This window comes from Glycine soja, chromosome 13, assembly GCF_004193775.1.
Source record: "Glycine soja cultivar W05 chromosome 13, ASM419377v2, whole genome shotgun sequence".
Taxonomy (NCBI): domain Eukaryota; kingdom Viridiplantae; phylum Streptophyta; class Magnoliopsida; order Fabales; family Fabaceae; genus Glycine; species Glycine soja.
This window is the reverse complement of record NC_041014.1, coordinates 14,134,985-14,207,073: the sequence shown is the minus strand read 5'-3', so window position 1 is coordinate 14,207,073 and position 72,089 is coordinate 14,134,985. Positions and strand designations below refer to the sequence as shown.

The window sequence follows — 72,089 nt, the reverse complement described above, 5'->3', positions numbered from 1 at the left end:
AATGGATAAAGTTTCAAGGAAAATTTGTAGAAGAAAATAAAATAAAATGGATTGAGACAAGAAATGAAAACAACATCACAATCCTTAAGAATTGATAAGTTGATGAAAATTTATTACAAATTATAGGAATTCTTTTATAAGAATTTAAGGTTCTACACAAGAACCAAAAAAGAATACTAAGTTCATAAATGGTAAGAATCTTATGTATTCTATGAATCTAGAAGGCTTCCAAGACTCATTGCTAAAGGCTTAAATGCAAGCTAAAAAAATCACTAAAAACATAAAAGGCCCAACAAAGATCCACAATAGGTCCAAATTACAGAAACTCATTCTAAGAATGGATTCCAATTTAAGCTCCTCTTGTAGCTTTCTAATCCTCTATCAAGTCTTATTGTACCAAGCTTGGGACCTTAAGACCATATAATGCCTTCTTAAGCTCATAGACTTTGTGCTCCCTCTTTTTTCATGACTTTAAGGCACTCAACAAACACTTCGTTTCTATTCACCATGCAAGGAATCTTCACATCCAACTAAAAAAGGCTTCATCCATTTTGAGTTGGGGAGTTGCTAGGTGCACCCAGCAATATTGCTGGTGCACCCATCAATTTTAGTGAATGGCCATTTTGCCCTTTAAGTTAAAAATTTAAAAACGCGCTCCTCTTCTCGGAAGACCACTGCTACTTCTTTTCTTCTTCCATTCCTGTTGATCCTCCGTGACACCGCGAGCCAAGCTTTCGTCTTCTTCCGGACACCACGAGCCAAGCTTCTTCTTCTTCTCCGTCTTCTCCGCGAACAGCCTTCGAGGTTAGTCTCCCTAACTCTCCATTGCTTTTACTATCCAGTATTGATTCAGCAGTGGAACCTTAGGATAGTAACCTTAGGGTAGTAACCTTAGGGTAGAAGACGAGCGGGGAGAAGACGAGAGTACGCCGGAAAAAATGGCGAAAAAGCTGACGGAGAAGTCTTCCGGAAGACCCGTTAGGGGTTCTTCCGGAAGTTCCGGAAGAACCTTTTCCGGAAAGTTTCCGGAAGAAGTGTTCTTCCGGAAGTAACCAAACGTCTTCCGGAAGAACACTTCTTCCGGAAGACTTCCGGAAAACGTCTTCCGGGAACTTTCCGGAAGAAGTGGTTCATCCGGAAGAATTCCGGAAGACGCGCACTTCCGGAAGAACTTCCAAAGTTCCGGAAGACCTTTCCGGAAGAACCCTTCTTCCGGAATGTTTCCGGAAGAACCACTTCTTCCGGAAGTGGTTTTTTTGTTTTTTTTTTTGTGTTTTTTTTTTTAAATTTTTTTTAAACAGAAATTGTTTTTTTTTAAATGAATTATTTTATTTATTTTGGTTATTTTGTTTTTTAGATTTTATGAAAAATGAAGTTTGGGTTTTTGATGTCATATTTTTTTTATAATTTAAATTGTGTATTTTTACTAAATATTAATTTGTAAATTAATTTTTTTTTATAAAAGTAGTTGTGTTTGTTTTTGTTTATTGTTTTTTTTTTAAATTAGTGTTTTTTCTTTAAAAATGAAGTTGTCTATTTTTATAATTAAAGTTGTGTGTTTTGGAAGTTTTATAAAAATACTAATTTTTTATAATTAATTAGTTTATTTTATTATAAATGAAGTATTTTATTTACTAAAAAAATTGTGGATGTTTACTAAATAATTTTTTTTTTACATTAGTTGTTTAATTTTTTTTAAAAATTAAGTTGTGGATGTTTAGTAATGAATTATTTTATATTAGTTGTGTTTTGTTTTTATAAATGAAGTTGTTTATTTTTTTTTAAAAAAAATTAACTTGTTGATGTTTACTAAGTAATTTAGTTGTGTTTTTTTTTAGAAATGAAGTTTCTTATTTTTTTTTTAAATTAAGAGTTGGATGTTTACTAATTAATTTTTTTTACATTAGTTGTGTTTTTTTTATAAATGAAGTTGTTTATTTTTTTTAAAAAATTAAGTTGTGGATGTTTAGTAATGAATTATTTTTATATTAGTTGTGTTTTTTTTTTATAAATGAAGTTGTTTAATTTTTTTTTAAAAAAATTAAGTTGTGCATGTTTATTAATAATTTTATTTTACATTAGTTGTTTTTTTTTATATAAATGAAGTTGTTTAATTTTTTTTTTTAAATTAGGTCGTGTATGTGTGAAAATAATTTGATTTAAGTTAGTCTTATTTGTTTATAAATAAAGTTGATTTTTTATAAAGAAAATTGTGTATATTTTGACCGAAAAAAATACGTGTTCGACATGATTTACAGATCATGGCCAGAACACGAGGTTTAGGTCGTGCCATAGGTAGAGTTGTAGGCAGAGATAGAGCTGCTGACGAGGATGCTGGCGATGTTCCCGAGAGGCGTAGGCCTACTGCCTCAGCCCGTAGGCTACGCGTTCATCAGATGACTACGGAGGGACGTGATATGGCTGAGGACGTCGCTGACATGACTGATGATGTCCTTGAGCAGCCTACGGAGGCACCTGAGATGCGTGCGGATGCACAGGGTGCTGATAGTGGTGAGGGGTCAGATGGTGATGATGCTGTAGAGGGATTCCCTGGTGGTCCACGTGACCCGTCAGTGCTCACATCATTTGCCGAGCATGTTGCACATGCCGTGTGGAGTGGACAGGTATTTTAATTTGTTAATTATTTGTCATTGTTTATGATTAATTTTTTTTTAATAATTGTATAATTTGTACTTCAAATCAGGAACGTCCTGATTTGAAGTTAGTGTCACATGGGAGGAAGCTGACACTGATTGGGAGGCCAGTGCCTGAGATTGAAGGCCTGGTGGCTGCCACAGGATTAAGTCCACTGATAGATTGTTCAGTTATTACTGGCGATCCTGGACTTATATCCGCATTTGTGGAGAGGTGGCACAGTGAGACTAGCACCTTCCACCTTCCAGTAGGAGAGCTGACGATCACATTGGATGATGTGTCGTCCATTCTACATTTGCCCATCACTGGCGCCTTGCACAGTTTCCACGCTCTTTCTACGGAGGAGGCCAGATTCTTGCTCACGGAGTTGCTGGAAGTGTCTGCGGAGGAGGCCAGAGCCGAGACAGCACTCACACGTGGAGCATATGTACGATTAGGATGGGTTCGTGACATTTATGAGACCAGATGTCAGGCCCGGCGGTGGATTGTCGCAGCTCGCGCTTATTTGCTGCACCTTGTCGGTTGCACTCTTTTTGCTAATAAGAGTGCAACATACGTGCATGTGGTCCACCTTGACGCTTTCCGGGACCTCGCTCATAGTGGTGGTTACGCTTGGGGGGTTGCCGCGCTGGTTCATATGTACGACCAGTTAGATGAGGCTTGTAGGACCACCACCCGACAGCTTGCGGGGTACTTGACGCTATTTCAGGTAAATTTTGTGTTTATTAATATGTTAGGTTCGATTATGATTTAAACATGTTTTTATGTTATGTTAACCTCAATTATTGTGTAGTGCTGGATCTATGAGCACTTCCCTAGTGTGCATCAGTGCGTGACTGACGACACATACCAGGAGACGTCCCCACGTGCTTCCCGGTGGTTGACGTCGAAGGCGCACATGAAGGGCATCACAGGAGCACCCTACAGGGCACGTTGTGATGGTTTGACCGTCACAGATGTGTCCTGGTTGCCGTACACGGAGCATCGGGGTGTTAGGGCGTTTCAGGAGATTTCATCGTTCCAGGGTCAGCTCAGATGGGGTCCTATGATCGTCGCAGTTCGACCGGAGAGGGTGGTACGCCAGTTCGGTTACATCCAGAGCATCCCTCCGCCGCCTGTTAGTGCACGATTGTCACAGGATCAGATAGATGACAGGTGGATGGAGTTTGCGGATCACTTACTACCTACGGGTCAGCCTTGTTTAGTGCCTGGGCAGGTATCTGCGGATTACATTGAGTGGTTTTTCCGCATATCTCACCCTTTCATGACACCGACCCAGGCAGCTGACCAGCAGAGGGATGCACCAGCTGCAGACCCTGAGGACTACATACAGCCGCCCAGCCCCCAGGTTCCAGTGGCATTTGACCCCCCTCCATATGTGGTAAGATTATTTGCGCGTTTAATGTTTTATGAGTTGTTGTTTATTTTGAATTTCATAATAAATGTTTTTACTGACTTTGACAGGATGATTACGAGGGATATGAGGCGATTGCACAGAGGTTGGAGCGTGTGCTCAACCTTAGGATAGTCACTGCAGGCACAGAGTTATATGACATTATGCAGGACTGCCTGACGATCGCGAGAGGGGGACCCAGTGCTGATGGGACGGTCAGGGCTCGTCAGAGACGCCGCACGGACCATTGATCATTGTATTTATTTTGTTGTGTTGTAGTTGACATGAATATTTGTAATTATTACAGTTTTTGTTTAATATAGTTGACGTGTTTTGCACAGTTTATTATTTTATAATATAGTTTGTTATTCCGATTGTTTGTGGTCCTTAAGCGAAGTTTACGGTTGTTTTAAATTTATTTTTTAAAAAAAGGAACCTAGAATCATGAGTTTTGTTTGTCAGAATTATATAAAAAATAAAAGTTTTTAAAATGATTAATAATTCATAAGTGAACCTTTTTTTCATGTTCAAGTACCCATGTTTGTAAGAATTACATAAATGAACCCTTTTTCCATGTTTGTAAGAATTACATAAAAAACATAGTTTTTAGAATCATGAGTTTTGTTTGTAAGAATTACATAAATGAATATTTTTTCCATGTTCAAGTACCCATGTTTGGGATTTTTTTGCGTGGGTGTGGCAGTGCCCTGAGACAACGGAGGACGGCCATTTCTCATGTTTGGACGTCAAAGAATCCAAAAAAAATAGTCCCGTTCCATGGTTCCGTCAACTAACACGTCAAAACAAAGCCTCAAAATCCAAAAAAATAGGAAATGAACCCTTTTTCCATGTTCAAGTACCCATGTTTGGGATTTTTTTGCGTGGGTGTGGCAGTGCCCTGAGACAACGGAGGACGGCCATTTCTCATGTTTGGACGTCAAAGAATCCAAAAACAATAGTCCCGTTCCATGGTTCCGTCAACTAACACGTCAAAACAAAGCCTCAAAATCCAAAAAAATAGGAAATGAACCCTTTTTCCATGTTCAAGTACCCATGTTTGGGATTTTTTTGCGTGGGTGTGGCAGTGCCCTGAGACAACGGAGGACGGCCATTTCTCATGTTTGGACGTCAAAGAATCCAAAAAAAATAGTCCCGTTCCATGGTTCCGTCAACTAACACGTCAAAACAAAGCCTCAAAATCCAAAAAAATAGGAAATGAACCCTTTTTCCATGTTCAAATACCCATGTTTGGGATTTTTTTGCGTGGGTGTGCCTGTGCCCTGAGACAATGGAGGGCGGCCATTTCTCATGTTTGGACGTCAAAGAATCCAAAAAAAATAGTCCCGTTCCCCAGTCCCGTCAACTAACACGTCAAAACAAAGTCTCAAAATCCAAAAAACTACGAAATGAACCCTTTTAACAATTAAATTTTTGGACCACTGAAACAACGCATTCAACTTTATTATGGGAATTAAACACGCCGTAAACATATAAAGGTTACATCAACAAAAAAACAAAAAAATTAAACATGACATTCAGTTGTTTAGCGACGTCCCACTGACCTCGTCTTCAACATATTTAGTAAAGACAGCTAAAATTTCTATTGGTCCATATTTTTTCCAGTAGTTAGATTGTACTAACACCTTCAGCAGTTCTTCGTTGGTGATCAGCTCATTTATTTCATATTTTATAACCGTATCTGAATACTCAAACCGAGCTGGTTGGCGGAAAAACAATCGTCTTACCGTTTGTGATTCGTGAATTCCAAGAGGGGGGATCCCTTTAGGTGCAACTTGCTTGATTAAATTCTTCAGTTCATCGATGGTACATGTTGAAGGAATTTGAAATTTCTTAGGATTTTTTCCTGTGAACGCGCAACCAACAAATTTGTTCTGCGGTGGCATGTTCCATTTGCCGTTGTAATACAGGATCGCGTCATGAATACGAGGCATAGTGCGTTCAAGTAAGTTTATTATTCCATCTGGTGTTCTTCCAACGGTGCATAATAACTCAATCGGACCAACACAAGAAAATTGATCATTACACATTAACATTGTGTTGACATCGTCATCATTTATCAATTTGATACACTCAAAGCGAATTTGGTTACCTGTATCGGTGAATGGCTTCCGGTAGTGAATTTCATCCAAAAATTGTTTGTCGGATAGTTGAAGGGTATTGTGTATTCTGGTTTTTAGGCTTGCAAAATCACACCTATTTGGTACTCGAATGGGCACCGGAGTTGAAGTTTGGAAGTAAACCCCAGTATCATTGTGAATAATCGATCCATTTGGATAAATGAAAGCCAACCTTGAGTTGACAATCGTCTGACTGCTAGTTTCTCCTAGAAATGCCATAGTTTGTGTATCAGTTGGGAGATTATTTGAAAGCAAGATAATGTGTGATTTAGTAGCCTAGTCTGCCATATATATAGATGGTTGTGACCGAGCCTTTGTTTAACTTTGTTTACAAAAAAATAGACACGCGTAAATGTGTAGTCAAGTCAGCCAATGTGTTGTCGCTAATGTGTAGTCAAGTCAACCAATGTGTTGTTGAGCGACTGCTAGTTTCAAAATGTGTACTGAAGTCAACCAATGTGTTGTCACGCTCAAACTGTAACACGCATGCATGTCATTATGTGTTGTCAATTATGACAATGATGTATGTTGTACGCGTAAATGATTTTTGTTGGACCAACAATTTCCTTGCTTAACCAAACGAGTAGTTGATAATATTAATTGGTTAGTGACGGGTTACAACGAATTATATCGCATAATGAATACAAATAAATAAACAATGAATGTTTAGTCTTCATTTAGGTCTACATAGTGTGTTTTGAATGACATCAAGCTTGTGTATTCCTGCATTCTACTAATATATGGAATTGCCCATTGCTTTGCCTGAGAATAACAATTGGTTGACCACAACAGCGCTGGGGGCGGCAACGGACAATGGTCTTTCAAATAAACCTGTTGTACATGAACAAACATTATATCATGCGCTGACCGTGCCAAACGAACAAGCGAAGTCATTGCATAATTGTTACACTAACTATATTCAATGTACCTGAACAAAATGATTTCCAAACACGTGACCGACACATATGATGCGGTGGCCAGAAGAGTCAGGTGGTGGTTGACTTCTAAGAGGGAAAAATGTCATGCTTTGTTGTTGGGACAACGATACAAGGATTACGTTATACCGTGAAGCAATCACATATCCCATGTCTGTTATATCCATCCACTTGTCCACACTAACCTGAATGAACCAAACATACACATGTAAGTAATTTAAACATTGTTATTAAAAAAAATTAACCTAAAAACATACCTTTGAAAATCCATCAACAAGTAGGGACAACTTTAATTGTTCAAATCTCTCTGTGCCACCGAAGAGGTTCATGTACTCATGCGACCACCTGCCAAGTTCTTTAAGCAATTCATTACGCACTAACGGCCACGAATCTTCCCCCATACCTAATAAAGCGCCAATGGACCGATATCCACAGTTACCGTCCGCTTTCACATCCACAACGTCACGAATGAAACCTTGAAAAAATGACGCAAATTGATCCAACATCGGGATGATCCTTGTTGGCTGACGCGGTTGAGAACATGATGCACTTCGTTTCACTGGAGAGTTGCTGCTTTGAACAGAATGAAAAGCATCAACATACTCCCAGTAAGACGGATCACGCTTTGTGGATGTTTGACTTCTTTTCATCGGTTTCTTCGGTGCACCTTTAGTGTTCACCTTTGATGGAGGAGGGCACATAGAGTTATGATCAGGGTATGCGATTTCTCGAAGTTTACTCTTCAGATTTACTTTGCCAGCCACATCAAGTTCATCAAACCTTTTAGATATGACCTCTATTTCTTCCTTGATGGTGACTTCCGTCTCACATAACCCTTGGTCTGAAAAGCAAAGTCTCCTCCAAAAAAGATGGACTGACTCCAATGGGATGCTGCTAGCAGTATACCTAGAAAGCTCACATGCACAAGGAAGCCCGTGCGTGCTTCTCATCACACAACCACAAGAAGAGAGATTGTTGCCGAGATAACGTAGACGGTCAATCTCAGAAGCAATCTGATTTAAAGCATCCCTCGAAACCATCCCAAGAAGCCTCTTGTATAAGGTTTTTTTATATACATGGCCAACCACATGCGTACTGGTTTCAAAGGATGCTTTAATTTCAACGTGTTGCAGCGTGATCATGTTGTTCATGGCATCCCAAACACTACATAGGTCTCCAACGCTATTTTGTAGTACTCTTTTGAGAGCCCAATGAGCTGATTCAACCCTACATTTAAAATACACAACAAACATGAAAATATACAACAATTAAATACCATTTAATATTAATCGTTACTAACAAATGAAATCAGTTGTTAATACCTGTTTGTTGTTGTGTTGCCTAGGTGCATGACCTTATTCGTCCATGCTGTAATAAATTTTTCCTTGTGAGGGATAATCCATGTGTCGTTAACATAGTCAACGAACATCGGCCAAGGCGAACAAGCAACTTGAAACTTCTGATATGACTCATGGAACTCGTATTCGGACGGACAATCAACCAAAGTACCCCAGTTATCCATTACATAGTCCCACGCATTTTTTTCCCCGATTAAAGATTTGCACTTCGCCTTCACATTCTTATCGATATGAAACCTGCACAACAAATTAGTAGACTCGGGAAACACAGTTTTCACTGCATTCATCAGTGCTAGGTCTCTGTCAGTGACAATAACAAGAGGGAGGCGATCGTGTCTTAAAAATAGGCCTCGAAATCGTTCCAAAGCCCATACAATATTATTAACACGCTCAGCCTCCAGATATGCAAACCCAGCAGAGAATGTCATCGCCGTTGGTGTCACTCCAACAAAGTCAAGTAGTGGGAGTCTGTACCTGTTTGTTTTGTAGGTACTGTCTATAAAAAACACCAGATGACATGCATTGCATAACTTTACTGCATCTGGGTGACACCAAAACAGATCACGCACCACAACTTCATCCTTCAATCTATGCCAATGAATGTATTGATCACGTTCGAGAAGCTTCATCAGATGCTGCATTTCGGTATCAGCTCCTCTTATTGAAGAACGATATGCACTTCTTGCATTGTAAATTTGCTTTATCGTGGTGTAACTGTCGGCATTGTGTTCCTTCAACGTTAGCAAGATGTTTTTCGGTTTCACCATCGACTTTGTCATATCAGCAATAATTTTCTTTTCTTCCTTAGTCAATCGCCCGGCGTATGGATGTCCAACTAAGGACTTCGCCAATTCATGATTATGAATCCCACAGATCAACTTCACCATCCAACCTTCCCCTCCACGCACTGGTTTCCCACGAAGCCTGAAGGGACAACCACATTTCCTACTCCCGGTGTCTTTTCTAACGAATTCTTTATTTCTACACTTGTACGTACCACTCCTTTCACACCCAATTAACACAAATGAACTTCTTCCTCTGCTATCGGTCTCTGTGTCAGATCTCATAATCACTGCAACAAATCCATTTTCATGGGCAACTGTTCGAGCCCATTGCAAAACATCATCTCGAGTAGCGAATACCTACAACGCAACCCTAACACATTAATTTTCGTACAAACCATCAATTCAACCAATGACTCAAATTATCTATGATTACCTGAGATGTATTAAAAGCATTTGAACAATCGACATGTCGTTCATTCACTCCACATTCTTCTTGATTATCATAATCATAATCCATATGAACTTCTTGTGACATCGCAAAGTCATACCTCCATTGATCTTCGTCCATCTTAAGGACATATGCATCATACACAAGTACATTCAAATTATCATATAACCACATCCAAAAATTTACTACACCTTAAATAACAAACATATTAATAGGACATATGCATCATACACGACTATATTAAAATTATCACTATATTCTAAATTTATAACTACATTATTTACTTAAACTAAACTTATCACTATAATAAACAACTAATAAAACATTTTTGTACCATTATACATTTAAGTTACCTAAATCATTTAATATTATACCATTATACCTAATTAAATCAATAATCCACAACATATATAAACCAGAAATAAAAAAAATTATAAAACAGAAATATATATATATATATATATATATATACCATTATAAAACAAAAAAAATTCTAATCCACAATATATATCATTATACCTAATTAAACCAATAATTCATTATTAACTAACAGAAATATATATAAAACAGAAATTAAAAAAATTATAAAACAGAAATTAAAATAAATTACTAATAATTTAACATTCCGGAAGAAGGTCTTCCGGAAGTTACGAAGCCCAATTCCGGAAGAAGTGCTTCCGGAAGTAGTTTCCGGAAGAACTTCTTCCGCAATTGGCCTTCACCACTTCCGGATGAAGGTCTTCCGGAAGTTACGAAGGCCAATTCCGGAAGAAGTGCTTCCGGAAACTACTTCCGGAAGACCTTCTTCCGGAATTGGCCTTCGTAACTTCCGGAAGACCTTCATCCGGAAGTGGTCATTCCGGACTTCCTCCTTCTGTGCCTAAAATTTCTTCCGGATACATTTTTTACTGTTTTTCTTCTCTAAAAGCTAACCGGAAAACGAAATAAACGCGTACCTCCGACAAAATAGGAACAACAGCCACTAATAAAACTTCAAATACGGAACACGGGACCACCAAATCTTCAAATACTTCACTTCACGGGACCACCAACAGACTGCTGAAGGGACCACCACCGAAACAACAGCAAACGGAAGAAGAAAGAAAGCAAACGGAAGAAGAAAGAAAGCAAACGGAAGAAGAAAGAAAGCAAACGGAAGAAGAAACAAAGAAAGCGCAGTAAAACACAGCCTGAAGACGTTAATTTAAAGAAATTTACACAAGGGCAAAATGGTCATTACATACGCATTAAAAAAAAAAAACTTCCGGAAGAAGCTTCTTCCGGAAACATTCCGGATGACGTTCTTCCGGAAATTGTCTGTGAGTATTTCCGGAAGACACAAATTATTCTTCCGGAAGAAGGTTCTTCCGGAAACTTTCCGGAAAAATTATTTCCGGAACTTTTCCGGAAGAACCTTCTTCCGAAAGAATAATTGCTGAAGGGCAGTTTCGCCACTTCACTGTTTGCTGGGTGCCCCAGCAATAATGCTGGGTGCACGTAGCAACTCCCTTTGAGTTGGCAATAGGGTCAGCCCAACAACTAAAGCAAAAATTTAGAGACTTTTTTTACTTAAAAAAAAGAATGATATGTAGAGCCTTTTAGTTAGCATATTAGACCTTAATAGTAAATATTATTTTATTGATGAACTTAAAATTTAAATTTTAATTGTTTTACCTTGGGTTAATTTTGCTTGACAAACCAATACCATATGGACTGTGTCTAACATGTTACTAGAGCGAAAACTTCATATAGTGAATCCCATGTTGTTATGTGTAACTTTTGGCCATTGATTATCCTTGCACTCATCGACTTGACCATTGTCATTCAACTTCATCTTAAAAATTCATTTCACCCCAACCTTCTTATTTCAAATAGATAGGTATGTTAACTCTCAAGTAATAATGTTTCATTTTCCATTCAATTTCATCTTGAAAATTCATTGTTATATCCTTGCATATATAAAGAGATTGTTTATAAATTCAAACTCATGACCATTCAACTTTACCGCTATGTCAAGGACCACCTTCTAATTTAGTCTCTTTTATATTGTCTCTAAATTAAATTTTACAAGTTTATTTATGAATAAATTATCAATAAGTAAAATAACCATATATATTTAGTTTTTATAAATATTATATATAACATAATTTATATATTAAAAAATTATTTATTATGATTTTTAATTATATAAAAATAAAAATTTACCTTATGTAATACATAGGCTAAAGTGCCAGTGTTAAATTAATTGTTAAAATTATAATTCCAGTCTTAATTCTTAAAATTATAAAAAATATTTTTTTAATCTCTAAAGTTATTAAATATTAGTCATTTTAGTTTTTACTGTTATAATTTAAAAAATTAAAATTATTTTTTTAGCATTTGATAATTTTAGAAATAAAAAATATCTGCATATTTTAAAAGATTATATTAAATGTACTTATAATTTATTCAAAAAAAATGTAGTCATAATTGTAAGGATTAATTTAATATATTCTCCGAATTATAAGAATTAATTTAATGTATTGCTCGGGAAAAAAAATCGATGGTATTTCTTTGATAAAGACAAATTTTGGACATGCATGGGATGATACACAATAGAAGTGGGGAAAGGTTCTGTTTCTTTGAAAATGGATCAGAGCTTAATTTTTGGAAAAATTTTACTGGGGAAGAAGTTTACTAAAATTGCACTCTCAACCAGAATGGCAAAGAGATCTTGGACTCTTCTAAGTTTATCCATGACATGTTCATCACCGTCCCAAATCTTCTTAGCATAATGTATCCAAAATATGAAATTAATTAATTAATTAAACTGGTACCAATAAATTAAAAGAAAACAGAGGGCAATCACATACTTTGGTGGTCAGTGACGGCTCAGAAAATTTCTTTAGTGGGTGTAAAGAAATAATTTATAATATTTTTAGTGACAAAAAATATTATAAATTTTTATAAAATAAATAATTTTATGATAAAAAAATCAAAATATTTAATTTTTTACAAATTCAAAAGGATAAAATTAATATTAATTTATTTTTTACATTCTTTTATTTAAAAAATTGCTTTATGAGGGCAGTTCCAATTTTTTATGAGGGAAAAATAATAATTATTTAAAATATAAAGTAAAAAAAAATTACAGTTGGGGCAATTACGCCATAATTGGAAACGTGTATCCGTGCTGGTGGTTCATATCTCTCTCCCTCTTTCTCTCTCTTATTTTTTTCAACATATATATAGTCTGTAAAATAAGATTAAAATTGTTTTCAAATCAATTTACCCATGAAATTTTATCAACATTACGTAATATTTAAACATATTGCATTTTCTTATAAATTTTACGAAATTAAGAACTTATATATAATGTGGTATGTGTACAAATACGACTATAGCCTTCCAACAGAAAAAAAATACGACTATAAAGTATGAACTATTTCTTTCTAAGTTTTTATCACTCGTATAAGAGATTAACTAACTTGGTTAGGCCGGTGGAGAAGCGTGAGCCGAATTAGACAATAGACATCGACAGTTCTGACCTTTATATTATTATTATTATGAAATGGTTGTACAATAACAACATAGAAACAAGAAGAAAAAAAACAATAAATATATATATATATATATATATATATATATATAATCAATAAATTCATAATAACTTAGACATTTATCTAACTGAGTTAAACTCTTTTTACTTTTTCACTTATTACTTAATAGTATAAGAGTTGATAAATTTTATGTAATATAAGAAGAGCAATGATATAAAACAAGCGTGAACAATTGTTATAGAATTATATTATTTATATAATATATTTTAAGAACATTTCTATTTCTCTTCATTATATTATTGATCTTATTTTATATTTTTTCTTATCTCTCATAATTATATATTTTTCTAATATTTTGTTGCATAGAAATAATTTCTCATTTGTTGAACAAGGAACTCTTATCGGAACCTTCCTGTATTTTGAAAAGAGGATGAAGTTGTGATTTATTTTTCACATCCTCCTAATTTTCTTTGCTTGGGGGCACTTTTTCTTTCTTTCTTTCTTTTTTTTCTTAATGTACCAATGAAAAAAAAGTGTGAGCAAGGATGCATTTAAAAAAGAATACAACATTCTCCTACAAATATTCCAACAATTTTTTAATATTTTATAAAGAAAATATTAAAATACAAAATAAATACATTTAATATTTTACAACATTTCATAATTTTTTATTAGCTTATAAATTGGAGGATTGTAATAAGAGTTAGAATTATTCTATTTTTTAAAAGTTTCCTAATTATTAAATTATTGGATAAAAAATATAAAAGATTTATAAGATAATACAATATTACACTTTTATTTCATAAATAAGAAAATTAATTAACAATTATTCATATAAAAGGTGTATCAATAACATTTTTACAACTTAAATGGAAATTTATATCTTCATGCAAATTCTCTTATAAATGATTTTAGGCTAAACTACAATTTATGTCCCTTTAATTTCTAATCTATAATTTTTGTTTGTATTTTTTGTTGCGATTTTAGTTTCTGTATTTTAGAAATTTTGTAATTTTGATTAAATTCTCATTTTTGCATACAACTACTTATTTTATTTTTATATTTTAATTAATTAAAATAACTTTATAGTACCTTAAATCAATATATTAGATCTAAAGTTTAATTGGACTAAAATAAAATAGATGTAAAATTGAGGATTGAAAGAATTAAAATTATTCATATAAAAGGTGTACAAATAACATTCTTACAACTGAAATGAAAATTATATATCTTCTTACATAAGAGTGTTCACGAGTAAATGTCATCTACGAACCCAACTTGACATAATCAACCTGAATACTTTAGGTTAGATTTTTTTATTGTTTGGGTCAAAACCAATCCAACTTGTTCAAACTCATTCATATATGAATTGAGTCATAGATTTTAATTTTTAAACATGTTGAACTAGAAATTCAATCCGTTAATTAATATTAAAATTATTATTATTTATATGTGTGTATATAGGTTTAAATATGTTTTTGGTCTTTAATAAATATTCTATTTTGCATTTACTCCCTAATAAATTTTTGTTTCAAGATGAGTCTCTAATAAAATAATAATTTTGTTTTTGGTCCTTGACACTTATTTTTAGTCCCTAATAAATTAGCAAATTTTGTGTTTGTTCCATGATAAATATTTCTCATTTGTTAATAATACAGATTAAAACAAAATTTGCTAATTTATTAGGAAGCAAACATAAATTTTCTAATTTATTAGGGACTAAAATAAAATATCAATGATAAAAAATAAAAATATTATTTTATTAGGGATTCAACACAAAACAAAAATTGATTAAGGAACAAACACAAAAATTGAATATTTATTAAGGATGAAAAACATATTTAAGTCATATATATATATATATATAACTAAAAAATATTATTATTAGTGATTGATGATAACAACTTTAAGGACTTCTTTAAATATGTCTTGTGTAAGGTTAAACAAGATTTTGAGGATAGGATGAAAGTTCATGCCACATCTGATGTTGTAAATTAATTGAATGTTATGCTAGGTGTAGGTGTTAGGATTTTCCTATGTTGGTTGGATTTTCAAGCTTGGGATGTTAGGGTGACAATGCAAGATGCAAAAACCACCGGCTTTTCATTTGTGGCAATAGTGCATATGGAGCTGAAAGATGGGTTATGACACTTGAAAGAATGTGTGAGAGGTTTGCAAGCGCCTCAGCTGAAACTATATACATGCATACCTAGTTGTGAGGCTGAAGGAGAGGTTGGTTACTCTTTGTTTTCTTTGCTCGATCCAAATCCTTGCTGCTCATCTTTAATTTACTTATTAATTTAATTTGTGATCTATTATTATGGGTTTATCTCTAAGTCTATGCTATTCATTATTCTTCTCAGTGATTAGATCACCTCACGGAAGAAGAAACATAATGCACCTAACTCACTCTATTCATTATTGTGGGTATTTTATGTTTGTTCCATGATAAATATTTCTCATTTGTTATTAATACAGATTAAAACAAAATTTGCTAATTTATTAGAGACTAAAATAAAATATCAATGATCAAAAATAAAAATATTATTTTATTAGGGATTCAACACAAAACAAAAATTGATTAAGGAGCAAACACAAAAATTGAATATTTATTAAGGATGAAAAATATATTTAAGTCATATATATATATATATATATATATATATATATATATATATATATATATATATATATATATAAAATTAAAAAATATTATTATTAGTGATTGGTGATAACAACTTTAAGGACTTCTTTAAATATGTCTTGTGTAAGGTTAAACAAGATTTTGAGGATAGGATGAAAGTTTATGCCACATCGATGTTGTAAATTAATTGAATGTTATGCTAGGTGTAGGTGTTAGGATTTTCGTATGTTGGTTGGATTTTCAAGCTTGGGATGTTATAGAATGTGAACCTAAACACGTGTATTATGTATCATTGTTTGTTTCTATTGCACTTTTTTGTAAATTATTTTGAAATTTTAAAAAAAGGTAAATTTCCTTACTCATTAACCAAATCTAAACCAACCTATTTATGATAAAGTTGGTTTGAGTTAGGTTTAAAAAAAATTAGAAATGACAATGCAGGGCGAGTTAGGCGGGCCGACGACAGGGCAGGGTAGATGCCTCAGCCCACCAACCCACTTTGGCCTGCCCCGTCAACCTAGCGAGCAGGTTGGCCCACTCGCCTCTCTCTCTCTCTCTCTCTCTCTCTCTCTCTCTCTCTCTCTCTCTCTCTCTCTCTCTCTCTCTCTCTCTCTCTCTCTCTCTCTCTCTCTCTCTCTCTCTCTCTCTCTCTCTCTCTCTCTCTCTCTCTCTCTCTCTCTCTCTCTATATATATATATATATATATATATATAGCATCTTTATCATTATCATAATTAGTTGTTAAATGGCAACTTAAAATCAACAACTAATTATGTTCTAATTTCTATAGGAAAATAACTAAAATAATTTATCAATTATATACACTTTTTGTTATTCTGCAATAGATTTTTAGATCAACAATATTTATTTTTTTCTATGAACAATGTAGACAGTCTCGTATAAAAGTTGTTACTTATCTAATATTGTATTCAAGTCATAGAACACTTTGCTTTTGTACAACAATCATGCATGAGCACAATTATACTATATTCAAGTCATTGTACTAGAACTATATTGATATTAATATAGCATGCATTTTCCTTTTCTACTCTTCGAGTTAATATTAGCGTTAAACTTGAAATTATATCTTATTCTTATTGGATTAATACACCATTTGATTTATTTACTATTCGTATAGTCATTTCTCATTCTCTTTTATATTTTGCATCTTACTACCTACTTTACTTGTCAAGATATGCTGTCACTTGTTAAAATATGCATTCAATTTTCTTTTTTTTTTTTAAATTTATACTTTGAAAATAGATTTTTACAAAAATATAATCTATCAATTTTAATATAATTTAAATTTAGTTTTTTTTAATATGACAAGTCAGCCTATTGGCTCGCCAACCACCCATAGACAGGATGGGTCAAGGTGTCTGACCCATCCTAGCTAAGCGGGTCAACCTGCCCCGCCCCATTTTTTGTGGACCAAAGGCAGGGTGGGGCCTAACCCAAGCTAAAAAAATACACAGGCACGACCTGACTCAACTCAACTCATAAAATTTTGTGGGTTGGATTATGAATTTGGTCAAACCCACCCAACCCAACCTGTGAACACTCATATTCTTATATGTAGAAGCAAGTTTCATGATGATGAACCAAACAATTTTGATGATGCCAAAAGCCCAAGTGATTGATTCAAGATTGATTCAAGACTTCAAGATCAAGCATCAAGAATCCAATCCAAGATTCAAGATTCAAGAGAAGAAATCAAGAAGCAACAAGTCAAGACTTCATATAGGATAAGTATTAAAAGATTTTTTTCAAAAACCAAATAGTACAGTTTTGTTTTACAAAAGAATTTTCTCAAATTTTCTAAGTTACCAGAGTGATTACTCTCTGGTAATAGATTACCAATTATCAGTAATCGATTACCAGTGACCAGTTTGGTTTTCAAAATGTTTTCAAATGGTTTACAACGTTCCAAAATGATTTTCAAATAGTGTAATCGATTACACTATATTAGTAATCGATTACAAGTGAATCTGAATGTTGGAATTCAAATCCAATTGTGAAAAGTCACAACTTTTCATAAAATGAATTGTGTAATCGATTACCCACCTTTGTGGTAATCGATTACCAGTGAATAGTTTTGAAGAAAAAGTTAAGAGTTATAACTCTTAACATGGCTTTCTCAAAAGTCATTACTTTTCCAATGGTTTCTTTGACCAAACATGAAGAGTCTATAAAAGCATGACTTTGGCACACATTCAAAACATATATGATATTCTTCTAAACAATTCTTTTTCACAATCTTTCTCTAACCATTCCCCATTGCTTTTTCTTTGCCAAAAAGCTTTCTAAACTTTGTTTCAAAACTTTGTTTTTCTGCAAGTGGAAATTCTGCAGAAAACAAAAGTGTACTATCTTTTCATTCCTTCTCCCTCTTGACAAAATATTCAAAGGACTAACCGCCTGAGAATTCTTTTGATTCTCCCTTCTCCCTCTTGACAAAAGATTCAAAGGACTAACTGCCTGAGAATTCTTTTGATTCTTCCATTTCCCTTAAACAAAAGATTTCAAAGGACTAACTGCCTGGGATATCTTTTGTTTCCCCTTACAAAGATTTAAGGGACTAGCCGCCTAAGAATTCTTTGTCTTAACACATTGGAACGTACATCCTTTGTGATCAAGTAGAGCGTACATCTACTTGGGTTGTGATACTGAGAACAAGAAAGGGTACATCTCTTGTGGATCAGTTCAAGTGGAGCGTACATCCACTTGGTTGTTCAAAGAGAACAAGGGAGGGTACATCCCTTGTGGATCTTTGCTTGTAAAGGATTTTACAAGGTTATTGGAAATCTCAAGAACCAGTGGTTGCTTTGGGACTGGATGTAAGCACGGGTTGTGACAGAACCAATATAAATCTTGTGTTTGTCTTAATGTGAGGACTAAAATCACAAAAGAATAAATAAATAAAGGGAAAACAATCATGAATTAGGAATTAAAGGAAAACCAAAATTATAATTTAGTAATGTTTTATTAATTTAAAGAGAAATTATCAAATAAAATTTAATAAATTTAACATCTTGAAAATATAAAATAAAGTCAATATTTTTTATGTTGTTATGACCTAAAGTCCTTTGGGGTTTAGTGGCATGTCACATTTTTGTCCTTATTAAAAGGTGAGGGTGCCTTAGTGGATTTAGGGGAAAAGATGTATATAAAGTACCCTTGCCTCGACTCTTATCCAATATTGAAATTTTGGCATATCAAAGCAAGTCTCCTGATCGAGTCTAAAGTATACAAGTGACATAAATCCTCCTTCTAGCGCCAATGCTTCAACTTTATGCTCAAGATCGATATGGTCACCTGACATTCATCTTTCTAAACAATACATTAGTTTAAGCATTTTTAATGTAAAATTTAATACTTACACTCATAATCAATGTAGGACAAAACACATAAAAAAAAGTGTTTGGTTGCAACTTTATCACCTTTTTTACATGTATAAAATATGAGAAATTCAAAAATTACTTATAGATGTGACATATACATTGGTTGGTAAATCCAAGAGGGTTAACAATGGAGAAATTTACACTAATGAGTCATGAACAACCATATAAGTGAACTTAACATCAAACTTTAACTCAAAATCTTAAGACTTAGGTTTATGGTCTTTCTTTCACTTATATGGTATTCATCTTTCTCATTCCTACCCAATGTGAAACTTCACATTACACTTGTACTCCAACAATCTCCTCTTTAGTGTGAGTTTCTTTCATATGGTAGTCTCTCCCTCGAGCAGAAGTTATTTTTAATCTACGAGTATCCAATGATGGTTCTTAAAGCTTACCCATGACTGTCTCTGCCTGCTTAGTCATTGCTGCCAACATCTTCTAGTACCTTGCACCCTTGCAACGCTTGTGGGACCGACTGTCTGGTCTTCATGTATAAACTCACCCACCAAGAAAACTTTCGAAACATGGGATCCTTATGTCCTTGGATCCCACCTACTCCATTATACAAGGGATCCTTATGTTCAATTGTTGGAAAATTCGAGAAGAGTTAACACCAAAAAAATTTACACCAACCAATGAGTAACTAAGCAGATTATATAAATGAACTTGACACCACATTTTAATACAAAATCTTAAGATTTAAGTTTGAGTTTTTCCTTCAATACTCAGATTTCTCATTTTTATCTAATATGAGATTTCACCTTATAGTTATATTTTAACAATAAGTAAATACATATCACCTGATGCATACGTTAAATATGTGAAACAATAAAGAAAATTAAGGGAAGTTGAATTCCTTTTGTGGAAGAAGTTAGTGTTCCATAACATAGCAGATAAAGATTCGAATTACTAAAAAATGTTCATACTTAGCACCAGATTACGCTTCAAACATGACCTAAGTTAATGCGACAAATACATGAGTGATGAATTGTAACAAATCACACTTATATTTAGTTTGGTTTGGTAGTAAAAAATTACTAAACATGATAACTTATCATTATTTCAAAAAATTATGGTGAATTCAACTTCAACCTGCTACTAAACATGTCCTTACATTTACATAAAAAGTCCGCGTTTTGACGTGAATACTGAAACAATTCTTAGATGCTTCAATGTTTTACACATGTATATATGTGGATACTAAAGGCGAATCAGAATCCAAACACGCTGATAGAATTATCATTCTTCCAATGAAATCAAAGCATCACATAGAAACGCGGAGAATTTCAAGAAAAGCAGTAGTTAGACCGTCCACTCTTTCTAATTGACCAGTTAGACTCTTGACTCTAGCATTCTTCACGTTTCAATTTCAATTCTCTTTTTTCTTTTTTCTCTCTTTTTGCGGAGAAACGAAGGTTCCACTTCCGCAACATGATTCATGATTTCACACTTCCTCTCTCACTCTCAATCTGCAACCGTCCACTCATTCTCTCAGTGGCCCCACTGCCCCACTTATCATAGCACTATAAATTTATAATAAATTTAAATCTTATATATGTTAAAATCATATTTGAGAAATTTATCAATCAGATTTTTGGATTGGAAATTAATTACCAATAGATATTAGATAATAACAATTTTTTTTATAATAAATGAATATTTTTCTTTCCACTTTTAGTATCTCCTTTCTCTATATATACACACCATTTCCAAGTCTTTAACACCCTGCCACCTTCACTTTTCTTCATAGCACTCAAAAACAACTCACCTCATCGTTATTCACTTTCTCTCACCACATTCTAAACAGACAGTAGTAGCACCATCATCCCCAATAATGGCATCATCCCCAACCTTTGCTTTGAGAACCATCTCCTCTTTCTCTGTGAAACCTGTTACCACCACAAGATCATCACTCACCACCTCATCCACCACAACCCTCTTACCATTTACTTCAACAAACTCATCTCTCCCCAGAACTCTCAAACTCAACACCTCTTCCCCACATCCTCACCTTTCACTACCCCACAAGTCTTTCACTTGTAGAAGCCAGGCTGAGCCATCTTCTGATTCAGGTACATGTGCCAAAACTGTCCCTTAGTTTTTTCAATCTTTGTTATTCTGTTGTTCTGATGTTCTAATGTTAATTATCTCTACCCCACATTGAAGATCTGTGGGACTTGCTTGATTCTGTGCTGACCCTTCTGGTTTTATGCTTGATCTTGCAGCCAAAGTCCAAGAACTGAGTGTGTATGAGATCAATGAGAGAGATCGTGGAAGCCCTGCTTATCTTAGATTGAGCCAGAAAACTGTCAATTCCCTTGGTGATCTAGTCCCCTTCAGCAACAAGGTATGTTACTTTTTGGTCTTTGTTTAATACTACCTGCAAATTTTATGAGCCTTTGTTCATTTTACATATGAACTTTTATTAGTAGTGAAAGCATAACTTTTTGTATTTTCTTTTTTCATTTCACCTTATTATATTTAATTTAAAATTCCAGTCTTGGGTTTAAGCTAAAAAGTCACCTTTTTTTGTCGTTTGCTTTAACTAAAGTAAAAGGGTGTTCATGCCTGAATTTGGATTCCCTCTTTTCATTTTTCCACATATTCACACATTTAGTAACTTGAACCATAGGATAAAAAATTAGGTGATTCATATTTGTAATTTAGTAAATCAGACTTAAAATAAACATTCAGAATCTGAGTTGTCCGATTTTACATCTAACTGTTACTAATATTCTAATTGTGTGAATGTGTGGAAGTATCCACTGCACTTAGTAAATCAGATTTAAAACAACAGCATTCAAAATCTGAGTCGTTTGATCTTCATTCAACCGTTACAAATGTACTAATTGCTTGAATGTGTGAATTATTTTTTTATGGGCAAATGCTTGTTAGTTTGTTAGTTTTTGTTAGTGAGATGATTCGAACCATGGCCTCTTCCTCCCTGTTCTTCTCCCTTTAACCACCAAGTTGATTTTATAACTGCACAAATGTGTGAAAAATTGACTAAACTAAATCTTGTTCAGTTCAGGTTTTGCTTGTTTAATTCTTCAATTTTGTGTATCTTTTTGGTATTGGTTTTTTTTATATTTATTTTGGATCATGCAGTTGTATTCTGGATGTTTGCAAAAGAGGGTGGGGATAACTGCTGGAATCTGTGTCTTGATCCAAAACAAAGCCGAGAAGAAGGGAGATAGGTATGAGGCAATCTACAGCTTCTACTTTGGGGACTACGGTCACATTTCAGTGCAGGGTTCATACCTGACCTATGAGGACACTTATCTTGCTGTGACTGGTGGATCTGGCATCTTTGAAGGGGCTTATGGTCAGGTCAAGCTGCATCAAATTGTGTTCCCCTTTAAACTATTCTACACATTTTATCTTAAGGGCATCAAGGACTTGCCTCAGGAGCTTCTTTCCCAGCCTGTTGAGCCCAGCCCAGCTATTGAGCCCAGCCCATCTGCCAAGGCCTGTGAACCACATGCTGTTATTGCTGGCTTTACTGACTGAGGAACAATGAGGATCGACATTTTTCTTTTGTTTCTTTTTTAAGGAAGAAACTCGGATACAGTTTCTTAGGTGTTGTTCGTGTTGTTTTCTGGTTAGAATTAGAGTTTTATTTCGACAATTTACATAATAAAAGTTTTCATTAAAGGATTATTCGGATTGCCGAAGTGAATTGAAACTTCATTTTGATTGGAGAACAGCAGAAATTAGAAAGTGGTAAGTTTTCTCCTGTTATTTTTTTTTTTAATTCTCTTCATTGTTGACTTAGTTTGGAGACCCTTGCAACAAGTTCACAATTTAACCACCTGTTACTTGTGTTGAAATTTATTTATGTAGTAAATGTGGGTCAAGATGTCTCAGGTAGTAGAAGAGTTTTTTGTTGTTCAATAATGAAAGTGACAAGTGAGGTTGGGTTTTGTAGTGGTGGAGAGATGGGAGTTTATAGAAGCCATTACTGTATTTTAGTGGTGGTAGGCCACATATTCAAGATAGTGTTGCACGAGCAATTATTGTTGAGCTTACTGAATTACATGGCTTAATTTTATGAAAGATCTCGTGAATTTTTTAGTTTGTCTTGGCCTCGTTGGACTTGTTTTTTTATGACACATTGAATGCCGAGTAGTTTGGTATGTGAGAATATTGTCATTAGTTAATTAATATCTAGATATATCGTGAATGCTAATGTGTAAAACCTAAGTGCTAATATCAAGTGCTGCCACGCTACTATATATACTCAATTTTTTTTATATATAAACTCATTTCATTCAAAATAAGGAAGTAAATACAACTTGGTATATGCTAAAAAACATAAGTGCTAATATATAATCTTGATGTCCTAATTAAGAAATGAGTGATATGATTCATTTGTCTTTTAACATAACTCATCACTGAGTTGGAATGGAGCAAATAAAAATTCTACATTTTGACAATAAAACATGAAAATTTGATAAACCAGTAGAGTTTGACAAGATTCAATCAACGACAACTTTGCAGTCTAACTTTTAAACAACGTTCTGAATGCCAACTTCTGCTACCCATTGTAGTGCATGAAGTAACTAAGTTGTCCATTGATATACAGTAATATTAATGATTATGAATAATGAGATTGGATGAATGGCAAGCTTTTGTAAATTAAATTTCAGTCCCCATGTGAATAAGATTATTTGCAAAGAAGCACATGTTTTTGCCCCAATATCAAATCAAGCAAATATGCATTTGCTTTTTACTATTGATACCGGGGAGGAGTTCAGTTCATGTTTGATTAATGCATTATATCTCAGCCTCTCTCTGGCCGATCTAGTAAATCAAATATACAATTAATGTAATATGGCACATGTTGGTAACAATTATAGCACTAACAATAGTTGCAAACTGATGATATTTTTGTGTCATTCAGATTTTTTTTTAATCTAGGCCATTCCATGTTGATATTTGCTTTTGTCTCTTCCTCTGTTTTCACATCCTTGATCCAAATTATTTTAGTGGAACTTTTTCATTTATAATAAGTTGACTACATTCATATTTTTGTTTAATGAACTTTTAATGACAGAAGGGATCACTCCTTTCTTTTGAATCTTTAAATTATAATGTGATACCCTTGTTTGTCTTCCCAACTTTCATTAAAGGGCTGTCTTTGATGCTACTCTTATATGTCAACGGTTTGATGGGTTTCTCTCTCGTTGTATAATGTAGCCAATTGGAGAGGATCCAAGTGTTTTCTTAATCCTTAAAGCAATTATACAAGAAATTTCCTACTCAATTTTGCTCTTGGTCATTGTTTCATATGAAACATTCTGAATGCGTTCGTCAAAGTTTAGTTTCTAATTTTGTATTCTTGTGACATTCACATGTGCAATGAGAATCGAAGACTAAGTTAAAATGATTGACAAAGTAAGCAAAATGGATATTGTATGTATGACCGCAACATATTAATTGCACGGGGTACCATGTTGCCATGTTCTTCTATCTATCTATCTCATTTGGGTTTGTCTGACTTTAATTTTTTAAGGGGATATGCTAGGTGCACCCAGCAATATTGCTGGTGCACCCAGCAATTCAATGAAAGGTCAATTTTGCCCTTCAGTTAAAAATATAAAAAGCATTTCTTTTCTTCCCGGAAGCATTCTCTCTTTTTCTCACTGTGGCTCTTCCGCAAAAAGCTTCTTCTCTTCTCTCTTCCCCGACAAGCTTCTTCTCCGCGAGCTTCTCCGACAGCCCTTGGACCCATTTGCTTCGAGGTAGGTGGCCTTCTTCTTAGCTTTGGTTTTGTTATGCACTACATTAGGGTAGGTTAGTGTAACGTTAGGTTAGTGGAACCTTAGGGTAGAAGACGAAACCTAGGGTAGAAGACGAGAGGGGAGAAGACGAGAGGACGCCGGAAAAAATGGCAGAAATCGCTGACGGAGGAGTCTTCCGGAAGACCCCTTAGGGGTTCTTCCGGAAGTTCCGGAAGAACGTTTTCCGGAAAGTTTCCGGAAGAAGTGTTCTTCCGGAAGTAACCAAACGTCTTCCGGAAGAACACTTCTTCCGGAAGACTTCCGGAAAACGTCTTCCGGGAACTTTCCGGAAGAAGTGGTTCATCCGGAAGAATTCCGGAAGACTCGCACTTCCGGAAGAAGTTTCAAACTTCCGGAAGACCTTTACGGAAGAACCCTTCTTCCGGAGTATTTCCAGAAGAACCACTTCTTCCGGAAGTGGTTTTTTTATTTTTTTTTTGTGTTTTTTTTTTTAAATTTTTTTTAAACAGAAATTGTTTTGTTTTTTTTAAATGAATTATTTTATTTATTTTGGTTATTTTGTTTTTTAGATTTTATGAACAATGAAGTTTGGGTTTTTGATGTCATATTTTTTTTATAATTTAAATTGTGTATTTTTACTAAATATTAATTTGTAAATTAATTTTTTTTTATAAAAGTAGTTGTGTTTGTTTTTGTTTATTGTTTTTTTTTAAATTAGTGTTTTTTCTTTAAAAATGAAGTTGTCTATTTTTATAATTAAAGTTGTGTGTTTTGGAAGTTTTATAAAAATACTAATTTTTTATAATTAATTAGTTTATTTTATTATAAATGAAGTATTTTACCTACAACGCAACCCTAACACATTAATTTTCGTACAAACCATCAATTCAACCAATGACTCAAATTATCTATGATTACCTGAGATGTATTAAAAGCATTTGAACAATCGACATGTCGTTCATTCACTCCACATTCTTCTTGATTATCATAATCATAATCCATATCAACTTCGTGTGACATCGCAAAGTCATACCTCCATTGATCTTCGTCCATCTTAAGGACATATGCATCATACACAAGTACATTCAAATTATCATATAACCACATCCAAAAATTTACTACACCTTAAATAACAAACATATTAATAGGACATATGCATCATACACGACTATATTAAAATTATCACTATATTCTAAATTTATAACTACATTATTTACTTAAACTAAACTTATCACTATAATAAACAACTAATAAAACATTTTTGTACCATTATACATTTAAGTTACCTAAATCATTTAATATTATACCATTATACCTAATTAAATCAATAATCCACAACATATATAAACCAGAAATAAAAAAAAATTATAAAACAGAAATATATATACCATTATAAAACAAAAAAAATTATAATCCACAATATATATCATTATACCTAATTAAACCAATAATTCATTATTAACTAACAGAAATATATATAAAACAGAAATTAAAAAAATTATAAAACAGAAATTAAAAAAATTATAAAACAGAAATTAATAAATTAGTAATAATTTAACATTCCGGAAGAAGTTCTTCCGGAAGTTACGAAGCCCAATTCCGGAAGAAGTGCTTCCGGAAGTAGTTTCCGGAAGAACTTCTTCCAGAATTGGGCTTCTTAACTTCCGGAAGACCTTCATCCGGAAGTTAAGAAGCCCAATTCCGGAAGAAGTTCTTCCGGAAACTACTTCCGGAAGCACTTCTTCCGGAATTGGGCTTCGTAACTTCCGGAAGACCTTCTTCCGGAAGTTAAGAAGCCCAATTCCGGAAGAAGGTCTTCCGGAAATAGTTTCCGGAAGCACTTCTTCCGGAATTGGCCTTCGTAACTTCCGGACGACCTTCATCCGGAAGTGGTCATTCCGGACCTTCCTCCTTCTGTGCCTAAAATTTCTTCCGGATACATTTTTTACTGTTTTTCTTCTCTAAAAGCTAACCGGAAAACGAAATAAACGCGTACCTCCGACAAAATAGGAACAACAGCCACTAATAAAACTTCAAATACGGAACACGGGACCACCAAATCTTTAAATACTTCACTTCACTGGACCACCAACAGACTGTTGAAGGGACCACCACCGAAACAACAGCAAACGGAAGAAGAAACAAAGCAAACGGAAGAAGAAACAAAGCAAACAGAAGAAGAAAGAAAGAAAGCGCAGTAAAACACAGCCTGAAGACGTTAATTTAAAGAAATTTACACAAGGGCAAAATCGTCATTACGTACGCATTAAAAAAAAAAATAACTTCCGGAAGAAGCTTCTTCCGGAAGTCTTCCGGAAGAAGCTTCTTCCGGAAGACACTGGAATTCTTCCGGAAGAAGCTTCTTCCGGAAACATTCCGGATGACGTTCTTCCGGAAATTGTCTGTGAGTTTTTCCGGAAGACACAAATTATTCTTCCGGAAGAAGGTTCTTCCGGAAACTTTCCGGAAAAAATTATTTCCGGAAACTTTCCGGAAGAACCTTCTTCCGGAAGAATAATTGCTGAAGGGCAGTTTCGCCACTTCACTGTTTGCTGGGTGCCCCAGCAATAATGCTGGGTGCACGTAGCAACTCCCTTTTTTAAGATATACCCACATGCATGAAGATTTGAATTAATCCTTCCCAGCCCAATTCTCTCCAACCTCTTTTTCTCTAATTTCTTTTTCCTCACTCCATTCTCTCTATCCTTCTGCTTATTTATTTATTTTCCTTTAGAAAATAACGAGGGCACCACGAGAATTTAATTTCCACGCAAAAAAGCAGTTTTAAGAACATCTACATAAAAATTAATTAAAATTTCTCAATATAATATTTCATGACTTAAATAACTTTTTTAGTATCAAGAATGTGAGTCAGTGTAAATTCTGGTATCTCTTTTTGATTCTTACATATTTTAAAAAAGTTTTCAGTATGTAAAATAAAATTTTAATTTTGGTACCTATTTTTTTTTTTCCAATTTTAGTACCTCACATATTTTTATGTTTGATTCTACTATCTGACGTTAATCAGCTTCTAACTTGGCTCATAGAGCGCTTGGTTAGCAAATCCAAGTCATTTTAAAATTGTTGACTCAACAACTGTCATTTATATAGCAAATACCATTTTTCAAAAATAAAAATTTGTTAGATACCAAAATTAAACAAAAATAACCTTTTTTAAAAATAAAATTTTATCACATATTAAAATGAAACAAAAATAAAAGTTAGATACCAAAATCCAAACACCCCGATCTTATAAGTACCAAAAAATTATTTAAGCCTAAAATATTAAAAAGTTTCATTATCATCATCATTGCACCACAAAATTTATTGATTATTTTCTTTTTTTCTCTTTCTCCAGCTGATACTCCTCAAACCCCAAAACTACTTGAGCAACACTTGAAAGATTCTAATGGCAATCTCAATAGCAAAGGCCATGAATCTTGTGGTTAAGTAACTACAAGCATCCAATTTTGACAAGTGAATTGGAAACGACATCATGGAGAATGCCGTCATAGTGGAAGTAGATCGTGAGTTGAAGTGGAATTTGTATGAATTGAAATGAACAAACACAACATAGTAGAGATATTAAATGAATAAGTTAAGGAGCATATCATATGGGCAATGACGATAATAATTAACCTTTATTTGTGAGAAAGGAGTATCACGTCAAAAAAGAGAAAAAAATGGGACGAATTGCAATGGTGATAATAATTATTTTATGACTTAAATAACATTTACATAAAAATTAATTAAAGTTTCTCAATATAATATTTTATGACTTAAATAACTTTTTTAGTATCAAGAATGTGTGAGCGACTGTAAATTCTGGTATCTCTTTTTGATTCTTATATATTTAAAAAAAGTTTTCAGTATATATGTAAAATAAAATTTTAATTTTGGTACCTATTTTATCGTCATTGCCCATATGTGAATTGGAAACGACATCATGAAGAATGCCATCATAGTGGAAGAAGAGGGTGAGTTGAGGTGGAATTTGTATGAATTGAAATGAACAAACACAACATAGTAGAGACATTAAATGAATAAGTTGATGTGCATATCATATGGAAAATGACAGATAATAATTAACCTTTATTTGTGAGGGAACCAAGAATTCATGAAGTGCAATGGTGATGATAATTATTTTTTTTAAGGATTAAATAACTTTTTGATACTTATTTTGATGTTTTAGTTTTGATACCTAACCTTTAATTTTTGTTTGATTGTAGTACAGGATAATTTGTTATTTTTGAAAAGGTTATTTTTTTATTTTGATAGATAATCTTTATTTTTTATTTAATTTTAGTACGTGAAAAATTTTTATTTTTGAAAAAATACTTACAGCAATTTGAATTTTCATTATTTTTAAAAGATTAAATTCTCACCGATTTATATAAAATCAAAATAATCAATTATCCTATAAAAAAATACAAAAACTAAAATTATCCCTCCAAAGTCCAAAGTGTTTTGTTACTAGGATAAGAATTCCGTGTAAGCACTCTAAACCCTCACAATGCTTTCACTCAATTTTTTTTCCAGCCCTCACAATGCCTACTCTCTGGGAAGCAGTTCACTCCATCGCCATCGTGGGTGGTCAGGTTTGCTTCTCCCTCTCAATCCATTCCTTCTGTTTCTAGTTTTAATACATTCACTATTTTACCAAATGCAGAGTTCTGGGTCTTTGGTGCTGCGATTTTCTCTCAACTAAATCTCTGGTATGCGTTTTTCCCTTCTTGTTTTTCTCCCCTCATGATCTATCACCATGCTTTGATATGGAGAAAAAAGGCACACTTTGTGTTTTTTTTTTTTTGCCAAGTTCTTGTCTGTTATCATGTATCTTCCCATATGCAGTTATAGATGCATGCTGTATATACTAAGATTCATGTGCTCTATTGGAGTGCGTCGTGCTTTATTTGCAATGGTTTATTTATTTATTTATTTCATTGGTACTGTAATAGAAATTGACCCATATACATTTATGCACTTCTTGTGCGGTTTATAATACATATTTTGTTTGTTGGTAAAAAAAATAAAAATAAAAACTGCCTCGGGTGGATCCTGGCAATAAAGTCAAGGTTTTAAATATTGGTGTTGTGTTGCGGTTTCTGGATAGAAAGAACAAAAAATAAGAGAGAGATATCCTCCAAGTTCCACTTCGATCTTCACCAAGGATTTCCCTTTAAATAAAAACTCAATTTACAAATGATAACTAAATAAAATGGAAACATCTTTTAACATATTGGATTACCATTTTTAGAGTGCTATAAATTTATCATGAATAATTAATTTACCACGGATAAAAAGAATGGCTTGAACATGTTCCACCAAGCCGTGAAATTGATGATGAGTTTGGTAGTGACAGGGGTAGTGGATTAGGAACAAAAGTGGGAGTGGTTCTAATTTCACAAGTGGAGGAGATTGAGGATCCTTGGTAAGATGTAGGCTCAATAGATTGGTCCTGATTTTGTCTTTTGTTAACCACTAATCCCACAACTCGAATAATTTGTATTAATTGATAAACATCCATTTTTGAGAAACAAAGTTTCCTTCTCAATATCAATCACTTTGACTTTTTATTTTGGAGTTGTGTTGGAGCATTAACTGATTCAATCAGTTAGTTTTTCACGCGACAATATTTTTATAATCATCACTACATTATAAGATAATTATAAAATACTAAAGTATAATTTTTATCCCTATAAATTTATTTATTTATTTTTTATTCTCATAAAATTAAAATATACTACTTTTTTACTTAGAGTTAGATTTGATTGATTCTGATACCTGCATGTGATCCTCTCTCTCTCTTAAGTGACACTCCACTCCCTTATTGTTTAAACCCCCCAAAATTTCCAAATCCCTCTTCCTAGTCTTTCTCCCAAACCCCTTAGCTTCCTTTGTCGATTTCTCTCCCGCGAGTCGCAACCCCCATACACCGCAAAGAGATGAAGAACAAATCAATGCCTCCCCCACGGTCTATATTTGAAATCTTTTTGGCGCTCCAAGTTAGAAAAGACGTGAATAGTTTATGCTCGTGTTCGTCGATGACGTCGAGCACATGGAGCATTGTGGAATCAGCACGACCCTCGGTGGTGACAATCTCAAAGAGTTTTCATCAAAATGGAAGTTTATCTACTATGAACGCACGTTGACGCTGCCACTATGAACCCTCACTATTGCTCCGCTCTCTATCAAGTCAAGCACTCCGCCGCCAACGTTGCTCACGGTTCCATTATCTTGAACAATTTGCCTATATAGTGAATTTTTGCGCTGCAAAGGATTTGGTATACGTTGATGTAGGACTTGATGTATTATTGATTTGGGCTTTTTAGTGCTGATGTTGTTAGGATGGATGCCTAAATTTGTTATGATTTTTTTTGGAGCATAAGAAGATAGTAGTTACTAATTGCAACAATGAGAGACTAACACGTAGAATCAGGTTAACTCTGGTTAAAAAATAGTATAATTTTAGGGTAAATAGTTATTTTTATTTTTGTATGTGTAATTTGTTGACAAATGTATTCTTGAAAGATGAAATTAAATACAAAATTTAATCTCCGTGTAAAAAATAAGATAAATATATTTAGCCCTCAACTTTCCATCCGTCACCGTTATTAAATTTTTTGGCTTTTTGTCTTCTGCTGACAAATGCGTCTTTGAAAGACGAAAATACTAAATTTAGTCTCTGAAAGTGTAAAAGTGTGACAAATATATTCAAATGTTAATAGTAGATTATGTCTAATTATTATAATTTGAAAAAAAAATTATAATGAGTGTGACATATTTTTCTTTAGCAACCTCGTAAATTAAATTGAATCTAGAAGAAAAAAGAGTACTCTTTTTATAAACTATAAATAATTTTTTTACACTCTTATGTTTGATGAAATGTTCAAGTAAAAAAAATATTTATTGTAAAGCATTATAGTTAAATTAGGTCCATGAATAATTTTTAGGAAAAATTGCAATTGCAATGACACTTTTAATTTGTAAAAAACACTCACCTCCTTTGGAATGATTTTTTTAAGGTTATGATTTTTTAAATGATCAGTTAATAAACAATAATTGTGTATGATTTAAAAAAAATTAAAACTCAACAAAATTTTATTATAATTTGTAATTTGATGTTATTGCATATACTAATAGACATTGACATTTTATTATGAAAAAATTATAAAAAAAACAATTAAATAAATAGTGTTTGATTAAACAGAAACAATGATTTTCTTATCGTTTTATAGTGAAATTTATTTTTTTCTATGTTGATAGCATTTATTCAAGAGTTAACAACCAAGTGATTGATTTTTTTGTAGTTGAAGAAAAGTAAGAAGAGTTTGCTAAAACAATAAAAATTCACTTTCATTGGTAATATTTTATACATGTCTTGACCGTTGATGAAACTTAAAAATTATATAACAGAAGCAGACACTTACCGGTGTGATGTAGCTCTCCCAAAATTTTGTCGCAAACATTATAAATTTTTTCACAAATTATAATAATTATTCACAATCTATTATTAACCTCCGGATATATTTGTTGCACTTTTTATATTTTCGGGGACTAAATTTTACATTTTCATTTTTCAGAGATGTATCTATTGTCAGCGGAGTGGGAAGACGAAAAGTAAAAAAATATTATGACAAATATGTCTCTATACTGGCAATTAGAGATGACCACGTTGACAAATTTGTCCATTTGTGCCATATAGGCTATTTTATTAACAGTGACATACGGAAGTTAACGACCGGATATATTTGTCGCACTTTTTACACTTTCAGGGACTAAATTTTATATTTTCATATTTCAGGAACGCATTTATTAGTGAATTATACATTAAGGGACAAAAGTGATTATTTACTCATATTTTAATTTTACGAGGATGAAAAATAAATAAAAAATTTACAAGGACGAAAATCGTACTTTGGTGATTTTACAAGAACAAAAAATATATTTTAGCCTTATAATAATTTTATGGGTATAAAAGGTGAATTGCCATGTGTTAAAATATATACAATCACAAAAGAAATTATTGAATTCATAAATTATTGAATTACCTGGACAAGAAAGGCCCAAGACACAATTAATTAATACTAAAAAATGAGTTAACTACATCATCATCCTGCATAGATGAGTTGCTAAAAAAGTGAGGCATGCTACTATAAAAGCAATTATTAGAATTTAAATTGAACCCAGCTTTGGCAAAGGCATCTGCCATCTTGTTTTGCTCCTTAAGAATATACACGATTCGACACTCGAACTAGGCTTTGGTATTGGAAATCTCAGCAAAAAGATCAACATATTGGTTTTCGAAAAACACACCAGCTTCGAATTGTCTAACAACATCCATGCTATCCAATTCGACCCTTAGCTTCATCAGCATCGAAAGCCACATTCAAACCATGGAGAATAGCCCATAACTCAACCTCTAACACAGAACAATGCCCAAGTCTCCTTGAAAAATAAAAAATGAATTCATGATCATGGTTACGTATCATAACTCCACAAGCAACTAAAAAAGCTCTATGAAGGTAAGCTCCACCACAGTTCAAAATAGCACACTCTTCAGCCATCGTCTTCCTTCCTCCATGATTAATTAACACTATTATCATGATAGACATCAGGAGATAATATCTTATGGAAATCCATACTCCTAATAATATCTTTAATTAGGGCCAAAACACTCCCAACAACACCTTCTGAACTTGTCCATTTATTTTGAAAAATGAATTCATTTCGTCTTCACCAAACACGAACAAGAATCACACCAAAAACAATGCTCCATGTAGTATCAAAAATAGGTTTACTACTACAAATATTTGTGATTGCATATGCTGAATGAAGGTTTTGATGATGCCAAAGATTGAAGAAATTCAAAGTTTACTACAAGTTCAAGTCAAGAGAAAGGATTCATGACAGTCCATTATTTGTTAAAAGAATCTCTTAAAAGATTGTAAAGGTTTGACCTTAAATGCTTATATTTTCAAAATTTCTTATAAAAAAGTTTTAAGTGTTTTTACACCTTCTAAAATAGTATATTTCTCTCTGGTAATCGATTGCCAGAAGCTGTAATCGATTACCAGAATCAAAAATTAATTTTGCAAAGCTTTCAGAAAGTTTGAATTTGAAATTTAAAGGCTGTAATCGATTACCACCTTTGTGTAATCAATTACTAGTAACGAAATTTTTTGAAATTCAAACTGAAAAGACATGACTCCTTAATAATTAACTGTGTAATCGATTACCAGTGAGAAAATTTCAAAAATAACTTTGAAAAGTCACATCATTTCATGAGAGTTTGAAAAGCCACCAAAGACCTATAAATATGTGACTTCTATTTGAAAATCTTGAGAGTTTTTCAGAACTTCATCGTCTTATTCTCTCAAAAGCAAACTTTTGGCCAAACACTTGCAAAACAAATAAGGATTCTTCTAAGTTCTTCAAGTTGTATTATTCTTCTCTTAAAAGAGAGAAAAAAAATCTTTTGTACTTCAAAAGCAAACTGTTGTTGTAATCAAGAGGTTATGGGTCTCTTGATTTGTAAGTTTTTCTAAACACAATAGAAATTTATCCCTAAGTAGTTTAGAAGTTGTAAAGGAATTTACAAGGATAGTGGAAATTTCAAGTGGATTGCTTGATGATTGAACGTAGGCACAGGAAGTGGCCGAACCAGTATAAACTAAATTTGCATTCTCTCTTCCCTAATCTCATTTACATTATTGCAGTTTAATTTTATGTTGCACATTTAAAGAGCATCAAATAAATTGTTCATTGCTTCATTTTCTGCATATTAAGTCTACACATATCTTTTAAAGAGAGAACTAAAATTTGTTAGGGAAAAATTTTGAAACTTAATTCACTCTCCTCTTAAGTTATTGAAGCCAATTGTTTAACAATATTCACATGAAGCCAATTAATAATTTCACTTTGAAAGAATAAGGAATTATTATGGATATTAAATGTCATCCACACATGTTTCGTCCATTTGCAATCCTTAAGAGCATGCTCCAAACTTTCAGTTTCCTCATTACATAGTGGACAAGTATCAATGCGAGCCATATGGCGGTGAACACAAATTAAGCTCATTTGTGGGAAGAACTTGTTGCCCAATCTTCCATAAGTGAAACTTGATGTGTTAAAGTCCTGCCCATTTCCAAATGCTCTTGAAAAGGTGGTTGCCCTCCAATTCCTCAGCCTTTGATAGCAAAGCATAAACCTCATTTGTAGAAAAATTACTATATACCGAATTTTCCACTCTACAAAGTCAGCCTAGTTCAAACTACAAAGGGCCTTCATTCTAGTGATGCAATTCACAATGTCTGTAGGTAACTCAAGACCAAGTCTGTTCATGTCTCAATCATCAGTCTTGTCCATAAGGAAGCAAACTGGAAAATTCTCATCAATTCTGAAATGAGCACTACGATATTAAATGAGACTTTTGTGGCCCAGAACTTAGTGGTCTTCCCAGCATTGAATAGTTCTTCCATTATGAACTCCCTACATAAAATTCATCTCTATGGTATTCCAACACTCAGTGATTCCTCTCCATAAATTGGTATTGTGCCTAGTTTGATCAATCCTAGGCATAGCATCATCCAGACACTTGTATTTCACACCAACAACTTTAACCCATAGATCATTGGGTCCCATGCATAATCTCCACCCCAACTTCATTAGAAGAGCTTAATTCATAAGGCTTGCCTTCCTAAGCCCAAAACCACCATTTTTTGTTTTGGAGTGCATATAGAATCCTAACTACGCTAGTGCATTGCTTTAGAATTTTCTATATGACATAGACAAAATCATGACATTTTTTATCAATCTCTGCACACACTGAGGAAGGGAGGGTAGTGGTCTGCATCACATAGGTAGGTAAGGCTTGTATAATAACCTTAGTAAGAGTTACTTTACCTACTAAGGATAATTCAGATGCCTTCTAAGTGCTCAGGCATTGATTCACTTTATCAACAATAAATTGATGATTCTGCTTAGAGACTCTATCATGGTGGAAAGGGACCCTAGATATTTGCCAAGGTCTGTTGTCCTATGATAACTCAACTTTTGCACTATTTCATCTCTGAGATGCCAATGCACATTATTAGAGAAAAATTGTAAATGCAAATATCACAAGAAGTGGAGGGGTTGAATTGTAATTTATCGTAATTGTTGAAAACTTTTTAAAACTAGCAAGGTTTTTCATCTATAAGAATAACTTTGTAAGAAAGAGTAACAATCTCTATTATAGAAACTCTTCAGATGATGAGAAAAATGAATTTGTGAAAAGGTTGTCTATCCTAAAATGATTAAAACATGATTCAAACTGAGGTTAGTTAAAGGCAGAGAAAAGACACAAGATAAACAAACACACAAGATTTATACTAGTTCGTCTCTACTACTGAGACTATATCTAGTTCTTGGTAACCACCAAATTCCACTAACTTTTCATGAGTTACAAGTATTATGTCATGACCACTTCTAGCTCTTACAAATCAAACTCTACTCCAAGTTTGATCAACACCTAATATTCTTTGTTTTACCAAGCCATTGTTGGATCTAACCAAATCAAATAAGATTTGTGGTTGAGGATTGCTCACAAACTAACAAGAAATTGTTTTACAGACGCATAAACAATCTAAACACTTAGTCTTTTTCTCTCAGGATGTTCAAGGTGTTTTGAGAGCCTTTTCTAATCTTACAAGAAAATATAGAAAGTCTTGTTGAAGAAGAAGAGTGAGAGAAAATATGTGCAGAAAAATGAACTTCTTCAGTCTTCAATAGCTTTTGATATATATAGGCCTTTGTCTTTAGGTATCCGTTGTCTCATAATGTGTAGATCTTCCTTTGGTCTTCGTCTGATAGAAAAAGGTTCGTTGGGGTGCATTTAATGCATGTCCTTTCCTCATGTGGAGAACTCTTTCTTTAAAGTTTGCGTGTACGAGAAATTGCAGTAGGTTGTCACATGAATAGCAGAGCTCGTCTTTTGATGACAAATCAGATCTTGACTTCATTTAGTCTTTCTAGGATTTAACATATCTTAGGAGAATGTTTCTATAGACAAAATCTCAAACATAGAGTAATAAATAAAGTATTAAATATTGTACCATATGTAGTGACAAATCATAACCTATTTTCCTATTGTCTGAAAACATCAGACGCAAATATTGAAAGGATATCAGACGTATATTACACAATATTTTCCCCTTTTATTTGTTTGCATTTTATCAAAATAATTAAGGATTTTGATTTGTCTTTCAAACGTAAACATCCTTTGACTCAACAAAAATATTTTTGTTTTCTCCACATTCACTTTTTGACCTGAGGTATTACAAAACATTCCAAGCACATTACTCACCACCTCCGCTTAATCTGAAGATGCTTCCACAAAAAAGAGATCATATGCATATGCTAGGTTGGAGAGCTCTGGGTCACCCTTAGAAAGCTGAATAGGCTTCCATATATTCTACTCCAATGTATACTTTATGAGATGAAAGAGTCTCTTAATACAAAAGTAAAAATAAATATGGGGAAATTGGATCTCCTTGACACACTCCTCTAGAGGGGAGGAATTTCTGAAGAGTCTCACCATTTCAAAGCACCTGGAAGGAAGGCGTAGAAATACAAAATCTAATGATATTTACAAATTTTTAGGAATCCAATATCTCTGAAAGTATTAACCACAAAATTCTACTTTAGTCTATCATAGGCTTTCTCGAGATCCACCTTGATTGTCATCCACACTATGTGCCCTTTCTTCAACTTCATGGAGTCATTGATTTCTTGAGAAATAATAATATTCTCCCAAATTATCTATTATGGATAAAGTTAAGCATTGGCAAGGATCTACAAGCTCTTCCATCACTTTTATGAGTCTAGCAAAGAGAATTTTGGTCACCCTTTTATATGAGACATCACAAAAGCTTATGGGTATGAAATGTTTCATGTTCACCACTAATCAACCTTGGGATAAGGACAATAAGAGTATCATTGAGTTTTCCTACTTTAGATGGATTTGCAAAAATACTCTTGATGAGGTTAAAGAAAGAATCACCCACTACATCCCACTGAACTTTTTATAAGAATTTTTGAGATTATTTAACAATTACAAAATCAAGTAAAAGATAAAAATAATAAATAATGAGATAAAGTTATATAATAAAGGGAGATTTTCTACTTAGATAATAATGAGATAAAGTACGTAGTTTTGGAGTATACATTTAAAAAAAGATAAAGGTAAAGAGAGATTTTTTACAAATTCCAAAATTTAAGAAAGGTAGAATCACGAAAAAAGTAATGAGTGCAAAAACAGCAGAGATTGAATTTTTTTGATATAGATAAACCCTGACACGGAAGATGATTTGTATTTGAAAAAAAAAGGAGGTAATATATTCTTTTTATATAATTAAAATTTTCCCCTAATTGAAAAAGTTGGATTCTCGATCCTCCTGTGGAAAAGTTTTTGTGAAAAAGGTGGTAAAAATCAGGGATGGAGCCACGATAAAATATTAGGGAGGGCCATCTAAAAAAATTAAGGTTCATATATGCATCAAATTTTATATGAAATATTCTTATTTTTAAATGTATTTACATAGAAAATAAAATAAATAATTTTTAAAGTGCTAAATTTCTAATAATGATTTATACTAAAAAAATTATATTTACATTAATCTCAAAATTTTTATTTGCAAATGTTAATCATTGTTTCTTTACTGATCAAAATTATTTTTAGTCATTGAAAATGATATTTTAACCATCATATAAAAAAAATTTCGGCCTTATATGGTATTGACAAATGTTAATAAAATAATTTTTAATTCTCAAATCATTTATATTCAAATGAATATAAAGAGAAGGCTCACAAATTCTTGTAAAATAATTATTTATATTTTATAAAATATCAACAATAAATTATATAAAGGAAAATACTATTGAAAATAAAAAAAAATGATATTTGAATATTTTGTGTAAAAATAGAATTTTCTTAATAATGTCTAAAAAAATATAAAAAAGAATATTTATCTAAGAGGATGAAAAATATCATTATCTTTACAATAAAAATTATTAAAAGAGAATAAAATATTTTGTAATAAAATAACACTTCGATATCATTATCTAAGTCCAAGTAGATATGATTAATTTAATATTAAGATACAATATAAATTAAAAACCATAAAAATATTACAAAAAAGCTAGGGGGGCCTTGGCCCCCACCCTCTAAGGTAGCCCTGCCCGGGTAAAAATGATTCCTCATAAATATAGTTTCCTCAGAATATTTTTTCTTAAAATACATACTAAGCATAAAAAATAAATTTTCCTAAATCATGATTTTGGGGAAAGTAAAATCCCCCCTGCCAATACTTATCATAAAGTAACACTTCTATCATAAAGTAACACTTCTATCAAATTTTAAGGAATTTAAAATTAAAATATAGGAGAATTTAATTACTTTAATTAAATTTATTCAGTTTTAAAAAATCTATAGAATTTCTGTATTTTACTTCTTAGATCGAAAAAATTAATTTCCAATAATATGCAAACCCCTTACATATATTTAGTTTATTTTAAATTTTATTTAAATTTCTTTCATTTTACTTGAAAAAAATCTCCTAGGAAACTCCATTATTTTTAAAAATTATTTAAATATCTAAACAAAAATTCACCTAAAACATGAAATCCATCTCCCGAAAGTCTCACCCAAATAAAACTCCCATTATATAAAAAAAATTAAATTTAATATCTAAAAAATCACTTGAAAAAAATTAAATTCTTCTCGCAAAATTTCCCTCCAAATAAAAAATTCCATTATTTAAAAAAACATTCAAAGTATAATAACTAAACAAAAATTCATCTTAGAAAAAATAATTCTTCTCCAAAACAACCAACCAAAATCTTTCTTTTGTTTTATACGTAAAAATAAAAAATAGAATTAAGGGTTTATAATATAATTCATGGACTCTGTTCATCCAATAGTTATTGGACCTTTACCCTAAAATAACCTTTCTTGTAACCTGCATTTGGCATCTCAGTCTAAATCACCTATTTCCAATTTGAAACATTTTTTTTAAAGCCAGCAAAGTTTTCAAGACCATTCCTCCTTCCTCCTTCCTTCTTCCTTCTCCTCTCCCCTAATCAGCACCTTTTCTCTACTCCTCCTCTTCCACCTGCCTACCCCCAACCAGACAGACACCAAAACCAAACCAAAAACAAAACAACCTAGTGAGAGTGAGTGAGTAAATCTCAATCTTAATGGTTGTTGTCCAAGGCACCAAGGTCCCTCTCCCACACCCTTCCTCCCTCTCTCCCTCTCCACACCCCCTCCCAACCACCTCCATCCTCTTTGAACCCTCCTCCCTTTCTCTTGCCCTCACCCACTCTGACTCCTCCCTCTCTCTCTACCCTTCCTTCTCCCCCTTTTCCCCTTCCCAAACCCTAACCCTAACCCTAACCATCCCCTCCCCCTCCTCCTCCTCCACCTTCCTCCTCCTCCAAAACCACACCAACCCTACCTCCTCTGTGGGTCCCACCGTCCTCTTTATAGTCTCGTCCCCACATAGAGCCGGCATCCTCCTCCGCCTCTACCGCCTCCGCCGTCTCGAAACCCCCTCCTTCTCCCGTGTCACTGACGTCCTCTGCTCCCATAAAGACCTCCGCTTTGAACCTAACCTCGGCGTCGTGCTCAACGCCAAGCACGGCGCCTCGGTCAGGCTCGCCGGCTCCGTCAATTACTTCGCGCTCCACGCCCTCTCAAGTAACAAGGTTTGGGTCTTCGCCGTGAAAGACGACGACGATGGTGGTTTGAGATTGATGAGGTGTGCGGTGATTGAGTGCACGCGGCCGGTGTTTTCCGTGAACGTTGCGTTCGGGTTTCTGATTCTCGGCGAGGAGAATGGGGTTAGAGTTTTTGGATTGAGGAGGCTCGTGAAGGGTAGGAGTGGGAAGAGGGTTGGGAATTCGAAGCAGTTGAGGAATGGTGGTGGTGGTCGAGGAGCGGGTTTGGAGGCGGTGAACTGCAATGGTGATTTGAAAGGGAAGATGGAAAGATATGTTGTTGCTACTGCTGGTAGGTGGATTGAATGAGTAAAATCTATGAAATACTATGTTAAAAGCTTGTTTTTATTTTATTTTATTTTATTTTGAATTTAGTTAGAATGTACTTGCAGTTTCAAGTAATCATAGATTGTCGTCTGTGGTAAGATTGATGATGGTGAATTCTGATTAGTTTGACGGTATAAAAATTGTTTGGTTTGACGGTATAAAAATTGTTTGTATTGGTAGTGCATGAAAAAATAGTGGCTTGAAGTTCTTGGGGGAATTTGAAAAGCAAATGTTGTTTTGACTGGTTTTTGAATCTGGTTTGTTTAGCTTTTTGATATGTTGATGTGTTTTGATGAGATAGTGTTGGTGATTTTGTAGAAATTGGAATTGGTGCTTTTGTTTCTGTTGTGTATAATTAGGTCTGACTTTTATTGAGTATTAATGGTTTTTTTTTGTTTTTTTTTTTGGGGGGGGGGGGGGGGGGGTGGGGGGTGGGGCGTTGTATAGTGAGGGCCTTTGGAGTTATGTCCATCGACCTAGGAATGTGTTTATGCATATATTCATGGGTAGAAAACAATCATGATTATTTAAGACTGTTGATGTACATGTTCTGTTATTTTGGATTTTGTCTTAACTCTTAAGAGTTTAGTGATTATAGTGTTTTATATGGTGACGTGTTGCCTGCTTCTCAAGTAATGGTTATCGACCTCAATTATTTTTTTGGATGAATTTTTGCTAGTATTGGGTTTTAATTTGTTAAATCTGGCTGATGATGCTTTAAGACTATGATACACGAATAGGTCAAGGAGATTATTATTTGTGGGAAGTAGTTTGGACATTAATATAAATATAAATTGTACGAATACTTCACCAGAGATTACTAGGTGAAGGAAATTCTATCATCATTATACAGTACTAAATGAGCAAAATAATGTCTTTGCATTTTATCTTGCTTATCTATTTGTTGTATATCAACTCCCTGTGGCCACAGTACTAAATGTCCTATATAAGCATCTTTACCTGAACCTTGAAACGTCTGTGTTTGATACAATTAAGTTTTATTGATTTAGTTTTAAAATAGTAAATAGCATACTATGTGTTGATAAAAGATACAAGAATAGTCAATGGTGGCATATAGCACCACTTACTGTGGCAGAATGTCATGCTTGCTGGCTGCTATAGGGAATTCATAGTGCTGTGTGGATAGCTGCCCAAATTGCTGCCAAATTGCATAGGATTGTGCTGCCCAATAAGCTGGAAAATTCTGCCCCCTCCCTTCTTTTTTTCTTTTATAAGTAAGCCATTTTTAGGGTTGCTTTCATGATTTGACATATTTTCTCCTTCAGAACCATGTGAGAATTAGAATGAGAAATTATTTACCTTCAACAAAACCAGTAGCCCATCTCCTTCAATCTTCAGCTCACATATTTTCTGTCACTTTTTCAGCTGGCCATGCTTTATCCAGCGTTTTCCAGCCAAAGTCAGCACTTCAGTTTGCGGCCCCTGTTCTAACATTTCTCTGCTAGCCTCTGTACACACTTTGCAGGCCTGTTCTGCCCTTTAGCTTTTGTTTTTCTGTCTTCCTCTGTACTGTTCATGGTGCTTGTGTTCTAATTTGTTTGTCCTTATCAGTGTTATTGTCCATCAAAGATACCTCTACCTCCCCTAAACAACCATTAACCAATCACCATAAGGGGGCTAGGAAGACCGTGTTATCCCACAAAAGCTGGAGCTGCTAAATGATTAGCAAACCTTTATTATTCGTATTAGCTGATTCTAAAAAAGGATATCATTAGACTAACATACAAATCAACTACTAGTCCTTTGTATCACGACATCTACACCCTATATATATTGCTGGGCAATTGAGAGGAAATAAAAAAATATTTTATAAAAGAAATTACACTTTTTGCTAATAAATTTGTCAATTATTGGAGAACAAAACATTTTATACTCTATTCTTACTCAAAACAGTTCTACTTGTAAAAAAATCTCTGTGTGAAGTACCTTTGTCAGAAACCCATTGAAATGGTCCCTCTGTTGTATATGTTCTACAACAAGTTTAATTTGTTCAAACATAAATTGGGTTCCACTCTTCTAGTGGTTACCCAATTTTTAATTCATTAATTGGTGATAGTTCCTTCATTTACACTGGACAATTTCTCTTTGACGAGCTTGAGATCATTTAAGCCATTTAGGTTATGCATAAATTGATGAGTAATTTACTGCTTACTCTAATACAGTTTTAGAACTTAACAAATACCTAGTTGGAATCTGTGGTATTTTTTAAACCATGGGATCTAAATGGAATTGATCTCTGTTCTTTCACCATCTCTGTCATTTTCAAACAGTAATTAATGCAATATGGTGATTGATACTACCAGCCTATGTGCATTACAGCATGGTGTTTATTGGCCTACTTTCATGTCTCAGTAGCTGTAGCCAAAGATCCTTCCCTGATCAAATGTGACAAATTGCAATTTTATATTTAACTTCTGCTAACAATTTGTAGATATTTCGTTGACCAGGATTTGGGTGCGATACAAGGTGCTGTCCTTTGTATAATCTCAAGATGTTTTAATGGTAAATAACTAAATATTAAGAACATATCTTTAACAGCAAGCTGTATTTTGAATTTCTTGTGATACAATTGGAATCTCTAACTAGCAGACTGGCAATCTGCTTTCATTACCTACCTATATTTTCCCACAGTGTGATCTGTAGGGATCTCATGATCTGACTACTTGATTCTATACATAATTGTTAATCGGTTCCAATATTCCTCATTATATTATCTAATCTATGTTTTCCTACTTTCAGTGAAGCAGACAAATGTTAAATTAAAACACGACAACAGAGATGGAGGTTCCTGTTTTGTGACGTTGAAGGTAAATGAGGTTAAAACAAAATCCCCGACAAAGGTATCCATGTCTATAAAGGCTATTTCCATTCAGGCTGTGTCCCAGAGGATGTTTCTGATCTTGGATTCTCATGGAGATTTACATTTGCTATCCCTATCAAATTCTGGCATAGGAGTAGATATCACCGGTAATGTCTTGCAACTGCCTCATATTATGAAAGTGCGAAGTCTTGCTGTTCTCCCTGATCTATCTACTAGTAAGTGTTTCTTTCTGTCTTATAATATATTTTGTTTTTCAAAATTCAATTTGTGGTGTCTTTCTTAGTGAACTATTTTATGTTGGTGTTGGGCTATTGGCAAGAGCCGCTAAACATGGAATGATATTGGGTAGGATTGAAAATATTGCACTAAAATCCTTCCATTAACTGTAATGTTGATAATCACGTCTGTGCTGATAGCTCTTAATTAGCTTGTTGAGTGATTGTAACTGCACTAGAAATTTGGGACCAGTGTAATCCAAGAGACAAAGTGTCTCCCAATCATGCTCTCTCATCTATACGGAAAGGACAAAGTGTTAGGATATAAGGAGAAGGGAAAGTTAGTTAAGATAGTTAGGTTGTTAATGAGTTAGTTAGTTAGTTAGAGGGGTTTATTAGATATAAATAGGGGGAGAAGGATAGGAGAGAGAGAGATCTGTTCATTTGTAGATTGAGCATTAACTCTTTGTGAAAGGAAAAATCCTTTGTGAAGGGGAAACCCTTAGAGGAGAGTTATCTCTCCTATTTTCTGTTCTTCTCTTCCTATTCAATAAAATTCTCTCTTTTTTTTGCCATTTCAATTCTTGGTTCCTAACAATTGGCATTGTTACTTAAGCACAAGAGGAGAGCCCAACCCAAAAGACTAGTCCATTAGGTGGGAGAACCTCAAGGCTTAAGTACCACATCAAGTAGTTTATTCTACTGAATGTGGGACCTCCTAATATTGCCACCTCCTTTAATGGTCTACGTCCATGACGGTCTTCACTCTATTGACATTGACCCAGTGGTAGTCCTTTTCCCTTGGACAGCTTCACTCAGCTATCAGTATTCGGTTTGCACCTTAATCTAGCCTATAGGTAGCCCTTTCTGTGGCTTGACTCTCAACGAGAGCACCAATTGTTAGGACTTAAGCACAAGGGGAGAGCCTAACCCAAAAGACTAGTCTATTAGGTGGGAGAACCTCAAGGCTTAAGTACCACATCAAGTAGTTTATTCTACACAATGTGGGACTCCTAACACAAAGGCACTGGGGGATGGTGAAGACTGAATACTTTGTTCTCTTTTCTTTCTATGATTCTATTGTATCAGATTGAATGATGTGACATTGGGACACTTGCTTTTGCAAACTGAAGTGAGATATACTTCTTGCTTTCTCTATATATTTTGATTTATTACTTTAGATATATTCATCATGTGATTGAGGAAATTTACATTGTATTTATGAACTTTTTGAATTGGGTTGATAAAATAGGGACCCTACAATCTATATATGCCACCCTTGTTCACACACAACTTGCTGTGGTTGAGACTTGAGATTGGATGAAGCACAAGTATTCCGCTGATGGAAATGGGGGTACTTAATAGCTAATACTGATTTAGTAAAAGAGGCTATGAATATTCCTTGCAATTTTGATGTACAAATCCATTAGCTTAAACGAATGATTTTACAGTTTTTTTTTGTATGTGCGCATATGTTATTGAAGAATAATCATATTATAACATTAATATGCCTTCTTGGGCTAATAACTTTATCAGGGTTATAAAGTGAACGAATATACTCCAATTTTCGAATCAGTGTGAAATGTATTTGTGCATTAAAAGCCAGTAGGCTATTAAAAAAAATAATGTGATAAACTTGAGAGACTTGTAGCTTTGACAATTAGTGAAAAGAAGTTGTTACTAATTTTGATGTGTTACCATTATTAGAATATACAAAAAGTATCTAACTAGTTATTATATCTTATCATATTTTAGATTTTCCTTTAGAATTGCTTTCTCTGTTTCCCACTATCTCTCATGATTGGTAAATGTATTTCCTTATCTCATGATTTGTTTCTCATTTAGTTATGATTATGATTAGTATATATAAAACTATAAATAAGGGTTAGTCCTTTAGGTTTCATGAACATCCCATCATATTGTAAATTTGTAATTCATTTAAGTCAATATCAATGTAGTGTTTCATTCTCTTTTATCTCTTGTTCTCTATTCTCTTTCCCTATACCTGATACCATAATTTCAACAATGCTGTTCAATTGTTATCTTGTCCTGTATGAACTGGGCACTGCTTTGCTCTTGTTCAGTTGTTCAAACAAACCTACTTGTTCTTTTAAGATGTTTTGGAGTTTTTGTTGGAATATCATTGGTATAAGACAAATTAGACACTTGGACATTGCTATGGTTTTCTTGTGTTTGTCACTGCTTTGTGGTTTCATTTCATAATTCATATTCATGTTCTGGAGATGTGTCTTTTTTATAACTTGTGTGTCTTCGAATGAGATTTAAAGATTTCCCGAGAGAAACTAAAGGAGCTTGTAGGTTCACTTATTTGTGGCTGGAAATGTTGCCCTGACTTCTAGTCTACATGCTACGTGTGCCACCTTTGGTTCAGATAACAATGACAAAAGATTGGAAGATTATAATAGGCACCCTCAGTTGCTTCAAAATTTAAGCTTCAGAATTTCAATAGCAATTGGATCACAGAAGAATGTTAAAACTTATGGTTATAAAATAAGTTATTAGATCAAATGTATTTAAGAGAAATAAATTAAAAAAACCTTGAATTTTTTCTCTTGTACAAGTCAGTTATCTTTTGTACTTTGTTCTCTCTGCAGCTAAATTTAGTTATTATTTTGCACTTTGCAGTGTCTCAGACTATCTGGATATCAGATGGGTGCCATTCTGTGCACATGTTCACTGCAATGGACATAGAAAATGCTTTAAACGAAGCTGATGGAAATGATTGCAATGAAAAGCTTATGCATCTCCCAGGTTCTCAAACTTTCATTTCCATTATTGATTGAATTATTTACTGAATCAGAAATCTGTAAGTTGCTGTAATTTTCTTCTAGTTTGAGTTGCAGCACAACTTCAACTAAATTTTTTTACAGGCCAAACTAAATTAATTTATCCAAATCAAAATTTTAAGAATATACCTTATCACTTATTCATAATAAAAAAATTAGTATCTAAAGGTATTAAGTATTAGAGAAAATCATGGTGGGATTAATATAAATAAAGCTTGAGGATTGCTACACTCTAACACTCTTTTTGACACTATTCTATTAACTATGGATTGAAATTTAGTGGACATCACCAATTTTGGTGTGACTCACTTCTCATTTAATGACTCTCTTGATTTAAAAGTGGGATCCACCAACTTGGTGATTTCCAATAAATTTCAGCCGATCATAGTGTTAGACAGTGTTAGAGAGAGTCTTGCTAGCATTCCTCAATAAAGCTTAGTGACATCTTCATCTCAGCTCGTGTAATTTGGAAATCAGAGTACATTCCTTTAATATGAATAAATATTTCAGCTCATGTAATTTGGAAATCAGAGCACATTCCTTTTATATAAATAAATATTCGAGCTCCTGTAACTTTGAAATCATTGACTGTAATTTTATCTAATTTTTTTGCTTATTGAATAAGCTATTGACGATATGTCATTTATACTAAAATAAATTAAGGATCCTAGTATGCCTTTTGTGAGTTTCATTCTCTTCACTTTTTATGCATAATCTAAGTAACTTTCACATTCTGTTTCAGTTATTCGAGTTCTTTTCTCCAGTGAGAAGATCCAAGATATCATTTCCCTGTCTGCAAATTCCATTCTCATTCTTGGACAAGGTAATATTTACTTTTGTTTTTATACTTGACTTTTTGTTACATTCTATGCCAAGGACACTCTTAGGTCTTCTATCTCCTTCCTTTGACAAACCATAATAAAGTGAAAAGGAAAGAGAGAATAAGTACTTTTGGCATGTTGCTGTAAAATCTTTGTTAAATTCTCATTATGCATCTGTTGTAATATTAGGAATTTAAATTTTTTAATTTGGGACTTTTACAGCTTCAAAATTGTGATAGGCTGTTTTGCATGTATTTCCTCATTGCTTTCATGGGCCTAATTTGCTTACATCTATCCTTTCCCAAGGCAGCAGGATCCCAAAATGGTGGAGTGGAAGCCTTACCATTTTATTTTAGTTCAGCTTCTAGTTCCATTCTATAAGTTAGTTATTACATATGATCTACTTTTATTGCTTCTCTTGGGTGGTTCCTGACTATATACATACATACATACATATATATATATATATGTATATATCTTATCTTCTGCTTATTCACCATGTAAAATTTTCCCTTCTCAACAGGAAGCTTATATGCATATGCAATTTCCTGAAGCTGCTTTGATTATTTTTGTATCTTTTCTGTGGTAAGAATTTGCCTCATTCTTTCACTGATCTTACCCACTACAAAGTATTGATGTAAGCTTTGTTTGTAGGAAATCAATATTCCTGGCTCCCTTGATGTTCTAAAGTGTACTTGTGTGGTTCATCGATAAATTCTATCTTTCATAGTAAGTATTTTATCGGTTATAATTAATACATTGTTACACAAACAGTGTGATGTTGCAAAACATAAACTACTATTTTCCTTTTCTTGAATTTTTCTCCTTTATTACAAATTGTTTGAATAACATGGCTTGCATATCCATAATTCTTGAGTCAGGTGCTCTGGTTGCTCTCACCTTATAGTGCATCCCTAGGATACTGGAGATCATGAAAGGTATGCAAATTTTGTGATGAAACCCTCCTGGGTTTGCACCTGTTTTTAAAATTTTGTTGTATATATGTGGTTGCTAGGGATAATATATACAGGTTGTTGATTGTTAACCAAGTTATCAATGATATACGGTGACCTGACAACAGATGCCTTTTTTGTTCTTGTTTAGATTGCAAGTATCATTGGACTGGTAATATCCGTGGAGTTCTATATTTCTGGACCTTCGATTTTCAACAGCTTAAAGCCACCTGTCCTGCAAAACCTGTCACAGTTAACTGCTGGACTACATACCTCCAACAAAGATGTTGGCTGTTCATCCAACTTGCGTTATGTTCATTTCCTGATGTTGGCTTAAATCATGGTTTTCTGTCAGAGAACTCAGCAAGGTTCGATATAAAAGGCATGATCTTGGCAATTGGGTTGGCATCATTTGTTGGAATAGTGTTATTGGATTGCAATTTTCTTATATCAGCTATGCCTATGGTTGCTATTGTTGTAAGTTAGTAGAGTTGGAGGCTTGTCTTGTTATTTTAGTGTACATTTGCCTTGTCTTGTTCTTTAGTGTTACGTTTATACTTTATAGCCTTGTCTTGTTATTTATTGTTACGTTTATAGCCTATCATGTTTTGTTGTCGTCTTGACTTGACAATCTCGATGCCTTTAATGCTGCTATACCTATTAATTATGATGAATTTATGTTCATGTTTGATGCCTGTAAGAATTCTTTGGCTGGGGTAGGTATCATTGTCTAAAAGTTAAACAGGAAGTTAAACATAGGGAAAGAAAAAGGACTAATGGATTTCCCCCATTTCATTTCTGTTGGTCGTTGAATAGGGGGAAGATGATTGTAAGAGTTATGGGTAAACTTAGCAAGGCTGGAGTTAAAAAACAATGGAGGTAGAAAAGTGAAATGAACAATTGCATGCTATAATGTTTCCAGTTTTCATCTCATTCTCATTGGGTACAAAAAAAGTTTAGATTAAGGGAAAAGGTCTGTTCCAATGCAAGGTCAGCAAGACTTCCTAACCGTAAACAAAAGATTTAGGTTGAAATCATATATTGCTTTCTAACAATCAATTACCCAGTTATACTAAAGTTAATGAAAGCAATGATAAAACCAGTGATCTCAGAATTGATGATGACGTTGGTGTGGATTTTATCCCCAAGGGGGTGCTTAATAATTGGTCATGCCCATCAATCAAAATCTTTGTTGCACAGGTGTTTGTGCAATTGAGAAGATAAGACAAATGAATGAACTGTATGGGACCCCAACTAACGGAACCTTTCTTTCTTGATACCTATTTGGCGTACACATCAGACAAAAGTGATGACTACGAAGAGGTCCAGGTGGGACCCTTGTAGTTCCATTAGTGTGAGGACCCTTGCCACATTCATTTTTTGCAGGATCACTAGAAGCATGTGGCTTGCACATGCACAACCACGAAAGGCTTTCACAGTCCAATCCTTCACACCACACCCACTCTCCACTCTGCTGCAAGTGACATCCACTTGGACAATCACTTCACAGCCCATACTGAAAGCAACCCAACAGTGCTTACTGATGTTATTCTATCGCATTCCCAAATCCCAACTTGAAAAACAGTAATATTACAGAGGGATTAACACCCCCCATTGCGCTTTCCCTGGGTCAAAGTAAGAGACAGTAGCTCAATTTTGATAAAAGTAAAGGAGGCAACTTCATTTTGAGTGTCTTTTTTAAAATAAAATTTAGCTAAAGTTAACAATTGATGAAGATTTCTTCAGATATACTTGTATAAAGTGAAAACAGAAAATTAAAACAACAGTAAACAAGTCCTAAAGTGACAAGAATGTATTTACCATTAAATATTTAATGGGTCTTTATGTCAACAAATGTTGTCTACTACTAATTGTTCAATTTTCCTAAATTTGATATGTATATCATTGGAATAATATCGTATTAATGATTCTGTTTATTAATTTGTATTTTTCAAAACATTATTAAATAAAGGAAATGTCTAAAACGTAATATATAAAAAATGTAAGTCTCCTCCGATTTAATATAATGTAAAAAAAGTAAAATAAAAAAGCTCTTCATCAATTAAGTGTTCAAATTTCCAAGAAAGATTTAAGTCATTTGTTTTACATTTACTCTCTTTGATTTAAAGTTTCCTGAAAACTTCTGTGTGAGCTTTTCAGATGTAAGTTTATCATCGATAATGATCTAACATACCTGATTGCAGCTAAAGGAGAAGTTTCCTGAAATGGGTATCAAAAGTTTGTGTTTTATCAAACAAAAATTGGTGATTTTGTGAGGCGGTATAACATCTGTTTGAATAAGTGATACACATTAAGGCTTATGTTGACCTTTCTAAGTGCAAAACAACAAAAAGGGCAACCCACTAATGTCAACCTTTCTCTATCGTATTGCCGCAAATTGTGATCACGATTATTGTTTTGGCAATTTATGAATCTGGCCAATTTCGTGCTGTAAACCAGTAAGATTGAAATATCGTTAAAAGAATTTGCTTCAACTTCAAGCGAGCATAATATTTAGATGATCAAGATTATAAATTAGAGTGAGATGAATAAATACTATATATTTATTATGAATGATCAAAACAAAAGTTATGCGATTTTTTTTAAATCACATGATTTTTTTTTTGTAAGTAGTTACATTGTCTAGATTAAAAATATGTCATATGAGCTTTTTAAACAATTGTTATTATATTTTTGCTTTCTTCTTCTATTTCTTCCCATTTTTCATATGTATCTTTAACAAATGAATTAAGTTGATAAAATTCAAGTACAAATTTATTGTTTTGTTAGTAAAATTATAATATGTATGTGTATGTGTGTTACAAGAAAAGATAAAACTCTTCTTTGAAAATTGTCTAACCTCATGGAATTTTGTGTGGCCCATAGATTGTAATATCTACTATTTCAGCATCCTAATTAATGGAACTAGAGGGAAATAATTATAGACAAATTTATACTTTGTCTTTCCTCAACAGAGAACCGTATAAATCCAATGGTCTTTTTTGTACATTGATAAACTATGAAGATTAAAACAACTTCACCCTATACTAGTTGGGTCAAAGAATACTAAAGTTACTGTGCAGTACCATGAATTTAATGCAGTCCAAAAAAAGATAAAAGTAAAGATAGACATGTAATATAGAAAGACATTTGAGCCATGCAGTTGTAGCTTGGAGATTCAAAAGGTGAAAGAGAAAATTGTGGAAAAGACAGATCAAGTACCAAATGCCACATGCACACCTACACAAAAAGCTTCATCTTCTGAACTCTTCAAGTTCTTTTATGGTCATGTCATATAGCTGCATCATCCACTTTTAACAACCTGTGCAAATTCTAGTACATACCTTGAACAACTGTTGAACAATTCCAAGTTTTAAACTCATTCATGGCCTCCACTGTGGAAGTGCAATCATCTTATAGTGCCAGGAAACAAGATGATTCAGATTTCAATTTGACAGAATGGGCAGTGAAAGCTAGAATCAGTAGAGAGAAGAGCAAGTCCAGAAGGTACTCAGCATCATATATAAGAAGCTTTAGAGAAGACACAAGGTCTTTTAGATCAAACATTACCATTTCTAGCACTGCTTCTTCACCTGGATACCCTTTAAAAGGTATGCTAATTTCTTGTTCACTCCAATTCAATCAGTTGATGAATTTAAAATTCTTTTCTTTTCTTCTTTCCAACCTTTAATTTCACTCAAATTCTCCTAATTTTGTCACAGATGAAATAGACCCTTCAACCTATTCTTTCACCACTGCTCTTAAAGGTACCAGAGAATGAATAATTAGCATAGAGGGTTTATAATATTAGTTGAATTTGTTTTTCAACCAATTATTCCATGGTGGTCACTGCAGCATTGCAAGCAAGGTCAGCCTATAGAAGTTGGGAGTGCCTATCCCCAGAAGGGTTTGCCTTGAATTCAAAGTGGAATGAAGCAGAAAAATATATATGCAACCCCTTTTCAGGAGAGGTACCAATGGAGTGTTTATCTGCCAAAACTCTTAGTGGAAGATCATTTAGAAACTCAACAACAAACAGAATTACCATGTCTGCCCCTCTTGTCTATTCCTCAAGACATATGCAAACAAAGGCATCATCAACTTGCAACAGTTGTACACAAGAAGAAGTAGCTCTTCAATTTCATATTCCAGGTTCATTTTTTTTTATCGGACAAATGTTAGTTTGTTAGCAGATGGGATTGAACCCACAATCTCTACATTAATTAGCCATGTTGTTATGTGTTGTTTCCTTTTACTTTGACACAGTTTTGACTTTTTGAGGTACTTAACCATTCTAATCGATATCTGTATGCAGAAAAGGGAAAAGAGGGAATGACAAGAGATGCAGGTACTCAAAGTACACCTCCTCTTGTTTCAAGCAACCCCAAATCTGATTTAACTCCATCTATCATAAAGAGGCCAATAAAGCTTTCTGAAGACTCACTAAATTCAAATGCCAAAACTATAACTGAGGAAGAGGTATGTGTTAGATTTTTATTGCTCTTTATTTTTCAAGAATTGGTCAGAATCTAATGCATTCCAGTTATGACCTTAAAGTATGAAAGCCATTAATGTTGTCCTTTTAATGAATACCATTAATTGAACACAAAAATACTAACATTAAAAAGGAGTGGGTTTTAAAAATATGGTGATGTTTTATGTCCTCGATTGTTATACTTAATTATCCTTTTTCCTACAAAGATATATTGTGCTTAATTAACTTCTGATGAATAAAATTTCACCGTAAATTTGATAAATTATTGGTTTAAAGTTTTGTATACTTTCATCCAGTGATGTATTCCTAATCTTTATTGACATTAGATTTTTGTTATTCAACATTTGAACACTCTAATGTTACTGTTTCTACTTTTTTTTTATATAGGATTTAACTTCTTTAAAAGTGAGTTAAGATAAAATAAATAATAGTTGATAAAAATTTGACTGTCAATATTTTAACATTAATAATTTATTATGAGGAGAGATGTATTTACTTCAAAATAACTTTTTTAGAGTTATTTTTTATTTTTCTTATTTATTTTCTTAAGATGTAATGGTTATAGTAAGTGAATTTTTTTTTTGTTTAGAGGTTATACATGTGTACATAATATTAATTATTAATTGAGATTACTTTATCTTTAAAAGTGAATTGTTCCTTTTAGAGGATCCACGTCTAGGGATTTAAATGCTTGATAAAAAATAAGAAAACATGGAAAAAGATCCATCTTGTGGTTGAAACTTAGCATCTCAAGTTAGAACGAACAATAGAAGCTCTAAAAAAATTATGGCAACATTGATTAAAGGCTGAGTAGTTATCAATGTAACCTGAGGAAGTACTAAAACCATATACAAATTCAGCTTTATTTTATCACCTTTCAAAAGTTAAAATTATCAAAATGCAAGAAAGAAAGAAAGAAGAAACCTAGGCCAAGGGTGTGATTTCCAAGGTAAGAGAATCAAATCTAGTTGTCATATAATTATAATAGATTAAAACCTTCCAATGTGAAGTGTGTGGGGGCAGTACTATATATATATTGGTCCCTACTCTCTGCTTCATGAGCACATGCCACTCTAGTTTTGGTCCCTTCATACTTACCCCAAGTTGTCTGCTGTCTACACGTACACTTGCACTTGTCACTTTTTGGGGAAGCCATTTTTTTGGTGATGATAAAATTTCCTTCACAAGTTGATAAGCTATTCCAAAATTAAGTATGGGATTATGTTGGAAAACCATCTTTGAGTGTGGTTACCCAATGATTAAATATAATGTCTAAGATATAATGGAAAGTAATACTCATCCTATAGATTGATTGAGTAAGATTAGGTTAGATAAAAACCCACTTTCTAACAAATTCACCTCATTTTTGTTCTTGAATGATTTAAAATACATGTGCCATTTTCTTTCAATTAATCGAATTCTCCCCCTTAATTAGCTTGTTTCTTACTGGTGAATTTGGAAACTAAGTAAATCATTTTTGGCACCGTTAATTAATGAAAAGAAAAATGCCATACGGTTCGTTTAGTAGGATGGGATTTGGAAAGAAAAAAAAAAAGAAGGATGATAAAAAAATACATTTTTTTTTTTACTTCAAATACAAATTTTAATGTAACTTCTGCTTTGACACTTAAAAAAATGGGATAGAAAGTTTATATTAATTGGGCCTACATTCGAAAATTTCTCTCTAAACTGGCGAGAAATTTGAGAGACAGTGGGGTTCTTACTATGGTCACAAAAATATCCACATTTAAAGTGTTACTTTTATTATATTATAAAGCTATAAATGCCATTTAATATAATTATTTTTTCCTATTTATTTAATTAAATAAGTATAGAAAATGATTTTTTATATTTTTAATCTAAACAATCTATTTTTCTATTCTTCTAATTTTATATTTTATCTTCTCTTTCTTACTTTTCTCCTCTTTTTTATTTCTTTCATACTTCATTTCTTTTTCCTTTTTTCTTTTCTCGTTTTCAACCAAAGGCTAAAGAAATTTTAGTTTGACCTGGGAAATGGTAACTGACATGTAGTTCATTTCTTAACTCTGTTTTGAATAACTTTTACCCTCTTTTTATTGCATGGGAAATGCATACACGTGGCCACGGCCCACGTGGGTGTTAGGTTTACAAAAAGTAATCTAAACTCCGAAGAATTGACCCTCCAAGGTTAATGTCCTACTTAGAAGATTGAGTACGTGGTTTGTTTTAGAGCTGATAATCAAAGTTATTTTTCATAAAATTAATTTTAAATGATTGATAATGTAATTGAAATATAGACTTAAATTATACTAAATCATAAATTTTGTAATGATTGAGCAAAATTAATTTTGTCCGTAAGCCAAGTGGACACTTGAACTTTTGTCAATTAATTGAGTTACAAAATTAGTAGGGTAGTATGTACCTTAATTAAGGAGAATATGTAGTGGTTCCCAAACAGTCCTGCAGCAGTGCAGTACATTTGAATAATTTCCCAAATGTTACACACACATACGACCATACTTGGTTTGCAGTCTAACTTTTCTGGTGACCATTCTTACGATTTAAAACATTTTATACAACTTTTGGTAACCCATCAACCGAACGAGTAAACTAAATTAACACTCACCCATCAACCGAACGAGTAAACTAAATTAACACTCTTTTGAGGTTTCATCAAATTCTCTTGACATCTTTTTTTTTGTCCGTATACTAATCTTTATTAATTATATGAAATATATTATAATGATAATTCTTATACATTAGTGATACTCCTTATCATCTAAACAATGCATTACATTGTATACCACTATAGGAAGTTACTGCAACATTAAAAAAAAAACTTACATACAGTCTCAAAATATTTAAGGAAATGTCAGTGTATTTTGTTCCTTTATTTTGCTCAAATTTTTTTCTTTTATAAAGAATTTTGACTTGTAAGATTACGTACTACTTTGCAAAAGATAAAGTAATAACCATTGTGATTATATATATAGTTGAAAAACAGGCACTTGTGCCTCAAGTGTCTTTTTGTTTTTTTTAGTTAGATATGTAGTTGTAATAACTGTTATGTTAACAAATTATTAGACAGTAATTACTTTTGATTGTGAGTGCTTTTTAAAAGTAATTAAAAGGTAAATTAGGAATAGTAAATATGTATACCAAAGGAGATAATTGTCTTTATTAATAGTTATAGATAATAATTGTGATGTTAAAAAGTTTTTAGACAATAATTACTTGTGAGTGATTTTTAGAAGTAATTAAAAGATAAATTAGGAATAATCAATGTGTACACCAAGTGAGGTAATTGCCTTTATTAATAATCAGGGAAGAGCATGCCTTTCTAAATTTTTTTAAATAAAAAGATAGAAGTTAATTTCAGTTAATAAAAAAAAATAACAGAATAAAAAATTAACAATAATATGAAAGTAGTGAGAAGTAAATATAGGTTAGAAGAAAATTTTGAAAGTTTAAATGATTTAAGGGTAATATTATCTAATGAAATGTGTACACCAAATGTGGGTATTCCCTTTGGTATTAGTATAGATATAGATAACAAAATATATTCATACATAAAATGAATCATAAAATTATTAAAATTTTAACCATTAATGGTTTAATTAGTGATTATTTCACTGAACACTTTAAAGTAATCAAATCTTATTATATCATATTTGAAAAAAAAATTAAAGTAGCAAAACAAAGCTGATATACCTATAACATATTTAAAAAGAAAATTGGTTTGCATATGGCTCCTATCAATTAATAGAGCATGATTACCATTTAATAAACTTGAGTCAAACTTATGCAAATAACTTTGATTATAATTAATTAACGAATATTTTTCTTGGAAAAGATGGCTTGATCGATTAATGTTTCCTAATATATACAGTAACATTCCAAAATGGTTGATGAAATTAAAAAGGTACAACATATCAAACACTGACATTGATATGAGGTACAAATGCATGTGCAGGTGGAAGTAAAGGATAAAGAATCATGGGACACAACAAAAGAAATAACAGTGAGAGAAGTGAATGTGAATGAGAACATGAAGAAAGATGAAGAGCAAGTTTGCACGCAAGGTAGTGGAGGGTGCTTTTCATGGATAAGGAAGAAAATTAGTCAGAGAGAGAAAGAAAGACAACAAAGAAGGGATAACATGTTTTTCACTCACTTCAAAGTTTGTTAGAGAAAGAAAGGGTGAAAAAATGGAAAAGGACTATGGGCTACTACTACTATTGTAATAGAGAGATTATGTTCTCTTTGAAAAATTCTCTCACTCTCTCTTTTTGAGCAATTTTGCAGTGCTTATTAAATATGGCTAGAAATGGAAATGTTTAGAACAATGGCGCGCAATTGTGTGTGTGTGTGTTACATTTTTTATGTTTGCGTTACGTAATTCCAATGGTCGGTGATGATACCTGTGTTTTCCTGTGAAAGTTGGGGCAGACTGCCAGGGCTTCACCTGCACCTCTTTTTTGTTTTTGATTTTTTTTTCACGAAATATTTATTAACTTTATTTTAATAAATAATTTACTTCAAAAAATCTAACCGAACACCTTCCAGAAAGTCTTCTCTCGATCGATTCAACAATACATTAACTTATTAGATTTTAGTATATCCTTGTTTATCCTTATCTGTGTCTCAGTTAATTAAGATTAGAATTTTTATCTCTATAGTTTATTTCGTTAAAGATTGGCATTAAGACAATGCTAGTTGTCATAATTAAGTGATTAAGAATAGAAAGTTGACATTAATCGAAACTATATTGTGTAATACTAAATTATTAATTAATTTTTTAAAATTGTGAGGTGCTATCATAATAGTCCTTGAAATTAAAAAATGTAAAATAAATTTCTGAAATTTCATTTTAGTCCCTAACATGTATAACTTATTATCATTATAATTTTTAAATTCTATAGCATTTTTTTTTATCATTATAGTCCTTAATGAAACTAGTAGTAAGGACTAATATGAGTAAAAGAAATTTTAGTTTTAGGAATTTTTTTTGATATTTTTGTAATTTAAGGAATATTATGAAAACATTCCACAATTTTAGAGATTAAAAGGATGGTTTACTTTTTGGTTTAGAGATGAGAGTGAAATGAATGAAAAAAATTGAGGTAATTTAATAAGTTGTTTGATGAAAAATAAAACAAAAGAAATGAAAATGAATTTTTTTTATCTTCTCTATGATTGTGTTAAGTCATAAATCGAATTAAGACCTTCCAATATTTTGATTTATACAAACAAATAACAAGTTATGAAATTTGCATCTTAACTTTCATGAGATGGAAGCTTCATTGCATGTTGCCTCTATCCATCATATGATAACTCAACAAATTAATGTTGAGCTTGTTTATTTATGAACACTTAATTGCTTTGATACTTTAATCCTTTGTGTAGAAAATGTATATTTATTCTTTATAGGATTCATTGAAGAGAATAAAAGAGAAAGAAATTAACCCATAAAGTTACCAATTCCACCAAAAGATGTGTCAAAACTAGCTGAAAGTACTTCAATATGAAAAAAAGGAGATGTGTCTGCTAACATAACATATGGAAGTGCAAGGGTGGACCCACATTATACAGTGGGTGGTGGGGCCGGCCAAGGCCTCCCCTGACTTCTTTCAAAATTTTAATTTGGCTCAATTTCATTTTTTTTCTATTATATTTCATTTTAGTACATTAATTAAATTTTAAAAAATTTATTTAGATCTTTTATATTTTTAAAATGTAACATTTTCAGTTATAAATGTTAATATTTAATTAACTTTTAAAATAAATAACTTATCATAGACTAAAAATTACTAGTATCTTTATTTTATTTTAAATATTAAAAAAATCTTATCTCCTCCTCGATAAAAAAAATAAAGAAAAAGAATAAATTTTCTCACCCCACCTCCTTGCAAAGCCAAACAAATCTTTTCACCCCACATCTCTGCCTTGCCTTCGTATGAAGTATTGACAAGGATACGCGAATATTTGTCATGTCTAAAATATAAAATGTAGTACAAATGTTGTGTTGGTGTACGAACGCGTGTCGGATACTGAACACGACAAGAAGCTAACGTATCCGTGTTTCATAGCTGCCTCCAACACTGAATACGACTTCAAGGACGATGCTGTTTTAAAGTGCAGAAGCTCCAGATCCATTGAAGCTTATGAAGTGCTATGTTTCTTGCAAATAAAACGATTGTTCGCGCCACTCCTGGAGAAATACGCCGCTGAGATTCGCGACTCAATGCCGCCACGACGCCAGAATATGGCTCGGCACGTTCCAAATCACTGAAGAGGATGCCATGGCTTATGACTGAACCACGTACAAGATGAGGGGCTCCAAGGCTTTGCTCAATTCCCAAAATTGTTGTTGTATCTGATTCCCGTACTGGTAGCACTTCAACGAATAATTCCGCTTAGGTTAATTAGAATTAGTTAGAAAGTACAAGTAGCACAGGTTAGCTAAATGGAGTTGAACAATTAATTAATTGTAGAAATCTTTTTTTTTTTTTTTATTTCTCAAATAGGTTGGTTTGTTATAATTATAATTATTTGTATCCATCTGTTCGTGGCTATTTGTAAATTGTATTTGTTGATTTGGGAAATGAAGATTGAATCTTAAGGATCAATAATCATTTTAAAAACTTTAATAAAACTATTGTGGAATTAAAAACTGTCATAATATTACAATTAATTATCTTATTAATTATATTTATAATATGATAATTAATTTTAATATTGTGACGGTTTTTAATCGTTATGATAAAATTAAAATTAATTATTGTAAAATCTAAATGCTAATAGAAGATTGAAGTTTCAAATCAGAAAATTAAAAAAAAACTAAATAATACATTTCAAAAATATAAAATATAAAACTCTTAAAATTTTATGTACTAAACAAATAATTATAAAATATAATGAATCAAAAATTACATTAAATCTTTTAATTTCAATGGATTAGCAGCAAGATAACCAATTGATTACTGCGGGTCAGTTTTGATTGAAGTTTCATTTGGCTTTCCAAATGGTTGCTGCGTTAAATTTGTCAAGTTCAAATGCCAACAAATTCAGGCACCTTCAATAGAGTTATGCAATCAGTTTTTTTATTAAAAATGACATCCAATTTGCTTATAAAAAATATTATTATTATTATTTTAAAATAAATCTGATCTAAAAATTATACTAGTATTGATTAAATTTTATTTATTATGTATTTTGTTTTTATCTCTTGACTCTTTTTATAAAAAAACTATCAAAATTTTTAGGAAATTTAATTAAATATTATATTTTTTATATCAAATTTTAGTTACTATACAATTAATTTTATATATAGCTTTTTAAAATTATAAAATTAATAATAATTTTATCTTTTGTTAAAAAATCATATATGAAAATTATTTAAATATTATATTTTATCAAATGTTAGTTATTGTACAGCTAATTTTTATCTCTTGAATTTGTAAATTATAAAATCATTAATAATTTCGTCCTTCATGAAGAAATCTTATCTCTGGACATTATATTTTATTGGTTCCAATTATTGCTAAATCAGTTATTATTTTTCTTGAGCTTGTTTAAACTTTAATGGTTAAATTTTATTTTTTGTTGTAATCGAAGGAGTTCTTATTTCTCAAAGTGCTATTAGACTAACAAAAAATTATTATTAATGTAATTAATATTTTCGAACATCAATATATTTATGAATATTTTGTATACAAATTAATGATATATATATATATATATATATATATATATATATATATATATATATATATTTGTTAAATATTTTTTTACGGTTGATCCCCTGTCATTTGAGTTTGGATTTGCCCCTGTGGAAGTGCAATAACCGAAAGATAAACAAATTGTCATTTTGACACCTTGGTGACATGCGGCAAATGTCTCAATAGATATGTTTAACTGAGAAATGGATTTAAAAAAAATATAATTTTAAATTATAAAAAAATTATTTAATTTTAAAAGATTGTAGTAAAAATTTAATATAGTAACAACATAGTAATATGATTTTGAGTAATATTATTATTATTATTATTATCATTATTTCACTCATATTTATTTGAATAGGTGAACTTATTAGATTTTAAAGACTTATTATTCAATAGACTAAAACATGATTTTTTTAACTAAATAGATTTTTGAAAAGGCATTAACCTAATTTATTTAACAAATAGGAATGACCTAGATCTCATGCAAGTTAGGTCATATGCTTTCTAACCAACGACCTTAAATATTTTATTCCTACTAATTCCAAAGATAAAATGAACAAGAAAAATAGAAGCAAAAATAAGCAAAGACTTTCTCCCTAAATCTAATGTACAACTCGACTATTGTTTCCTGCACTTCCAATTTGCTTTCTACACCTCTTTTTTGGCTTCCGGAATGACACATCTGAAATGTAAAATTATACTCCAAAATTATTGCAGATTTTGGCTTTTGAAATAACCAAAAGGTAAAAGTAATTCTGAAAAAGGATGCAGGAAGCAACAATCGTATAGTGGTATAAGTGTATAACCCCATATCCTTAAATTTTTTGTGAGAGATCCCAGGGTTTAAGATGAGGGGTTTTCTTCTTGGATTAGTCATTTTTCTTCTACACCCAACATATTTTCATAATTCCAACATTAACCTTTTTAACTTCTTATACTTCTTTTTTCCTTTTGATTTTGTTCCCTTCTTACACCACACACTTTGTTGTTCGCTAAGCTCCTCCTTTTGGTGGGTCATGGTGGTTGGCTTTGTTGTGCATCATGGTGGGTGTTGTAGTGACAACGACAAAAGTTAGTTTTCAACATCTACGAATGGGCCATACAAATTGGACAATTCGTATAAGTTTTATGAATTTTTAATCCGTATAAGTTATAAGAATTGATGATTCATATGAATTTTATGGATTGACAATCCGTGTGATCCATATGGATTGACATTCCGTAAAGTTCACATGGATTGTCAATCTGCATAACTTATAAGAATTAAAAAAATTATAAATTTTTTTATAATGTATTTATTAAAAATGTAGTTAAATTAAAAAATAGGCCATATTGTATAAGAAAATTTTTATTTATTAATATATTTATTTAAATATTATTACATTAATAACATTAAATATTTATATAAATAGTTTATTCAAGTGTAGAAACTATGAAAATTTAAATATAAATCATTATATATATATGCTTATGAATTTCAATGTAGTATATTACTATATGTATCAAAAAAATAATAAAATTGTGTCATATTATAAGTGAAAAAACATATTTATTGATATATCTAAACCTTTGAATGAAGTATTGTAGTAGTGATTGAAGGGGTTCTCAAAACAAACATATTCAATTATAATTCAAATTAATTTTTATGTAATTAATATAATACAAAAGAAATGTAGGTTTCTGTATTGTGCATAGGATTTATTTTTTTTATTTGAGTTTTCATTTATTCATGAAAACTATCTATATTTAAGTTTTTTTTTTATTGTGCATATGACTATATGTATATACAAGTATGAAATTTTTTGTAATGTTTTATTAAAATGGATGAAGATGAGTGGATATATGAGAGCATTATATTTGAAGAAATTAATATGAATGAAAACATGATAGAGGAACCTGTTGTGGGTGAAAATATTGATTGTTTTAATGCCTTCAATACTTCTCATGTGTTGATATGATTTTGTATTTGGTTAAAGTAAGTACATGAATGTCCTAAGAAGACTAACCATTTATTGTCCTTTTTGTAGGTGTTTGCTATCCTTGAGAATGTATTGCAATGGGCTTGTACTATTGCATATGATATTGGTTTTGTGACTGTGACAATGAGGTCTGATACATCAAGTAGAAAGAGAGGAATGACTTTGTAACGACTCGCCTCGTCGCTACGATATCACTAAGTATAAAATGTAACCTTTCAATTTTAAGTGAAAGCTCCATTAATTTGATTATGAAAACGATGGTAAATTTTTCACGAGTCCAATTAGGATCTAAGATACTTAACTCCTATAATCCGTTAATAAGTTAAGCTAAATAGCTTGGATTTAAGAACAAAGGTTTAAACAAGGATAATAAATATTTTTCTATCCTTAGACATAACAATTCTTAGATGCCATCTCTAGTTCTTAGTATTAAAAACATTTTCCAAAATGCCATTTAAACTATTAAATCATGCATATGGGTGAGAATGGAGGCATAACACAAAAGCATTAACATTCAATCAAATACTAAATAAATAGTGTAAATAATTACATGAGAGTATCTTAGTACACCAAATCCCGTAACAAAGATGAAACTAGTCTCTCATTGTCATGAGAGGTGTCTAAATCTTAAGAAAGGTACACATATGAAAGAGAAACATAGAGAAATGAAGAAGATGAAAGTTGATGAGAATGGAGGTGTAACACAAAACCTAGAGAGATGCTAGAATGTTCCCAATGATGAGCTTTCTCAAAATGCACATAGAATCTCCCAATTGTCTTTTGTCCATAAAAGCAATCTCACTTAATGAATCGGTCAATTCACTAAGAAAATTTCATTTGAAATTATTTTACTTCTTCCAAGAAAATTAATTATTAGCTTAGCGAACAGGTCATCACTAAGCGAAACTTGTGATGTTGATGTGACCTCTTCAATTGATATTTGTAAAGTGAACAAAACTTCTTTCTTTGTCACTTTTGTGCCACATGTCATTCTCTTAATCTTCAAATTCACTAAGTGACTCCATCTTTTCACTGAACCAGAAATCTTGCTTCAAAACTTTTCCTCTTGGTGTTCCCAACTCATGCAAAACAACCATAAAAACTAATAATTTTTCTAATATTTCAAATTTTAAAGTTACTTCTAAACCTATGAGAAATATGACTAAAATAAGGGAAAACATAACACTAAATAAGGAAAATGTGAGATAATTGTTGTGAATTATGATTGAAAATTATAAGTAATCATAACAATTATCATTAATGTGTGCATCTGTCAACAATCTAATGAAAGGATTTAACTTTTTGTACTATGATTATATATAAATAGTCGAGATTGTATTACTTAATCTAACCTTGACTATCCTTTTTAATTGTATGGTCTACATTAAATTTCGTTACCTATAATGGACTGATACTTTAAGTGGGAAATGTACCACTCTATACTTATATTTGATAGTGAAGTGTACTATACTGGTGCGCCTTTGTATTATGCAAGACTAAAGCTACTTCACCATGGAAAGGATAAAGAGACTAGTAAGATGATTAGTGAACTCTAGAACAAGTTACAAGAATAAGAAAAAATGGTTTATCAAGAATAAGATACTTAAAAATGAAGGTCGTCAAGGATAAAGAAAGGTACATAGTAGAAATGAAGGATTATGGAGAGAAACTAAAGATGGACCAAGTTATCATAGATGATGTGCTGCTTAAACAATGACTTCTAGAATAAGATACTTACATGTTGGATGTTGACATAAAAATGGATTAAGCCAAGGGAGATTCTCCTTGAACTCCAGAAGAGAGAAGTTTTAGTGGAAGTGTCCATGAAGACTATGATAAAACTATATGGAGAGATTTCAATATGGATGTGCATTGCTTATTATAGGAGTAGGCACATATACAAACTATTTAGGTTTGGTCCTAACTTTCGTTTTAAGGACACAAATTTGAACCCTTGTCTGAAAAATTCAAGATTGTGTAGGGTTGAGTTAGGTCAAAATCCAAATAACTTGTTTATTCACTCATTCCTATAATAAGAAGCATATCCATATCAAAACCTTTCTCTATAGTTTTATTATATTCTTCAAAGTCATTTCCACTAATATTACTTTCTTCTCAAGTCTAAGGAGAATCTCCCTTAGCTTAATCCATTTTTATGTCAACATCCAACATGTCTATATCTGTTTTAGGATGTCAATGTTGAAGCGACACACTATAAATGATAACATGGCCAATCTTTAGTTTCTCTCGATAATCCTTCATTTCTACTTTATACCTTTCTTTATCCTTCATGGAGGATATTACTAACCTATACAAGAAAAAAAAACACAAAACACATTTTGAAGATTTATTTGGAAACTTGTTGCAAAACAAACCAATGTTTACATTATTGAACCTAACCTGTTTAAGAGGCACTTGTGGTAGAACTTGATGGTACAAGGCTTCCCTTTCTTATGATTCTTACAAGTAGCAACAAAGTCCCCCTTTTTTGTTAGGACTTCAATGTGAAAAACCAACCAAACAAAAATGTTATCATCCAAGAAAATCTTAAAAACTAGAAACAAAACCAAACATAAATTGAATGATACATACAAAATAAAAGCAAAGCCACAACATCCAAAACATCGTCACCGTCATACACCCTGATAACCAAAGTTCCCAATTTTCAAATAATTCTGACATTGATTCACATACACACATATGGACTTTGCTATCTCCAAAACCACCATAACCCACAACACAAAAACATACAAAAAAGGAAATAGGCATCACGAAAACTAAAAAAACAAAAAAATACCTGGTTACAAATTTTCCCATTTGCAGAATTATAGATTTTGCTTCCCTTTATTTGAACTTTGAAAGAATTGGAACACTTTGGTTTCTTGCCACTTGCAATAACCTTGTTTGTGTTTTGATGCTAAGCAACAGATAACAAAGGTTCCATGAAGGAGATGGAGATTACTACAAGAGCCAACAAAGTTGTAAGAACCAAGAGCACAAACACACATCAATTCCTATTGGTGGGTTTCAAACTTGCTTTGATTTTTTTTCTTACAATGACACATTGAAGAAGCAAATATTAATAGGGTTGATGACATGATAGTTGGATTTCTATAGTCAAATTTGACTTTTCAATTTTGGAAGGGATTCATTCACTCTTTCTCTCTCTTCCTTTATGATTAAAAAATAATGTGACGGGTCCTTCAGTTTGATTTCTATGATCAAATTTGACTTTTGCAATTTTAAAAATGGTTTTTATGGGAGAAAATTAAAAAATAATGAACTTTATTAATTGCGGTCATAAATCATAACCTTATTAAATTTTAATTTTAACATTAAATAAATCCTTTATTTGGAGTATTTATAAATGTAGAATTTATTTTAAATTGAATGGAGTCAAAGGGAAGTTAATAAGATTATGAGAAGTAGATATTATTTTAAGTTATTAAATGTCAAGTGGATTAAAATGGAATTTCAAGGCAAATTTAATTGCACCTATATGAATTAAGCAAATAATTTCCTATAGGTTTTATTCTCCAAACCAACACAAATATTTTGAGATAACCCAAAAAAGACTGAAACAATACAAAAGGTGTTTAGATAAATCTTATGGGACTCAAAGACATATGGGTACTTGAGTTTAATAGAAAATGAATCTTGTAAAAGGGTACTCAGATTGTCGAGGTGACCAGGTGTATAAGGGTAATGATAGAGATTATAAATTTAAGATGCACCAAGAACTATATGACTACATGATATACTAACAAAAGATAGAACAAACGAAATTAAGGAAGTCAAAAGAACATAAATGAATAAATAGTAATAAATAAAAAAATGCAACATAGTGTAGTCAAAGCAATTCATAATATAGATAGAAGGATGGATGATAATGTATGTATGAGGGAAGAGACATGAACTAGTAGTATAAATTCAACCATTCTAGTAATTTTTCTTTTAAAGTAAAATGAGATATATGCCACTATTTTCTTTATCTGTAAATGGTCTAGTAAGTAATATGAAAAAAGTTTATAATGAGACATAAATCATAATATTAATTGGTGAATTAATGCAAAATCGACTAGCATACTCCATCATGAATCAATTGTAGAACACAAGCCATCACTCTCCTTCGTATTTCTCCACCTTGAAAAAGACGATAAAATGATTTCTCAAAATTAAAGAACATATCATTGGCTCCAAAAGAAAGATTAAATCTCACTTTTGCAAAAGGACATATAGTGACAACACTACTAGAAAAAAGACATTTAACATCAGTTTTGAACCGATGTTGGGGCACGCAATGCAATGTTAAAAGTGGGATTTCAAACTGATGTTAAAATCTAATTTTGACATCGGTGCAGGAAGAAATTAATGTTAAAAGTGCTTCAATAGGTGTACTCTGTCAGAATTAGACATTAGTTTTGACTAAAATTGATGTAGAAAATAGCTATGCAACATCAATTTTCTACAAAACTGATGCAGGTAGTGAATTTAAAAAAAATATTATATATATATATATATATATAATAATAATAATAATAACCTTTATTTCATAGACATAACAAACTTGCTTGAGCACCCTAAATTCGTACCACTTGTGCTTTGTCTCAGCATTTAAAGCACCACAAGAATAACCAAACAAGCCAATCTCTGAACCCACCACCCGAAGCTAAGTCTAGATAAAATCTATTAGTACAAATGCAAATGAATGAATAGAATGTTAACTATTATAATTATATTATTAGTTATATAAGAAATAGGCAAGCATGATGACAATGACAAGCACCAGGAGTTCCTGCCAAGCCCTATCAAATTAAGTAGAAAATTAAGAAGTATACTATGTTATCTCCAAACCAAGATGATACAAGTTCTATTCACCTCTATGATAACTCTAAAATTGACAAAGCGACAATGATAAGAGCTTAAAAAACAAATATAAAAACCAAGATACATTATAATAGTACACTGCAAAATAGAAGCAAAACATGGATTCTTTTTGCTGTTCTAGTCAAAACAAGAAACATAGTTGCAAAAAAATGGGAAAGAATATTTCAACATGTAGTTAGAAAGAACTTAGTAGCTGCCATCTTTAAAAATTGTTGAGAAAAAAACTATTCTGCAAACCTCCAATTGAGCCTCTTTCAAGACACCAGGGACTATCAATTGAGCCTCTTTGCTACACTTCCTATCGATCTTCCCTTCTACATTTAGCTAACTACAAAAACTAGCATGCAATGGTTTATTGGTTTTTTATGTCTATATATTATATAGTGTCATATACCTAAAAAAAATGCATGGAAATGGAATATATAAATATTAAAATATTAAGATATGAAAAGATCAAATAGATACAGGGTGGAGAAATAGGTACTAGAGTGAAGAAGGATCTTATATCGCCTTAGACTTAGTGGTTACTAAGGAAGGGAAAAACTCATGACAATTATAGACCTACTTATTGTTGTACGAGACAATAATTTTCATAGTTGGAGTGACATGATCCACTAGATCTCCAATCACCCTCACAATAACAAGATGATATGATGATATCATATTCATGGCCATGAAAGGTTAGTTCAAGAACTAGCTTCTAAAAGTGAGTGTGAAGTTGTGAGGAACAAAATGTGAAAATAGTGTTCATCCCTCAATATACTTAATAATTAGGTGTCATAGAGGGAAAAGTTGAAAAGAGGAACATTATGAAAAAAGGAACTTTACCCAAAAATAACATTGAGTTTTATGAGACTTTTTATGCATTTTTAACACAAGTTTTTTGGCACTTTGACTATACTTCATAAGAACAATATTTATAATTAGTTATGAATTAACCAATAGGATCCAATACTAGGATGTGTAAACTTACTTGCGACACATTGTCTTATCCTAGTTATATTTCCTCACTAGTGCCTCTTGCTTAGCTCAACAATAACACCACGAAGCCTTAAAACAAGATGCAACGTGGACTCTGTAGAATATAGAAACAGAACAAATAAGGGATCACATTTTAAACTAAGTCATTGAGCGTAATTAACAAGATTTAGGGTCTAGTGTGGTGTTCTCAGCCAAGCAAGACCCAAATGCTTGGAGTCAGACACAACAAAGTAAAGCATTTGAAAATTGTTAATTTTACATTATCATATTTCACAAAAACTATGTTAATTATCAATTTGCCAATTTCTAGCTTTCCACCTACTCAAACAAGCACACCCTTAGCATTTGTACACGAATATGGCTAATGTGAAATACAATTTCTACAAACCATGAAAAAGAAGATATCAATCAATTACCACATTCAAAATATTTGTGCAATTTCAAAATTGAGATATTCCAAACTTAGCCCTTAAAGCTTCACCAGACTGTCTTACAATTTCACCTATATTTGGTGTTGGAATCTAGGACAACATTACAAGCACATCCTTAATTAGTTTCCAATAGCATGTAGATTCAGTACTTGCTAGCAACTCTACCATGTAATCAAAACACAACTATAACCAATTAATTAATTTAGAATGAGAGAGAATATTAATTACCAAGCAGCTTTCATCAAACTATTAAACTCACTTGTACTCTAACAATCTCTTCCTCAAGTGTGAGTTTCTTCCATATGGTAGTCTCCCCATTAAGCAGAAGTCTTTTTCAATCCATGGGTATCCAATGGTGGCCTTTGGAGTTTAACCATGGCTGCCCCGACATCATCTAGCCATTGTTGACAACATGATCTAGTACCTTGCATCGTCACAACACCTACAAGACTCATTGCTTGACCTCCATGCATGGACTCACCTACTAAGAAGACTTTTGATACAAGAGATCTCCATGTTCATGGTTCTATTGTCAATCCTATTATACTCGTTCGAGCCAGTCACCAAGTTCCAATACCAATTGTTGGGAAATCTGAGGAGGGTAAACGCCAGAAAGATTTACACCAATGGGTCAAGAGCAACCATATAAGTAAACCTGACACCACATTTTAATCCAAAACATTAAGACTCGAGTTTGTGGATCTTTTTCTCACTTTTATAATACTCAACATTCTCATTCCTATCTAATGTAAGATTTCACCCCATACTTATACTTTAACAATAGCTCATGCGATTTTTAAATATTATTAAATACTTTAACTTCAAAAAGCATATGTAATAAAAGATACTTGACAAATTGAAATTTAATCTTTTTGCCATTGTTTTCCAACCTCAAGACGTGTTTATATTTTGTCTCATGCATCAACATAAACAAAATTAACTCAGATTTAACGTTACCTCTGATATCATGGGTTTTTGATATGGTATTTTTAATTAATTTTAAGAGAATTTAATAAGCTTTGAATTATAAGGTTTGCATTTAATTTAGAATGATTGAAAAATGAAATTGAATTAATTTTAATATATTTAATTTTTAAAATGAAATGCTTTTAAAGTTCAGCTAACATTGATGAAATAGAATCAATTTATAATTTCTAATAAAATATTTCATTTTAAAAATAAACTTCAATATAATTAAGAAGATATATTCTCTGTACACAAGTTTGTCAGTTAAGTATGACTTATTTTATGAAAATATATGTAGGTAAATTTTTACTTAAATGCATTAATTAAGCATATCAAATGAAATGCATGACTCACTAAAATTAATAATTTATAATAAATTCCAAGCAATCAAAAGAAATATTAAAAAAAGAGTATTGCTATTGTTTATAAGAAATATAATATATAAATTATGAGAATGGATCCACTCAAGTTACATTTTCACTAGATGATATCGTAAACCATTCAATAATTATCATTAATTTCATTAGAAGAATTAAGTATGACATTATAACACTTGATTAAAAAAATATTCCAACCTTAAAACGAATAAAATTCTTTTAACTTAATTAAAGAAAACCATTTTAAGAAAATCATTGAAAACTTGGAATTTTGTTATAAAAACAATAAATATATTAAACGAGTATGAGTTTGCATAAGATTGAGTAGTAATAATGTTGATATCCTTACTCATACTTTTAAATTTTGTAAATAATTATTTATATACAAATTCAATTATTTGCTAAGATTTTGAACCGTAAAACAGGCAAAGATGTAAGATTTATAGTCTTAGAATGCCAAGGATTAAATTGAACTACTTCGGAATATCGAGAAGACATCACTTTTTCAATTAATTGGATGGGTCAATTCACATACTAACAATTCACATCAAAAAAATTACACCATGAAAAGTAATTACAATGAAACCTACTTAAGCTCTATCATAAAAAAGTTGGAAGCTAAACATCAAATCTAGGAACCTAAGATACAAGGAATCAATATTTGTTTCTATGTTTTAACATCATCAGCAGCAGCAACATCAGAATTTTCCTATATGTAGATTGTTGACCACAATAATGAAGTTCCTTTTGTACACCACTACAAAAACGGAGAATAAGATTCCCACCAAAACCTGCAAAAACAAGAAAAACATTTCCATGTTAATCATATTCCAGAACAAACAAAATGAAATAATGTTAGCAACTCATTATTCTAAACACTGTTAGTAGATAAATTTGCATGAGTCTCACTCAATACATTATTAGAGAGAAGTCCCATATGCAATTTACCTAACCATGAGTGTGTTCGCTAACATTTACGTTACTATGAAGAATTATATATATATATATATACACACTTGAAGCAATAATAGATGTTGTTACAATTGTAAATTCCTGATCAATGACAATACTAACCAGAAACATCCTACATATTTGCTTCACTGCGAAAGCATGTAAGCAACCTTGTGACCTTTAAGTCTTTTAGCCCTGCAACCAAGATATAAAAGAAATATTCTTAACTCATTGCACTTGTCGAGCATTAATTATATATAGTAGGCATAACTATTGGAGGAATACTAGCAATACTCTCCAACACTCTTTTTAATATTCTATGATTTGCTAAATTTTCTTAAAAATTACCAATTTTGATATGTCCCACCTCTAAATCAAGAAAGAACTGTTAAATAAGAAGTGAGACCTACCAACATTAATGATTTTCAATAAATTTCAACTAATCATGAAGTGTGTTAAAAAGAGTGTTAGAGAGCTAGCACTCCTATAACTATTGTATTCACAGATGTTTAGCCTCATGATCCCTTCCCCTGCCCTTGCATAGCCACA

The 72,089-nt window shown here is 32.3% G+C and overlaps 4 protein-coding genes and 1 pseudogene across 6 annotated transcripts in view; 4 read left to right on the top strand and 1 right to left on the bottom strand.

The window, feature by feature from the left end:
* The first annotated feature begins 3,061 nt into the window (after positions 1 to 3,061).
* On the top strand, positions 3,062 to 3,514 carry LOC114382438 (annotated as a pseudogene).
* A 17,485-nt stretch (positions 3,515 to 20,999) lies between these two features.
* Positions 21,000 to 23,376, top strand: LOC114382466 (allene oxide cyclase, chloroplastic-like). Its single transcript, XM_028341912.1, has 3 exons — positions 21,000 to 21,371; positions 21,525 to 21,646; positions 22,408 to 23,376. Exons 1-3 carry the CDS (start codon positions 21,134 to 21,136, stop codon positions 22,807 to 22,809), a joined length of 762 nt encoding a protein of 253 aa, XP_028197713.1. The 5' UTR covers positions 21,000 to 21,133; the 3' UTR covers positions 22,810 to 23,376.
* Positions 23,377 to 40,051: 16,675 nt separating this feature from the next.
* On the top strand, positions 40,052 to 49,451 carry LOC114382399. 2 transcript variants are annotated; one of them, XM_028341786.1, is made up of 8 exons: positions 40,052 to 41,094; positions 43,890 to 44,186; positions 46,833 to 46,958; positions 47,736 to 47,816; positions 48,338 to 48,399; positions 48,469 to 48,543; positions 48,696 to 48,752; positions 48,919 to 49,451. In XM_028341786.1, the coding sequence occupies exons 1-5, from the start codon at positions 40,281 to 40,283 to the stop codon at positions 48,364 to 48,366; spliced, it is 1,347 nt and encodes a 448-aa protein (XP_028197587.1). In that variant the 5' UTR covers positions 40,052 to 40,280; the 3' UTR covers positions 48,367 to 48,399; positions 48,469 to 48,543; positions 48,696 to 48,752; positions 48,919 to 49,451. The 2 variants fall into 2 exon arrangements, with proteins under 2 accessions (XP_028197587.1, XP_028197588.1); XM_028341787.1 differs by having other exon boundaries at positions 48,692 to 48,752.
* Positions 49,452 to 51,819: 2,368 nt separating this feature from the next.
* LOC114381377 lies at positions 51,820 to 57,659 on the top strand. Its single transcript, XM_028340619.1, has 5 exons — positions 51,820 to 52,378; positions 52,490 to 52,534; positions 52,623 to 52,919; positions 53,083 to 53,246; positions 57,218 to 57,659. Exons 1-5 carry the CDS (start codon positions 52,153 to 52,155, stop codon positions 57,431 to 57,433), a joined length of 948 nt encoding a protein of 315 aa, XP_028196420.1. The 5' UTR covers positions 51,820 to 52,152; the 3' UTR covers positions 57,434 to 57,659.
* A 13,404-nt stretch (positions 57,660 to 71,063) lies between these two features.
* LOC114381176 overlaps positions 71,064 to 72,089 on the bottom strand; it is a 15,010-nt gene continuing 13,984 nt past the window's right edge. For both annotated transcript variants that reach the window (XM_028340367.1, XM_028340366.1), the window contains exons 13-14: positions 71,664 to 71,735; positions 71,064 to 71,380 (exon numbers count right to left, since the gene is read on the bottom strand). In XM_028340367.1, coding sequence (XP_028196168.1) covers positions 71,687 to 71,735 — 49 coding nt within the window. In that variant the 3' untranslated portion in view covers positions 71,064 to 71,380; positions 71,664 to 71,686. The remainder of the gene's footprint in view (positions 71,381 to 71,663; positions 71,736 to 72,089) is intronic.

What these genes read in the sequence shown, in the direction of transcription:
- LOC114382466 (XM_028341912.1), top strand. Translation starts at nt 21,134, where the DNA reads ATGGCATCATCCCCAACCTTTGCTTTGAGAACCATCTCCTCTTTCTCT. An exon ending in TGAGCCATCTTCTGATTCAG is followed by an intron (nt 21,372 to 21,524) that starts GTACATGTGCCA and finishes TTGATCTTGCAG; the next exon opens with CCAAAGTCCAAGAACTGAGT. An exon ending in TAGTCCCCTTCAGCAACAAG is followed by an intron (nt 21,647 to 22,407) that starts GTATGTTACTTT and finishes TGGATCATGCAG; the next exon opens with TTGTATTCTGGATGTTTGCA.
- LOC114382399 (XM_028341786.1), top strand. Translation starts at nt 40,281, where the DNA reads ATGGTTGTTGTCCAAGGCACCAAGGTCCCTCTCCCACACCCTTCCTCC. An exon ending in ATATGTTGTTGCTACTGCTG is followed by an intron (nt 41,095 to 43,889) that starts GTAGGTGGATTG and finishes TCCTACTTTCAG; the next exon opens with TGAAGCAGACAAATGTTAAA. An exon ending in CATTCTCATTCTTGGACAAG is followed by an intron (nt 47,817 to 48,337) that starts GTAATATTTACT and finishes CCTTCTCAACAG; the next exon opens with GAAGCTTATATGCATATGCA.
- LOC114381377 (XM_028340619.1), top strand. Translation starts at nt 52,153, where the DNA reads ATGGCCTCCACTGTGGAAGTGCAATCATCTTATAGTGCCAGGAAACAA. An exon ending in TTTCACCACTGCTCTTAAAG is followed by an intron (nt 52,535 to 52,622) that starts GTACCAGAGAAT and finishes TGGTCACTGCAG; the next exon opens with CATTGCAAGCAAGGTCAGCC. An exon ending in AAACTATAACTGAGGAAGAG is followed by an intron (nt 53,247 to 57,217) that starts GTATGTGTTAGA and finishes ATGCATGTGCAG; the next exon opens with GTGGAAGTAAAGGATAAAGA.